Source organism: Glossina fuscipes, unplaced genomic scaffold (genome assembly GCF_014805625.2).
Source record: "Glossina fuscipes isolate IAEA_lab_2018 unplaced genomic scaffold, Yale_Gfus_2 238, whole genome shotgun sequence".
In the NCBI taxonomy this organism is placed as follows: domain Eukaryota; kingdom Metazoa; phylum Arthropoda; class Insecta; order Diptera; family Glossinidae; genus Glossina; species Glossina fuscipes.
In genome coordinates, this window is record NW_023998581.1 from 1,042,053 (window position 1) to 1,114,141 (window position 72,089).

Sequence of the window (72,089 nt, forward strand, 5' to 3'; positions counted from 1 at the left end):
AGAACCAAATTCTGTATGATGGCATGAGCTCGAAACCTGCACAAGACTTGTATCACACGAACATAGAATATGTACAAAACAAGTAGCAAAACCATGTAGAGAAGGGACAAAATGTATGGCACCGTTAGGTCACATTGAAGCGTCAAATAATCTACAAAGCTGATAGCACCATTAGGGCAAATAAAATACACAGAAATGAACTTAGGTAGAAAATAAGGGATAATCATGCAAAATGCATAAACTGCAGCACTACGCAACAGTCTCTATGCTGTAAAGATCACAAACACCTGCAAAGTGTATAAACTACAGTAACATTGCATAGCACCGTTAGGGCAAACAAAATACACAGAACTGACCTTAGGTAGAAAATCTATACATGTAAAACGAACAAACTTCAGCAAAAATCTCTATGTGTGAAATGCGCAGAATGTGTAGCACCGTTAGGAATAAGTACGTAGGTAGAAAAAATAAGAACAATGCAGAAACTGCATACACACATGCCAAGTATGTGTAAACACACAAGAACAGAGGAAAAAGCCACACTTGTTGGCATACAACTACAGAACCGCATGAATAGGCACTTAATCAAACACAGCAGTAAGTTAGCTGTTAAGTAATGAGGTAGTATTAAGTATGTACAGATCGATTATGTAAGTCGTAACGGAGGTTGCGATAGCAGCCGACCTCAGTTAAGCATACATATAAGTAAAACATCACTACAACACACGCAAATGTACACAGCCTAGGACACGTTGGAACGGAACAAGCGAGCCAGACCCCAGCTATAAAAGAGCAGCTTAGCACCCAGACTCTTTCAATTCAGTGTCATAGCAGCCTAAGTAAGTGCGGACGGACAATTTGACAAGTCAACCTTTTTTTGTTTATTATTTTGACTTACGGGTAGGGGATGTGCTGGCTTAGCTGTTAGTCGCCATCCCTGAAGGACTTGCAGGACTACTGACTTACGGATAGGGGATGTGCTGACTTAGCTGTTAGTCGCCATCCCTGAAAGACTGGAGGACACCTTTTTTTTGCACTTATACACGAATGACCAACCTAAGAAAAACCGTCGAGGCAGCTCTGACACTGGGAACGGTTCTGTTTTTCTGCAGCGCTCCGCGGTAATTCTACGAAAGTAATAATAGTAACAATAAATAAATCGAGCACCACATGTAAGCCACAGCAGAAGTCGGGTCATCTCGCTGGTTCCTTTCCTTGCCATAGCCAGCTTCTACACAACGCTACACTCCTGTGAATACAAAATAAAGTACCGAAGGTCCAGTAAATTTCAATTCAAATAAATATTCTTGCAGCGAACCTTGGAGTGGCTGAGTTATACCCTGCCCAAGAAAACTCGTTACAATATATATATATATATATATATATATATATGTATGTGTGCATATGTATGTAAATATATTATGTATGTACATATAAAAAAATATGTTTATATATATATACATAAAACTATAATTTTAATCAATTTTACTTTTTAGTTGATCAATTTCTTAAATTAAATAATTAAATTAATAAATTAATTAAAAGCAAAACCTTAAGAAATGAACGAATGAAGAAAACTTTAGGAATGAAAGCCTTTCAAATTTGAAACCAAAACATTCAATAACTAAAAGCTTTGATATTTGTTGTAACTTAAAATTAAGTAAAGTATACCATACCTCAAAGTTTGGATAAAAAAAGGAAACGTCATTTTGTGGAACACTATATAGATAATAAGTCAAAAGTTTGCGCTAGTGAAGCCCAGATCACTTGTCGGTTTCATTGCTAACTTAGTGCGATCAATCAACATGGATCTTTTACATCAACTAAACGGCGAACTTTCTTGCTCTGTTTTTATATATATACTGTGATGCAAACCGTCCTTTGTGAATTTTATGTTATTTATTCAATTTCCTTTCAGATAAAGTTTTTACCGCTGAATTGTGATTTTAACGATAGTATAAGCTTTATTTACAATTCTTAGGAGAATTATATACAGATTATTTATATGAACTTATTTTTACAACGCTTTAACTCTTTTTTAGTCTTGTCCCTTTGAATACCACTATTTAAGTCTATTTGACTGACTTTGCTTGCCGCAAGTAGTCTGATTATATACCCTTATGCGAGCAAGTTGCCATTATCTAAATTCGTCACAACATTTTTAATCCATTTTCCCACAAACCTTTCTGCCAGTCGTTATTAATCAGTGATTTGACCAGTCGCAAGGTGCATGACACAGCAAACGCGCCGTGAATGTGGTTGTCCATCTCTATTTTTGGGTTTGGAATTTGGTTTCTTAGAAAATCGACTAGTTTTCATGAAAACTCAAATCATCAAATATAGCATTTTCTTAACAATACGTACCTTTTTTTTGCATCACAAAGAGCATGCTTTAAAAATAAGAAAAATGACAATATTTCGTTAAGAGTAAAAATGCAATGGTTTCATTGTGATGCTGGAACGGTCAAACTAGTGTATGTACTGACTAACAGACAGAGGACAAATGAAGGACAGAGTTCAGAGTAGTTTGGCTGTAAGTTTGTGTTGCGCGAATTTCATATGTAATAAATAAATAAATGCGTTTAAAAAAATATATGCACAGAAGTAATTGTCTCTATGAAGTTTTAGTGTAACATATAATTTATCACAAGCAAATAAAGATAAGATAAGTGGAATAGTCGAGATACAGTCTTTAATTTGCCTATTTTTCATAACATTAAACACATAATGTTAGATCCAACTTTCCACTCTTTGAATTGATCAATAATTGAATAAATTTTAATTTTGTCAAATCCTTTTTCAAAATATAAAGAAATAAAAAAGGTATGCTTTCTTCTTGATATAGGGTTGTGAGACAAAAGAATCAATAAAAAAAAAATGTCCTTTTTTTCAAGTGAGATTGATGAATCCTAAGAAAAGCTTTTGCTTTTGAGTTTGACGACTTAACACGGTATTGCTTGCGTTAGGTTTCGTTCCAGTTCGGCTTACGGATTGGTAATCCAAGGCAATTATGAAATATACTTATGAAAAGTATTATTGTAAAGTTGAAGAAGCTTATATTTAAGCGTAAGAACAATGCTTTCTATAATAGGATAAGAGATACGATCTTCCCAAGGGGCTGACTTTAGTTCGAATATAGAGACATTCTTTTCTGTTTCTAGAGCAGCAGGTGACGGAGTATAAGTGATATGAGGTTACAGGATGTTTTATTGGAAATAAAATGGTAATTGAAATGTTGGAACTCGAGCATTGATAAATGGCGTTGGCTACGTCTATTTTATTTGTACTATTTATGTTTTTATTAATATTGATGCAGTGCATATTGTGGTTTTAGTTAAGGCCAGAAAGTTTTCTTGTTACATCACACATTTGAAATAGGTGTTGAGGGGTTGATGCTTGAACCGATTTTTCTTATACTTTAATTTTTCTTCTCAATAATGCTTGAGATTTTTTGTAGGCGGTTAAGATGTTCTTACGAGAGAAATAGACAGGAATCGCTCTATTCGTACTTTGATTGATAATTTTAGTAATATTTGGTGATTCGTTATTGATGGTAGTACTGATGGATGGAGTATGATTGAATTTGACAACTTCGTTAAAAAAAAAAGAGTCCAATAGTGTATTTATATTGTTGTCAATGTCTGTAAAAGTGTTATGAATGCTTAAGTGAGTGGATGAACCATTATTAAGAATGATAAAGTCAGATTGATGTGGAATGGCATATTTCCCCTCGTGTTATTCACTGGACTACGTCATGGTTAATGCCAATTGCTGAAGCATAGTCAAACAAGGAGTAAATACATCGCCAAACACATTATAGAAGCTTTTGAGGATGAATGAGTTACGGAAGTATATGTATCGAAGTGCTTAATTTTCTTTTTCTAAAGTGTTTATTAACATCGCTTAGCTGGTGTTATATAGCATAAGTATAGCAATTCCAAAGAAATTCCAACTTGTGTTAGTGTCGTACAATATTAAATTAACAGGAATGGGAATATTAATGATTGAACGCAAATGAGTTTCCCGAATATAGATTATGTGCGGGGACCTGCTCTTATTTATTAGTAATAATTAATTGTAATTGTTGATATTGTAAAAAACAAATATTCATCGTGGTTTTGCTCTCCGGCGGGCAAGAAAGTTTTTCTCAGAAGAAAATTTGTATCTGCCGGAGCTCGATTGAGATCTGCACATTGTCATCAGTTATTCTTCCGGATAACCTTACAGTTATCATGTTTATTTCCGTTCCTGTTATGTCGGCTTTGTCCCTGCTCTTGACAAACAGGGTAGCGGTAATCGTAATAAGGGAATTTTGTGAATTAAGATCTCTTTTGAAAAGAGAACAAAGTCCGAAGTCCGGCTGTATTGCATAAGGGTAGGGTTTGGAAATAAAATTAGCGAAGAGGGAGAAAGAAAAGGGAGATCAACAAGAGCGATAGCTTTAAGATGTGAAAGAAGACTTTACAGTAATAAAAAAGATAAGAAACAAGGAAATTTAATTATCTAGAACTCCATTAAAATCAAATACAAGTCGGTAGAAATAAAATTAAAGAAATCCTTGCAGTGTATAAATTAAAGACAACCATTAAAAAGAAAAAAAATTAATAAATCGAGAAAAAAACAATCAATCAAGTGTTTGAATGCAGCTCCAAAAATAAGCATGGCTGTAGTGCATTTGCTGTCGATTACACAGGACGTCATCAGATTGAAACCCTTGAAGATTTTACAGAAATGTGTTACATTGATGTTGTGTTTGTACAAGAATGCAAACAAAACATAATGTAAAGAGTAAGGCACATTAGTTTCAAGAAGTAGTAATAGAAAAGAAAAAATGTGACAAACATCATGAATTAAGTATCTAATAGGTTTTGCGACGATGAAGTGTAATTGCGTCTGTGTGTGTGTGCGTAGGAATGTAACCATGGATAATGACGTAACGGACCTAAAGATGCATAGGTGTAGACAAACGGGCAAGAGAACAATACTAATGTAATATGAAACTGCTAGACACGTCGTTAGATATTTATAATTTTTATATGGATATAAATTTTCTGCTATATTTTTTTGTAAGTGTAACAGGTTTAATCAGAGGGTACATATAAAATCCAAGCCCTACATACCATCACATAATTCACACGAAGACTTATACTTAATATGCGACGTATTATGTAATTGCCACGCCAAGGAACGCATTGTAACACCATCACTGATGAAGCAAGAGATAATCCAATTAGCACGTCGAAAAGGTCAGTTTTCATCAAAGAAAACAAAACATTTAATCGAAAAACCATTTTATATTCCAAACATAGCAAAGACAGCGCATATATACAGTCGCGTAATCTGTCTTATAGCTGAAGCTAAAAGTGACAATAAACACGGTTTATTGAAGCCAGTAAATAAGGCAGATTTGTTGACCTGTTGGTCATGTTGGTCATATCGAACCGACGGAACAAACGCGAAAACGTTAGAACGACATGTTTGCAATAGTGGATGCTTTTCCTAAATTTTTTTGGCTATACCCTACTCGCAGTTGTGGTTCTGATGAAGAGGTTAATAAACTGACACAGAATTCATCAAGATTTGAGGAATATTATGAAGGTCAATACATAACACATTTTTTGATCTCCACACGTGTTTCTAGAGGCAATGTATAAATCGAGAGAATTAATAAAATAGTCAAACCTTTGCTCAGTAAATTGTCAATAAATTGTCCATTGATCACCTCGAACAATGGTACAAACACATTCACAAGGTAATGCAGTGTATATATAAAACGCCTCCAAGAAATACAGATATATCACCGTTTAAAGTTTTAACTGGAATCAATATGCGAATTAAAACACAACCTGATCTATGGAAGCTACTTGAAGGATTCATAATAGAAGAAGTAGATATGGAAGGAGAAAATTTTCGCAGTCTTGTCCGGGACAAGTAGCATTCACATACATTTCCAATCGCAAAAGAACTGAAAATACAGCGTAAACGAACTCAATTTCGTCCTGATTAGAAATTAAAACAAAAATTCTTTTAGTAGTTAGACAGCTTAATCAAGACAGACATAATAGCGACGTAGAAAGCCCAAGGAAAACCAATACCGTAGCAGAGTTTATGAAAAAATGGGAGGCATCATTTGAAGCAAATGACAAGTCAGAATGGCTGAATGTAGGAAGTACACGTTAAACCATTTAGATAACACCATTAAGTAAGTCGTTTTTATTAAATTAATCAAATAAGTTAAAACTGCATTTTAAAATAAAATCATTTGCACCACTAAATACGTTGTTGGATGGATGCTGAATGTTGGTTAGATGTTTTTGAATTAGATAGTCATCAGCACTGAGCGCAACAAACAAAATTTCGCAGCATAAGTAGATTAAATTAATGGTAGCAAATTAAATATCAATTTACACCACGAACATAATTGTCTCAATAATTCAAAAATTGTTTCACTTTTTACAATATTTTAAATGACATGTTACACAACAAGACGAAAATTTTCACGGTATTTTAATTAGCCAATGCTAAGCAGAGAAGAAGAAAAAAGCTACAGGCACATACCAGCCTTACCAAAAGTCTTTCTTACTAGAAAAGTGGATATAAGGCACAGTCGTAAAACTACACTATATTGAAATTAGTTAAGCAGCGGATATGGAAATGTCTCGTAAATTAGCTTCCAACTATTGGCAATTGATTTACCGCATTATACAGTTTTTGATTACGGAGCCGCTGACCAGAAGTCATATGCAGCTACCTCAGAGGCGACTGAGGATTGTGACTCTATTACACACGAGTGCGGCCGTTGAACGCGCAATCGTAAACAACTTGAAAGATTGCATTATTCTGCTTTCATACTTATATATATTTATAAATTCCTGCCTCACAAGTTGTAACTTAGGCGTGACGAGCTGTAATATCAGGCAATGCTTCAAAGAATATGAAGTGTTCGTCACACTATATTCGCTGTATCATTGTATTCGCTGAATCATTGACAAAGAAGAAGATGTAGGTCAGTCTTAATAAAGTGTCTAAGCACAACATAGTGTATGAATCAAAAGGTCACTGGTACTAAACTTTGTACAAATCAATGCATTTATTATTAGATGTCTTTATCGAGTGAAAATGGACTAAGCCAAAGAAATATGATATGCATGTCCAGAATAAAGATAAATGATTCGATGGTTATATGAGGCCAAAATAACTAATATTACTACAGATTTAAGTTAAATAATTATAAGGAGTGATGCAGACCTAAGCTGATTAAAAGAAACAAAAATTTCAAAAGGAATAAAAAAAGTAAAAAATAAAAAACAAAGAAACACAGGTTTTCAGAGTAACGAAGTTGTAAAAAAAGTGAAACAATAGTAAATTTTGACGTGCAAGTGAAAAAATTATCAATTGTGAGTTTACTGAATTTATTTATTATTTGTCTGAATTAAACTAGTACGTTCTATTGAGTTGTTAAACTGCTGGCTTGAGTTGTAAAACTAATTGTTGTTCAACACAACAACTATCACCATAGCTTCGATTTGGTTATTCAAATATTGATCTTATATTTTATGCAAGATATCAGTCTACAACAAACGGTGTAAACGTGTGGACGTGACGCGAGCAAAATATTCTGCTTCTGGCACTTCAAGAATATTGGTTACAAGTGATTGTGTTAACTTACACACATAATTTTCAAGAAAAAATATGTCTATACTGTAAAGTCCGGGAGCAAATGTAGGGTAACGGTACTGTCGACCTGCTTTGACTAGAAATGTCGTAATAACAGCAAGCCGTTATTCGATATCGCAGATATCGCGATAACAGAAAAGATTTTGAAGTGGAGTTTTTGGTTTTTTTTGAACGAAAAAGCGGAGAGTCGTTGCAGAGCAGTGGAAGTGTAAAGTTAAAGTTGTTGAGAAGAAGATGAAAACCTTTTGTTATAAGAAATATTTAAGAAAAAATAAGAAAAAAACTTTTTTAGAACAAATAGAATTTACACAAAAATTTATACATAAAATCAAATTTAGAATAATTGACATTACATTAAAGTTGGAGTAGAAAGAAACATTCTAGCAACAGACACTCAACCTCCAGATCTCGGATAGAGTACGTATTTCCTAGTTAAGCAGGGAAGCCGGCTGATAAATTGTTCGTCCCAGAAATTAAAGAAATCAGTTCATGGGGTATTTTGTAATAAAGGCAAAAGAAAATTAAGTGCAGAAAAGAAAAATCAAAAATTCCTCAAATGTTGTAGGACAAAAAAATAATTGCGAACAAGAAAAAAAAAGAAAATAAAAGAATTGATTAAAAAAAAAAAAAAAAATAGAGACGAATGATTTGGTTCTGTTTGGACGGTGTGTTTCTGATCGAGATAATATACAGAAAAGAAATTGTGCAGTGTATTATTAAGTTAAGCGATGTTACCCAGCATATTAGTGCTTTTACTTACTTTATAAAGAAAATCTGGAGTCAACTTTTTGCAACTTAATGACAACCTGTTAAACCTGTTTTTTTAATGCAGCTTTTTTGTTGCTTTTTTCAATTGTTCGCTTTTAAATAGTCGCATGAAAATTTTATTTTGTCTAATGAAAAAATTATGGGTTACTGGCTACTATATGCAATGTATAAAACCAATAACGACACAACACATACGCTCACAGTGAAAAACAGCCGAAAAGAATTGCAAGCGGCAGATTTACGAAAGGACAATTTTTATTAAATTAAATTACAAGTTTAACTACTAAAAAGAAATATAAGTTACTGTAAGGAAAAGTTATTATTTATATACGAATATATCCTGATACGATTCAAAACATATGTCGATGTTGTTAAAAATGCAAAATATATGTGCAGAAATGCTTTGAAATAAAAGAAAAAGCAAGACTTTTTTCTTGGCCAAATATTGAGGTTGCGCTCTAATTATCATGAAAAAGAAAACATTGAAATATAGCCAGCACAAGGGGATTAACATGTAGTGTTTGTTAAGGCGGCTGAGCAAATCGTGTGTCTTTCACGAAGATGAAATGAAAAACATGAAATTTTTGACAAAGAATTGATTACAAAATTCTATAGGTTTGGATCATTGGTTAATCATTGCAAAAATGCCGGCTTAATGCGCTTCAGCAAGTACAATTTTACTTGCAACACGCGCGTTAACATTAACGCAGTGCATATAAATTTCAGTAGGACTAGGTCTTGCCTACTCATTTGTGTTTGGACGGTATTCACTACCCCGGCAAGCAAAACTAACAGCTGGTCATACGGTCTCCGAAGTGTTGGCATTGCGGCCACATCCGTAGGTTTTGCTCTAGATAAAAGTCCCGCTCAATTCTTTGGAGCTGCACATGATTTTTGCCAAAATGAGAAAAGGCGTATCAACTTAATGGGTGATCGTGTATATACTCCCAATTATGTCCGAACTATAAAAATATTTTGAAATCAAGTACAGACTCTTTTGTTCTTCTCAAACTAACACCTCTCGTTGCTTTCCTGGACATTGGGAGAAGTGGAGCTAACATTCTGTAAAATTCAGACCTTAAAAATTCAACTACTGTGAAACCCGCTGTCACCCAGCTTATCAAATTCCTTCAAAGTAATATTCCTAAGCCCCGACTACTTTCTAATAGATCGTTGGACAACCGAAATCCTATAAACAATGTTCATAATTCAGCGAAACTTTCTAAGTGTCTGCAATAAAAATAAAACAAATTGAACAGTATCTTTACAACAATGATAACTCTGTACACATGCCTGTCCTACATATTCCTCAAGCCTCAGCACATCTTTACAATCAAAAATTAGAACGTTTTTACATCGGACACTTCTCGTGGTGACGATATTGCAATTCTCGTCTCCCATAAAGTGACATACACTTATCCTCCTCCAATTATACTTTACGAGCCCATTGAAATTTGCCATAGAGAAATGCTTTATCGTTCTTCTAATCCTGAGATATTATATTTCCTAAGATATTAACGCAAAAAAATTCTTGATGCCACAGAAAATAAATATGTAATTTGGTCCTGTCTCCCCAAATCTTAGTTTTTTAGCAACCAGGCGCGCTCTCAACGAAAAGTTACGTAGCACCCACTTTCTCGTTGAAACTGATTTGTCCTTCCATTCCACATCTCATGACGGTTCTCGATGTTGTGCTCTGAAATATATCAAGTCCTCCATTCTCTCCAATTGTAGCCATAATATATTATTATTATTATTATTTTAATTTTAGACTAATGAATTGAATTCTTAGACTAAAAAAAGAGACATTGAGCACTAGCAACACAGGCTATCGCCATAATATAATTAACTCTGTTTGTTCAAACAACATATCTACTTTTTTTTTACAACTTCTCCGATGTTTTCTCTGCTACCACTTACTCGAAGCATCCAAAGCAGTCGCCTCCCTCGAGTACTAAATGGTACAGCACGTGCAATTTAGCTGAGAGTTACATTTAACAAATTTAAAAGGTCTGTTCAAAGTAAATTTTAAAATCTTAGCTGACACTTGAAAAGGATTACTTAGACGGTAAGATTGAAATAATAAAAGGGATGGAAATTTTTTTATAATATTATCAACAGTCAGCTTCTGACTTATGACGAACAGTTAAGCTGTTCAGAAGATTCAAGCCCACACATGATCCCATGCCCACACTATCGGTTAACGAGTTTTCCGATAATTGGTGACGTTGACTCTTTACGTTATTTATCACTTGATGGGCGCTGTGACAACTTTCATTTTAAGCGAGATTAGCATTGCTAAGCTTGACAGGACATTCAATGTCGCTAAGGACACTTCTCTTGGATTAGAGCGCATTGCAAACAGTCGTCTCAAAAATTTCGTTACGGAAAAAAGCCTTACTCTTCTTAAGGAATATAAAGAGGTCCACAATGCATATCGCATACCATTAAATTAGTTTAATTTTCGAATTATTACATTTTAAAAAAGAAGCTGTTTGCCTATAAACCTTACTTTATATAGAAGCATTGCCTTAGTTTCCACTATGAAGAAACTCTTTGAGAGAATACTATGCTTTCTTTTTTAGATGTTCTAAATCTGCCCACGATGACATCGTCGCTGCTTGGTCTGCTAGTAATCTAGCTTTTGTGAGCAGCCGCACTCTTGTCGTTTGCTTCCTAGACAATCCAGTAGCTTTTGAGTTGATTAACTGCGAACAAGTTTCTGTAACTTGACATTTTCACCGCAAAAACATATTAATTGACATCAATTACACCACTATATTGAGAAGTTCCTGGCACATGTGTCACTCAACGTTCCGAAATGAATTCGATTTAATGATCTTTTGATACGATGAAACGCCAACGATCTTGTTGTCTTCAGTTTACATAAGCCGTACACATTATTTCTAATAACCCAGTTTCTCTTCAACATACTCTGTATATTTGCAAAACAAAACGCTTAGCAAGCGTCCTTCCTTCGATTCTTTTCATTCCCTACATTTTACAGTGCGCATAAAACTGCCTTTTACACCTAATATTATTATGTTCGTTCATCAATATTCTCATTTGCCGAACGTTTTGAACTCCATATCTAATATATCTTGGGTATGCACCGTTCAGTTTTTCTCATTCGTTTTTCCAAACCTTCGTTCAGAAACACATTTTATTCAAAATTCGCACGTTCCTTTACCTGTAATCAAATTTTTGCCGGTACAAAAATTTGCGTGGGTTTTTGACTCTCAGATATTAACATTGGGGGATACTTTTCAAATCACCCTAGCAGCTCCATTTTCACATCCGAATGCCTTACAATCTTCGAAGTGATTCGGTTTGCGGTCATAGAAACGTGAAAAAAGTTCTGATTGTATCAGATAAATCGGCTTTGTTAGCTCTACAATCGCCCCCCAATTCATCCATTTATACTAGAAATTAGATCTTTGTTGTACAATCTGAAATCTAAGACCTTCACTTTTTATTTTCCCAGCGTGCCTAGGCACTTGGCAAAATTTTCTAAAGCAATGAATGCCGTTGATCAACCTATAATTTTCTCTGACATAAAAGCGACGGGACACTTCAACTTTTGTGTGCCATCTATACTCTGGCGCCAAACAATTATAGTAATAATAATATTAACAAATTTATAAAAAATAAAGAAAAATATACTTAATTTAAAAAAAAAAAAATTATAGTAAACAAGACAAATAAACTTACTAAAAAAATAAATAAAAATACATTTATCATTAATTAATAACAACAGTATACCCAAAAAGCAATAATAAATCTCAAAGATACTATCAATAAAAATAAATCTGGGGGACTTAAAACTTGCAAATATTGAAATCATTTACTAGCGTGAACAAATAAACAGAAAAAGCTAATATTAACAAATAGCCTAAATTATTTGTCAACTTACGTTCACACTATTAAGCGGCGTTCTATTATTAAGCGGCGAATCATCTTTTGTTGAACATTCGAGAAGAGGTAGAAAATTAAAGTAATATATCTCAGCTTCTGACCTATGCATTTTTAATGAAACAAATTAATTTCGTGAGCGTCATTGTGAATATTCAAAGGATCATTAAGGTTATTACACATAGTAAAGAAATTAAAAAACCTTCTGAGATTTTCAAATCTAAAGCAGTCAAAAATTAAATGCTCAGCCGATTCTTTCGTGTTTCACATCTTGCATGTATCGTTGGGTGAGCATGTAGAACGTGTCGTAAGAGTCTCCAGAGCATTTTAATCTCGCAGATTTTGAGAAGTGACTCAGATAGCTATCGAAGGGCAAGGAATATTGTAGAAAAGGTAATCTTTTTTGTGAACTGCAGCCATTGAGAAATCTAATATTTGATAAAGCGAGATGCTCTTTTAAGAGCATCTTTGATGAATAGAAAGCTTTCGTGAAGTTGCGCTTTACGTGCAAAGAGGTCGACAGAAGCCGCAGTGAGCAGACACCCAAACCAAACGTTAATTTTCTACAGAAGAGTTAATGGGTTTTAAGACTCTTTTTGCTTGTCAGGTGTAAGACAGTTTATATTGAAGATAGTAAAACTTTCTTAATGCTTTGTACTCCCTGTCTTAACAAAACTTCAAACGATAAGAGGCTTAACAAAGTTTGAAGATAGTACCCCGACATCTTGAATCTGAACAAGCTATTTAACAAATATTCAGCCACAAAAACAGTGGAAACACTATTATCATTCAACCCAACTGTGCCATATATATAAAATTAAATGTTATATTTATTGGACTTACTTTTCACAAATTAGAACTTTTTGTTTTCTTTCTATTAGTATGTGAAACGATTTTTCTTAGATTTTGTTTTCCTTTTACAGCTATATTTTTTGACAAAAGTAACTATGAAGAGAAAGAAAGAACTATGTGTTAGCCATGAAAATCAGTACTGACTCAAAATGATATCTTTTTTAACCCCGCTTCATTTGACGCATATAAGAGAGGATATTTTACAGCTGTTGTACGTTTATAATCGAAAAACGAGAGAATTAATGAAAAATAATTGGCGTAAGCAAAATTGCACTTGTAAAAGAAAAAAGCTATAAATTGAAAATAAAGTAAATTCCGAAGAAAGTTGTTTACTCACAAATAGCTGAACCAAAATAAAAATTTTTTATTTGTGGAAGATAAGTAAATTAACTCATTTGCTTTCATCGAAAATAAAAGGTCTCCAATTTCTCTTTCAAATGGTGTTAACAAATGTGCCAGAACTTGAAAGATGTCTCTCCAAATCGAAGGGAAGCACATCTGGTTTAGACCGCAACTCCTAGCAAATGATCAGTGCTCTGTCTAATTCAAATAAAAAGAAATGGAACTTTATAATACGGTATTTTTGACTGGCCATATATCCTACATATGGAAACTGGCAGCAGTTATTCCAATTCCTAAGTCAAAAAATGTCTCCATTGCATCGGATTATCGCCCAATCTGTCTTTTATCTTGCGTCTCAAAGGTATTGGAAAAGATTATGGCATCTAGATTATCTTGGTTTCTTGAGTCCGAGAACCTGATAACAAAGCAACAAGTTGGTTTCAAGCGGGGTAGAGGGTGCATCGACGCTCTTTTACATATTGATGACTCTTGAAATCATGGAATGTTGGACCCAAATTCTTCAACTACATCATATAATTCATATAGCTTTGGCGGCTTAAAGTTAGAATCAATAATCATCTTTCTGATTCCTTTCCGCTACTGACTGGCATTCCGCAAAGATCTCGTCTTTCTGTCACGCTTTTCCAGATCGTCTACAACGAAATTAGCAAAAGTCTTTGCCGTGAATCGAGAATCCAACATTGTCTTTACACGGACGAAGTATACATTTTTGCAAAAGAAAAAGATAGCAATAAGGTAATTAACATCCTCGAATCCATGTGGAGAAATCTCCACATGGGCAAACTCGTCAGGGCTAAAATTTCCATACAAAAATCCAAAAAAAGCACATTAGGCTTACCAGTACTAAACGTGCAGACACTGCATATTCTCGGGCTGACGTTTTCCAACAAATATCGTTGGAAACCACACTGTCTTCGGTTAAAAACTTCTATTTCACATTAACATTATTGCTTATCTTACGGTTTGATAATTTATGGCAATAGCTGCAAATCTGATATCAACATCCTTAAACCGGTCTATCACCAAGCCCTCAGAGCAAGTTGTTATGCTTTTCGGACGACGCCCATAAATAACATTATAATTGAAACTGGTCTCCCAACTTTAGAAAATAGACTTTATGAGTTAAAAGCTAAAATAGTCCCCAAGCTTCTTAATTCAAACAAATCTATTCTCGGTGATGACGTGAGAAAGATTATTATTGGGCAGAAAATTCAAACGTCACCATCTGCAATTGACTATTGTTTGTACGTCGCAAAGGAATTGAACATTCCCTTAAAAATTTTCCGCCCTTTTAGTGTTACCTCCATGGATTTTGAAAGACTGCTGTTTTGACATCTCGCTGTCTATGCACAAGAAAGAATATACTCCAAATTGCGTCTTCAGGAATCTAATAGCTGAAAAAACCCAAGTACTGGAGAGTACCGGTTGGAATCTTTATATACAGACGGCTCAAAATCTTCTGGTCTGCCTCCTGCTTGTGCCGTGATAGATGCTTCAAAACAGATTCTTCTCAATCACATATTTCACGAAAGTATTTCAGCTTTCCAGAGCTATCCTTCACGCTGCGAACCTTTCCCATAAAAACAAACTGAAAACCGTCATTGTTACTGACAGTTTCTCTGTATTACAAGCTATACGGAATCCTTCGACTTCGAGATAGAGCACCATCGACAAATTAAGGAATATTATTACAACACCCGGCGGAAAAATTAAAATGTTATGGGTACCTAGTCATATTGGTTTATTGGGAAATGAGCGGGTTGATCGAGCGGCGATGTATGCTGCTTCTCTAATTATGGATGATGCCATGGAAAAGTTGGATTTTCAATGATATATTGGAAGAAAAGTTAAAGAGAAAATTACAGAAGGAAATCTACAATACCATCATCAGCACGCTCTTTTATTAACCCTCAATTAACTACACCTCTATATCCAACAAATGTTGAGAAAACCAAGATCCAAACATTTTCGAGAATTCGCCTTGGTCATACAATTTCAACTCACCAATGGATCTTGAAGGAGCCTTCCTCCCCAGTCTCCAATTCTGGACAAATTCTCACTATGAAGCACATTCCCTGTGATCTCTTTAATTTTATCTTGGCTAGAGGTATTGCATTTGGAACGATTAACCCTATGGACATGCTACAATCAGCTACAGAACAGAATATCCATGCAATATATTACTTTATCAAAACTACGAGGCTCAATATCTAATGTACCTTTATTTAAATTAGAGCCGATAGCCTGTGTTGCTAGTGCCCAATGTCTTTTTTTTAGTCTAAGAATTTATTTCATTAGTCGAAAATTATAATAATAATAATAATAATAATGACTCATTTTGGAAAATTAAAAAATTGGCTTTTATTTATATAATAGAAAACTTGAATAGATTTGCAATAAATTTGAAAGTATACATTCTTTAGAGGTAAATTTATATGTTATATAAGATACAAAATTTTCATATTCTATAATATGGAATAAGCGAAGCTGATTCCTTCTATATTCTAGATAAAAGTTTTTTTAGTGCATGGATATACGGTTGTAGGCGTGTCCTTTGAAAACTTTAAGTCCAAAATTCTTTTGGTAATTTGTAGGCGATATCGTCATTTTCGCTAAGGGGAGAAAGTTTACCACAGACAATACACAATTGCGCAAACTGTGAGATGGACAGACGAACAAGAGAACGTGTTAAGGTACATTCCAAGTTTGAAACTAGCCAAGAATTTGTATACTTTATGGGGATTTTGCAGCTTGTTTCCGCGTGTTGTGAAGGTATTGAAAAGACAATTAAATTTTGATACACTGTAATATTGGGTAGGCGTGGCCAATTTCTCCCATTTTTGTACAGATATGCTACAGTATTGCCCACAGAATTTGAATTCACATTTTTGGAAATTGATTTCCTATAGTTCATAAGTAATGAGCAACAAACCCATTTTTCATTCCTTTGGTAAAACAGAGAGTTTCTCAGTTTATGTGATGGTGATGGCACGTCCTTCAACAGATTTGGCCCATTTCCAACACCAACCTGCGTGCAAGAACTTCCAATTTGAAGTCGACAGCTTAAGTTTTGCGGCCAAGAGAATGCTTACAGACGTACGCACAGACGGACATGCTTAAATTGATTTAGAATTTGATGCTGATCTAGAATATATATACTTTGTCAAAATTACACTTTACTTATTTTTGACAAAATAAATATACCTCTCGTCTATTACACCCACCACCGTGATCCTAACAAAGAAAAGGGAAAGAACTAAATCTTCATACTGTATGATGTATAGATAGGTGCAAATTCGTTCTCATTTGTTTTGCATGTATTGTGCCCCTTTAGAGAATAAACGCATATTCGTTCTCATTTGTTTTGCATGTATTGTGCACCTTTAGAGAATAAACGCATATTCGTTTGAAGTTGGTATCTTCATTTTTGCGACGAGGAGAATGCCAACAACAAACACCACACAGACATACCCACAGACACACAGGTAGGTACCTTCGGTGATGGGTAAAAAAATAAAGTGATGTATATTCAAGTTCGCAATTGAAAGTTTTCCTATGAAATTAAGATAAGAAATTATAAAAATTATATGAAATTATTTCACTTCATTTTATTTCATCAACAAGTTTACATAATTTTTTTCTATTTACGTTTATAAGATTTTGTCGTTGGTTATATCATTGTAAACAAATAAACTTCAGATTTGCCTCTTCTTTTCTCATTATTTTGTCGAAGCAAATTTCGAAAGACCAAAGCCATATATAACTCTCACTCAAGATACGTATTTTAACTGAAAACCAGTTAATTAAAAAATACATGCTTAGTACGTGCCAATATTAAATTACTTAAATGAATAAAACAGTATGTTTTGAGATCAGTTTTCAGCAACAAAATAACTCTGTTTTTCTGGTAATAACGGAGATGTAAAAAATATTATAACACCAACCACATATGTTTCTTATGGCAACACCAATTCACAACCCGGCCATATTTTTGCACTCTTTTACTTCAAAAATGACATTTGTTCTCTTCTCTTCGTACATACAATCGCTCTTTGTAGACAGTTCTAAAATAATTTTTCATTTGGTACGTATTGGAAATAAAGCGCATAAAGTAATATGTAGTATTATCAAATGCATAAATATAGAAAGAAGTGGAAAAAGCATTAATAAATTGCAACGAAAAAGTTTGAAATAAAATGGGTAAAAAGTGTGATTTTATCAGAATGTGTTAAATAAAACATAGAGGCAAACTGATTTGTGCAAAACAAAAAGAAAAAAAATTTATTCAACATAATGGAAAAAATCTATAATAGAAAAAAGAAGGAAAAAGAGGTAAAAAGTGCACGGTGAATTGTGTAAAGTAAAGAAAACTAAAAAAAACGAGTAAATGCGAAGCATTTGAAGGACTATTTAAAAAATTCGAATTTTTTTAAACCCCAAAAATAGTTAGCATAAGCGTTAATGAATACGTGCATCTTGAGTTCGGCTTAATGTTTAAATCCATTTGTGTGCGTGTATAGTTCATTCATTTAAGTAAATCTTTGTTATTCTAGAGCATATATTAACTCTTACATGCCGTGTCCAGTCTAGTACTTTTATGTAGTCCTTATAACCACGACCGCGGTTATAAACCTTTAGTAATTTATCATGTTGATACCTGCTTAATAATTTTATTTATATATCTCTTTTTCTATCTAATGAATGGATATTTTTTATGAACGCATACATACAGAAACTCACTAGAGCATTAACTTCGCATATAATGGCCTTCTAGTAAACACTTTTTATTGCCCTCTTTTTTTTTTTTTGTTATTGTCGCTGTTGCTGCCTTTCTTATTCGAATGCTTTGAATTTTCAAACCTCTTATTGTCGTTGCAGTAACATCATCTTTATTATTATAAAAGTTCCTCCGCATTTGTAATAATGTGTCTCTACGTCCCTTTTGCTAGCAGCTACTACAGGCATATAGAGACATGTGAGTTATTTTGTTCTCCTTTTGCATCTTTTCGTTATTGTTTGTGTTATTGTTGTATCTATTTATTATTGCCGTTGTTGTTATTGTTTAGAAATTGCTGCTTTATATGGAGTATTCGTTGTTTTTATTCTAGTAAACGGCTCAAACTCCCTCTCCCTCTGTTATTAGGTTTAATTGTGCGCATAATTTCTACATGACTCTGCTAATTACTTTAGTTTTGATTTCATTTAGAAACTTTTACTTGAAAAAAAGAAAAAGTGTAACCAATTTTAATAAAAAACTTACTTATCTTCCCCTAACTGTATATAAATATACATCTCCTGTTATTCAAAAACGTTTCGAATCCAACGTGAAATTACTTATAATACATAGTTGCTTGAAACTGCCGTTGACGATTGGAAAACTGCAAAAAAAGGAAAGATCGAAATTTCGTTCTTTTCAGCCTAATATGAATCTCTTCAATTTAATTCTTCTGCAAAAATGGGAAAAAAATTTTTCGAAATCTAATTAGATAAATTTTGCAGCGGTAGTCAGATTATTATAATTTATATACAAGGAATATGTGCGGTGATACAGGCTAATTTTTTTTTTACAAAGCTAAGTGAATAAGAATTGGCTTAGGAATTTGGATACCAAAGCATCAGCGTCATTTTTTGTCACAGTTAGCATTGGACAATTGGAGTAACGATTCATTTAAACGTAAAACAAATGTAAAATTTATTAACTTGAAAGGCGATTTTTTATACAACATTCGCCGTACGTTCGCCCTAAAAAAATACGTAGTTGATTCCTCAATTAATTCTTTTTGAGCGATTTTTTTCAAAAGTCACCTTTTATTAATTACGGAAATTCAGACCATACGCCACCAAGTATGTCGAAACAAAAACGATCTGTCGACGCTGTAAGTACCTTAAAAGGTTACAGGGCGCATTAGTAACAAAATATATTTCATATGTTGATTTTTGTCAAAGAATTCACCGCATTGTTAATGTTGTCTGCTTCGAAGTGGTATCTTTAAGTTGTTTCTGACTGAGGTGTGTTATTTACAAGGAGCAAATATAGAGCGGGCTTGGGATTAAGAGAAGTTATCATATTTAATTTTTAAGACCAGCTGTAGTTAAATTCTAAGCATTTTAGAGTAGCTAGTGAAAGCTTTATAAATTCTTGAAAAACTATTAATTCAGAAAAATCATGAATTGTTTCGTCGAAACGAAAGAAATTTTTGTAATAAAATTTTTCTGCTAATCGAATCGTATTCACTAAGTTTAACGTAAATAACAATTACACATGCAGTCTGTTTGCATGATTTGGTTTATTTTACCCGCCATTTAATCGTCTGATAAATTGTTTTAACCATTTTACAAGCATATATAAAAGCGCTTACAATGCTATCTCCGTTCCCTCCTATCTTGCCCCCCTACTCACATTCCACAACATGCGCTGCATTTTATGGATGGGGTCGCACTTTACGTACATGTAGATTTTAGTTTAGAAGATTACCAAAATAAGTATTCAAATATTTTTTGTTTAAAGTTTTGGCTAAGTAGAAAGCAAATTCGGTTACTTTCTATATACATATTAGTGACTTGGGTTTTGGCAAATGTTGTACGGCAATAGTGTGAAAAAACTCTCTTTTGGTCTTCTTCAATAGGTGCAGACTTAGTTAATTTTTGTTCATAATTTTATAACAAATCGTAATTTCAGCCAAAATAATGACAATGGCTTGTTCTCAAGAAAGCTGTGTATATTGGGTAACTCGGGAGTTTCACGTTTAAACTTTGTGTATTTAAGATGAGCGAGGCAGTTTTAAAGGGCAAGTAAAAATACTCTTCTAGTCGCAGAAAAATTTATAAACTCAAAATAATGCGAGTACTTTAGTGGAAAAAGTATAAGTATGCGGCAAAGTATATGCGGAAGAAGTTCGTCAATTTTGTATTATAAAGAGCAAGTAAGAAAACATATCTTTTTCCTAAAAGGAGCTTCTATTTTAAATGCCCATTACATCTTCGATCGGATCTTTAATTACGATATTAAAGCAGAGTGAATTTTAGTATGCAAACCCAAATTTAAGAATTTACGAGAATGTTTTTTGCGCGTTTTTTTTTCTTTTAAGAATATATTCTCCTAGTTTAGTCAATATATTCGTTAAATTGGCATACCAGATCTATACTGTAGTAGAGCAAGTCGCGCATTCAATTGACATATTTGACACAAGATGCTTAATGCGTAAATCAGGATTTAAGCCTATACGATTTCTTATCTATATTCTAAATCAGCGATCGTCAAATTTCGAGGAACACTAACATTAATCAAAAATAAAAATACGAGCCCAAGGTAAGGATAAAAAAGATTTCCTCTGAAAGGAGTACGCTCATAATAATAAATGTAAATAAGTTACTAGTAGTATTTACTTTAATTAAATAAGTATAAAGAGTATTTATTCTCTGAACTAAAGGCATTTTATATTTTAATGTTTACGATTGTGTCTGTTAAGAGCAGCGACATTTGGCTGCAAGAGCACAAGCCGGTGAATCATTTTATACTCAAGCCAAGACCCAGATTAGGACATTGCTTTTATTGTTGTTAAAAGTAGGAATTTCCCTAACATTCAAAGTCAACGAAATTTCTGGACAAATATGAGAGAAATTTGAGTTTGAAGATAAATCACACACGTTGAAAAATAAATCATAAAAATTGCTCTTCCACTCATGACCGAACTTTAAAGATTAAATTTCATTTTGAAGACTTTAATCTGATGCGTATGGCTACGTTCGGGTAAATATTGTAATCCAAAAATTCCAGGAGTGGTTTTAAATTATATTCAACAATAGCTGCTTCGCTTAAGTATCCACTAAACTTTTAGAATATGCAATTGTCAATCAATATCATTTATTATTCCTAGAATTGCCGCCATTATTTCAAAATTTTCGCGCCAATCCTTTTTTGGCCAATGGTGGATGAGTTGGTGATCGTTGTGCGAACCGTTACGCGAACAATAAATACATTCTGGCATAATTGTATTGTGCACACATTGCGATTAACATATGGAGCGAGCACTTTTGATTACATATACATGGGTACACAGATTGGATATTGTTTGAAGATACCTTAGCATACATTTTTGTGCCTTCACCACCATTCAGCAGTAAAGCTAAATATCATCGAAAAGACGTAATGAAAGGGCGGGAGACGACAATGATGCAGAATTATTTTTGCTTTTCTAGAATTGTCTCTTTCTTTTTAAGATGAAGTTCAATACAAGAAAAAGAAAATTATAAGTTTTATACTCTCTGGTAAGAGTTTTTAGTTAATGCTTGTACTGTTGCTCTTATTGCTCTTCGTTTAAATCTTCAGAATAGGGAAATAAAGAAATAGAAAAAAAAGAAAAAATCATGCAAATATAAAATTTTCTACGGCTTCGCTTGCACAGAGTTTCTAGTCATATTTGAATATTTTCACATCTGAATGCCACGAAATACAATAAACCATTATTTTAGTAGCAATTTATTGAGTAGGTAAATAAACATACCATTTAAACAAGTTGAAAAATATTGCATGCAGGTCAATTCTGACTCTTTTCTGAGGCGAGCGTCCGAACGGGGCCGCCCTCGCATGTAATTCTTAATATATCTGTTGCAGTTTTTGTTTTTAAGCTTTTATTGTAGGCCTTCAAAATATCAACGAAATTTCAGTTTCAGAGGTTAATTTTGCAATTTTTGGCTAACAAAAGAGTAGACGACTACAATGCTTCGGAATTACCCGCTTATTAACACGTAAATGTATTTCGTCAAAAAACGACCGGAAATGTTTCAGTATACCACTTCTGTACATACTTTCCCGAATTCTTTCAGCAACAATTAAAAAAGTTGATTGGAAGCCATTTTTACTGTTATCATTGCGTTAGCATAAATAATCATTTATTTAGCGTCTTTACGAAAACTTCGTGTCGATTCGTCAACTTTATTAAATGGGATTATCTTTGATTTCGTTACCTGAGCTTCAAGAAACTTTCTTCTTATTAAGCTTACCTAATGTAAATAAAATTATACGTTACCTGTTTTACAAATGTAAATATCGTATAATTTAATCTCACTTTTTCTACAATTGTTAGGTACATTCGATGGCATTAGTTAATCTTATGACAATATGTCTCTATGACGTAATTAAATTTAATTTCTTTTCTTAATTTTGTTCTTGTATCAATTAGCTGTCAATTATTTGTCGCCCTAAAATGGACTGGATTACAGATACGGCATTTATATCAATGCTTACCGGAATGATTGGAGCAGCTTTTGTTTTACTTCAAAATCTTTTAGTAAATTAAGTGCCTTTGATACAGGTCAATAAATGTACTATACTTTGGTGTATATTCTACCATCTTTACGAGTGCAAGAATATGTTTAGCATTGGCAACCTTTGTCTCATGAAACATATTATTATTTTATTATTATTATTATTATTTTAATTTTAGACTAATGAATTGAATTCTTAGACAAAAAAAAAAAGACATTGAGCACTAGCAACACAGGCTATCGGCTCTAATTTAAATAAATGGATATTAGATAATAAGCTTAGTAGTATTAATAAAGTAAAATATTGAATTGATATTCTGTTCTGAAGCTGATTGTAGAATGTTCAAAGGGTTAATCGTTCCAAATGCAATACTTCTAGCCAAGGAAAAGTTGAGGCAGTCGCAGAGAATGTGCTTTATAGTAAGAGTTTGTCCACAACAGCAGATTGGGGGAGACGACTTCTTCAGGATCCATTGGTGAGTTGCAATTGTATGACCAAGGCGAATTCTCGAAAATGTTTGGATCTTGGTTTTCTCAACATTTGTTGGATATATAGGTGGAGTTAATTGGGGGTTAATGCAAGAGTAGTGTTGATGATGGTATTGTAAATTTCCTTCTGCAATTTTCTCTTTAACTTTTCTTCCAATGTATCTTTGAAGATCCAACTTTTCCATATCATCATCCATAATTAGAGGAGCAGAAGCAGCATATTTGCAGCTCGATCAGCCTGCTCATTGCCCAGTAAACCGATGTGACTTGGTACCCATAACATTTTAATTTTTCCGTCGGGTGTAGTAATTATATTCCTTAATTTGTTGATGGTGCTCCATTTCGAAGTCGAAGGGTTCCGGGTAGCTTGTAATACATACAAACTGTCAGTAACAATGACGGTTTTGAGTTTGTTTTTATGGGAAAGGTTGGCAGCGTGAAGGATAGCTCTGGCTTCGGTTATGAAAGTTGAAGTGCTTTCGTGAAATATGTGGTTGAGAAGAACCCGTCCTGTAGCATCTACCACCGCACAAGCAGGAGACAGACCAGGAGATTTTGAGCCGTCTGTGTACAAAAGATTCCAACCAGTATTGTCCAATACTTGGGTTTTCTCAGCTATTAGATTCCTGAAGACGTAATTTGGAGTATCTTCTTTCTTGTGCATAGACAGGGAGATGTCAAAAGAGCAGTCTTTCAAAATCCAGGGAGGTTTAACACCAAAAGAGCGGGAAATTTGTAAGGGAATGTTCAATTCCTTTGCGATGAAACATAGAAATTGATGGTTACAAGAAAACTTGATATTCTTGCGGAAAAAAAAATTGTAGAATCTAGTCAACAAAAAAATAGTGGGCAATTTATTTAAGCATACATCTGCAAGTGGTTTGGAAAATTTACATAGGTTGGCAGTCCTACTTTGAGTTGCTTATAGAAAATTTAATTTAATACTAATCTTCAAGTAAATAGAGATGATTTAGATTAATTTAATCGTTTTGGCTCAAAACGTATCATTCTTAAGATTGTAATGACTGAGTAAAGCGCGCAAAATGTAGAATTTCGATTCGTGGTGAAAATGGCGTCAGATGCCAATGTATGATAAAATTTACTGTCCTAATCCAAAATGCTCTGGTTTGGATGAATACTCAACTAAAATTTTGATGGTGAATAAATGCTTAAGGGTTTTAAAAGAGAAAGCGAATAATAAGAGAGTCTTGAAAAACAAGTCTCTATTAGCCGAGTACAAGAACGAATGCTAGATTGTGCTTTTTAAGAATGAGGGATATTGGAAATGTGTGGAACGAGGAAATGGGGAAAAATTACAAATATGTGAGTCAGTTCGATGCCATATTGAAACCCATGTTGCGGACTTAAAAGGCAAATGAGTAGAATGCTAAGCGCTTCGAGGAAATTCACGGAACGAGAAATCCTTAGAGCCTATTTAGTCTATGCAACCCTTAAGGATTGATAAGTTATGGGCGTGTCAGAATAAATGCAATGAAAACTCGCATGAATCGGCGGATATTCTGTAAGGTAGCAATGCAAAGAATGGGAAACGTTATTAAAGTTATTAAAGTTCCGGTAACCACTTCTGATGTTCCTACTATGTACTATGGTTAAACCTGGATGTAAACAAGAGAGTAGCGAAGGCATGATTCAAGATATCTTATTAGGTTCGACTATAAGACGCGTGATTTGATTGCGAAACTGTGTTGTTAGAATACAATCTTGAAAGAATGTTCAATCAGCATTGTTAGATCGTATGAGATGACCGGATATGGCAAAACTCATTACAGCGCTGTGGTGGAGGTGGATTGTGGTAGCGTGGGTGGGGAAAAGTGCAGAGTTTATGAAGGAACGCAAACGATAGCGTACTATAAATGCAGAGGCTTCAATCACTATGCTAAGAAGGAGCCTATTCCTAAGTACATAAATTATATTAGGTCTAATAAGAAGTTCAATGTAGTGCTTGATACAAATCTTTTGACGATAAATAAGTGCTGTCCAGTCTATGTCAACAAGTTGAAACTTGTCAAAATTATATGCTTCTGATGTTAACATGGAAATAGTCTTGCGGATTGTCAGTCAGACGCATGAAGGTTTTAGGGGTGCCATTTCAGATGTGATGTCATATCGAATACTAATAACGGAGTCTGCGAAATCGTGAAATATAATGTTATTCACCATGGCATAATCGTGATACATGAAGTGATGGTAAAGCTCATTCATTAACCGAGTCATAAAATAATAATTAACTCTGGCAATGGTAGTAGAAATATTTCGGTATGGAAGTGGGCGGTAGTATTGCTAACTGGCTGAGAATGTGTGAGCCCAAACCAGACAGGAATAATTGTGTAGATGAGTACTCTATCTTGTATGATATAATATATGAGGTGATTTTAGTCTAGATTTGCAGTTGAATGATGTGCGTGGTAATCATTAAAATTTATGAATTCTTGGCTCGCTCATTATGCCACTAGCTGTACGGAAATCTCCTTGATCTTGTTTTGTCTTTCCTACAGCTTTTTTGTTCTGGATTGTGATCAATTTGCTCAAGGGGGAATACTTGATCATGATCTCTTATTTTTAGCTTCAAATATACTGTTTGATATTGGAGACCGGAGTGACTAACTTTTACTGAGATACATGTCGCCTATCAGTATGAGACAGTTACGTAACACCTCCAAAGTTTGGTGGAATATTGCCTGAGATTTTATGAATATTAATGATAAATTTTCGTACGTAAGTTACAATTTGTTTGCTTTATACAGCGAGCACGTACCAATTAAAACTTGTAACGTTTAATCGTCCAAACCGTCTTGGTTAATGAATGATGTTAAAATTCCGATTTGACTCCCTAATGGAGCATATAAAGTCTAAAAACGTTGCTTAGTTGCTATTTGGGAGGTTTTTCACAGGTTCAGAAACGGTGTATAGAAATGCTTGGCAGATTAAGCAACTTTGTCTTAACAGAAAGTTGAATATTCATCTCCCAGCCAAGGGTTCTTTGGGAAAGTCTACATATGGCGATAGGAATCACGAAGTGTCAATCTGCCTGGGACATTAACCTTGATATACTGAACGAACACTTTCTAGACGTTAACTACATGGCTAATACTCATTATTCACTATAAAAGGAGTATGGAAAGCAATGTACATTACCAAATCTAATGCAGTCGGCAGAGACAACATTAGTATTAAATTTTTAAAACTGGTCCTCTCGACCGTGATTTTTTCATCAACTTATGCTTTGAATCATATAAACGCGACCTGTCGGAAAACAGCAATCATAGCGGCTTTTGCAAAACGGCCTATGGTTACCTTACCTTCCCATATAATTATATTTTTGATAGTAAATTCGAAATTTCTAAAACATATCTGAGTTCTACAAACAGAGAGTCAGAATTAGTGTATCGGCTATTTTACGGTCGAGTTTTACCCAATAAATAAAATAAAACTGGAGCCGTTCGTTTTTAACTCTCTACTATCTAATCCCTCAAGCCCTCAGCTGGAAGCACTCATGCAAGTGTATGCAAATCGACTGTGCTAGTGCGTGTTTCTGCCTTTTAAAGGTCACTCTTATAATTCATACGATTTGTGGCACGATTTGGTATTTTTCCTTTTTCTTTTGCAAAAAAAAAAAAACAAATATAAGCTGCATTAGTCCAGAATGTTGAACCTATTATTAAAACTAAAACGTTACACAAATAAACGTACAATTATATGAACAGAGAGTTAGAAGACAAAACACTGAATTGTTGCACTTAATATTACATTTTTTTTTGGTACTTCATACTCAATAAGTCAGCTTTCTGCGCGTACCGTTTACCCTGCGGCGTGTTTCATTTTATCATTAGATCTGCAGTCAAAAATAAAGTTCGATGGAGAATAGACTCAATTCATGCAATATTATTTTGCAAAGAAAATCTTAAGTTTCCTTGATATTGCTAGACGCCGAAGCGTTTGGTGCCATTTCTTATAAGGGACCTTGTGTGCGTTAACATTAAATCTTACATGGAACTAATAGCAAAAATTCTCATTTACAGCAAATAAGACCAATACTTATGTCAAAGATGCTTCTTGTGCTGCTCTGCCCCGTACTAAAAGTGAACTGTATGATTTTTTGTCATTTATTTATTTATCGTGACGCCTATAGATAATAAAATCAATACTTGGGCATTCCTACCACTTTAGTCTCGGCATATAAAATATTTTCAGTAAAATTCAAGTTGTTGCACTTATTACGTATCAAACATTACAACGACAAGGAAAGATCAAAAAAATCAGGAATAGAAAGTTGAATTTTAATTTGGAATCTTCTGTTAACTGATTTATTAGAAACTTCCCTTTTCTACAGCGAAAACTCTCTCCTATTAACCATAGTTTTTGGAAATTGAACTTTTAATCCAACGCACGCTGTAATAATAAACTTCACTGTTTTGAATATGAGGAGTTATGAATTAAAACCTATGTTATACTAAAAGCGCTGTTCCGAAGAGTGCCGCGTTTGCTCACTTTTGAAAACAACTTGTTAATGACTCAGAGAATTGTTTGGCTACAGTACGGCGAAATAAAAACGATTTTTTCATGGTACGGATACGTGACAAACCACAGTCAAATCGGCAGTCGAATGGACAGCAACCGTCGCAGGCTGTCCAAGCCAACAAAGAACTTAGCATCATTAAAACAATTGTAACTTTTAAATTAATCGTCAGAATATCATGCAATTTTCACACAAATCAGTTGGATTACATCATATATAGATCTGTTAACTGCGATGCCATACATGTGCTCGACGGAAGACTTATTGAGTAATGTGTGTTGGATGCTAAGTTTTCGAATTGAAATTTTTAAGTGGAAATTTTTTATGGATATATGAAGAAGATTTTAAACGTCACTGTTCCGTATACACTTGCTTGATAACTTGATCATAAGCTTCTTTAAGATATCACAAAGTCATACACTTTTTCTTCGCTCATTTCAATTAGTACCAACTCTGTGAGAAACTCGTGACTAATATAAAAGTCATAATGGACTTACTCGAGCTCAAACGTAATTGATATGGAACACTGAAGATTAAGTGATTTCGAGTATACCATTAAAAGGCTAAAATATGCCAAAAATGGTATTTATTTATCCTGTACACGTTCACATTTCAGAAGCAAACTTATGTGGCAGAGACGTCAACTCGTAAATCGACCTTTTCGAAATTTTTTGTGCAGAATTTGTTATTTTGCGCGCATAGTCATTGTAAAATGGCTGATTTCTCTAAAATCTCGATCTAGTTGCCATAATGTAGCTTAGTTTTGACTATTCTCTTATGGCCGAAGAGGACTGGTTACCACAAGGTCTTGTTCGATCCAAGCTTTTCACATATGTTTTGTCCATCAAAATATTATTTTTTTACCATTTTTCGTCGAGAAATATTAAAAATGCAATTTTTCTTTGTGTATATAAATATTTTTTAAATGGAGCGTTTTATAGGCACAGAAATACATGGACATACATTACACAGACAGACAGAAAAGATTAAATGCATTAAAAAACTTTAATATATCCTGCACAAAAATAATGTACCATATAAAGAGCAAGATGTCGCTGCATAAAAAAACAAACATAATTCTGTTGCAAAATATTCAAAAACATTAAAGATTTAATAGTATTTGCGCCAGTAGCCTCCAAATGGTATAGTTGTGATTGGTTGTTGGATATCTGTTTTTTCATATATTTGTTTAAGACGACGAAAGAGTATCCAGCATTCGCCTTATGACAATGATTTCTTTCTTAATGTCTCCTCTTTTTTCTTTGTTCATTTTTAAGTAAGCAAAAATGTCGTAATTGGGAAAGCATTAATAAAAATAATTGTCAACAACAACTTTAATATCATCTCCTCATTATCATCAAAGGAAGACATTAATTGAAGCCCGTAAACTCGACTGAATAATTCTTTAGAAGTAATAATTGACCTAATTCGGAATATAAAAAAGAGGACCAGTGCCAGTAGAGACTGGGAAAAAAAAGAGTGAGTGGAGAAAAAAAAATGCCATTAAACACCAGCACATCTGCACAACAATTGCGTCCATTATCTTTGACTGGACCAGAACGTGAACCGGTGCAATTTACAGTCAATTTAGTAGGAGCACCCACAGAAGTTGAGCAATTGGTGCAACAAATTAAAACGGTAGCCGAACAATTTCTTTACCACTGGAAAAGTTTTCCAATAGGTAAGCAGTTCATTATTGACTTTTACACCCACCATCGAAATAATCAATACCCTTATAAAAAGAAGCATTAAGTATTGTAAGTCAGTTTGAATTTTTGAGTAAACAACGCAATTATTGTAAGTAAAGGGCCTTGTAAAACATAACCTGCTCTGTAGCGATTTTCGTAGGTATCCTAAGAAATCGAGAGGCATCGAATCGGTCAGCTATTGTCGTTGTTTTTATGTTCTTTACTGATGAATGAGATAGCTCTTATATAGTACATTTTTTTATGTTCAGGGAGATCTACCCTTCAGTGAATTTTGTGGATGTTAACAAATTCATAAAAATAAAGAAAGCTGATCGATCAGCTCGCCTCCGTTACAAGTTATGCGTTGCCAACCATAAAATTAAAGTTCTCAGACCGAATATCTTCAACTTTAGCTTCTTTTGTTAATTTTCGCATTAGTGAATATTAAGATGGAAAGCTTGAATTGCACACAAAGATCCAAAGTTACGCTGATCGATCCATTGGCACGTTTGAATTAAACAGAGGAACCCAAAATCCGCGCTAATTCAAATATATATATATTTTTTTCTTGTTCTTTTTTTTATTCTGCCTTTTATTTCTTCTGATCAGCTTTGCCGCAACCTTTATCTGCGGCTTCATTGGCTTTAAGCGGTTTTGGCCACAATGGCTCGAGTACGGTGGGTGGTAGCCGTAAAATGCGCCCGATTAATTTGCGTGACTTATTTATAGCGCCACCATTTGATGAATTGGATGCTGTTGCCTCAGATGTTACCGGCGAACCACGTCGTCTAACTAATACTCAGTTGAAAACGCTACGCGAAAACGGGTAAGTATTTATTGCTTTCATTCTTTTCTTCTTTTAATAGTTTTGTAAGTCTGTGCCGAAGCAGCTGTTAAACGAACTAGTGCATATACATAAATACATACATACATACATACATTCACACTTTAACCTATTAAACAGCTTATCGTTGTAAGACTATTTTCTCTGATACTTTTTTTCTGTTTTTGTTTATGAAATTCAATTGTATACCACTTCTTTCGTAACGTTTTTGTTACATATTTACACAATAATATGCTTTCCACGTTCAAGTTAAAGGCATCTCCATTGATTCTGTTATTACTCAGAAATTCATTAACATCTCTTCAACTATTAGAAATTATATTTAGTGTATTATGTTTTGTGTCCGATTATCTCATGAATTTGAAAAGAAGAAATATTTTCTGTTAAGCCTTTCTCCAACACTGTCACCAAAACAAGTTTTATATTCTTTTCCTTCTCATTATCATATCAAATATTTTCATTTTTTTTTATTTAATAAAAAAATTATAAAAACTGAATCATAAAAAAAATAAAATATACTAAACAAAACAAATCACTCGAAAAAGCTTACAAAAGGATAAATATGGAAAACCTAAGAAATTAACTTTGGAACAATTGGAAACCATACGTAAAAATGGGTAAATAAATAATGCTTTATTTGCTTGTAAATGTAGGAAATAAAATTTGAAATATTTTAGCTTTTTATACTGAATGTTAATCATTTTTCCCGCTTAAGAGATTATTTTGTTTAAACGAATAAAGTTTTAATTTCCATCACATTTTGTTTGAACAAAGTGATAAATCCACCCTTTGCGAAAAGGTAAAAAAATTTAATTTTTTTTTTAAGTATCGAAGTACCTTTTCGATGTGGACTTTGTAGTAAAGCATCCCTTAGGCACTATATAAATTGTTGTGCCCCATTGATGGATGGGACTATATTTTGTTTTGGTGAAATCTGTTCATCCGTCCCTTCACTTTCTGGTGCTGGAAGGATTCAATTAGCCAAATGTAGTTACTCATCTTTACCGGGCAAGCAGGTCTATAGTAAAAAAACGAAGAAAACTGATAGTCTGTAGGTTATATTCAATAAGATTTTGGCATTGGGCCATTACGGCAATCTAAAATATGTGGTCAATCTACTCTCAATAAGAAATAAACATAAATTTATATAAATTTTATTGTGCCGCCTTTGAAAGGTTGATGGAAAAATTCTCTGCTGATAAACCTGCCCCTGGCAATAATACGCTGTGGTGACTTCCTAATTAATGTCTACTTAACGAGACTAAAAATTGTGTACGTAAGAATTAAAGTAAAGTATTACAGAATAACAGATGATAAGTAGAGGAAATCATATAGAAGAATAAATATGAACATATATGTTGCAAGTGTATGTTGTCAACGCAGATGCTCTTTACATAAAATTTTAATATTCGTTCATTAACTGAGCAAATTTAGAATGCGTCGATTTGGTTCGTTGTTACTCCAGACAACAGCAATCAATTCGATCTTTGGAGAACACTTCAAAACGGTTTTTTCGTTTCGGCCTATAGCACCAATATGGTGATATCGCATGTCCACATATTGGTACCTACCGCCATAAAGGCCCAACTTGCACAACTTGATTAGCGACATTAATTCATAAGGGATGAGTTTCCCAGTCTTTAAATTCTCGCAAAAGGCTTGGAAGATGTATAGCATTTGATAAGGCCATGTTCTTGGTTCTGCTGACTGTAACTGTGGATTGTTTTTTAGATTCGCCGAAAAATGAAATGTTCACACTTTGTTGTTTTGAGCATTCTTATTGTTATTTACGGAGTTTCCCATAGGATCGAAACATATGTTGATGTCTTTCAGGGGTTGCTTATTGGTAAGTTCGCATTCACTTTTATTTTTGTTGCGCAAATTTTCATTGAATATTACGTCCCGTCGTTCAGTCGTTCTATTTGACCCTTTGTCTTACAGACGATATGCTTTGGACACTGACGAACATTCAATCGTTATATATTGTTGTCCCTTTGGTTTGAATTCCCTTTTAGAATTGTTATCCATTGCTGCGACACATGACCTCATATGAGGTCTTATCATTAAGAACCTTCGTGAAATGTCTATAGCGGAAGATGCAGTACTTGTTGTTCCCGTCCGTAAATTTTGACATGGTTTGGAATAAATCGTCATTCTTGCCATTTCCACCAATGTACTATTTGCACAGTACCGTTTCTTTCCAAATATTCATAAAATTCCTTATTCGTCGCCACTAACACTTCGAACAGGTTTCATACGATGCATTTGCACGAAATGCTTGAATATTTTTAACCTCTCAACGATTTGAGATTTTGATTATAGGAAGTAGACAAATATGCGGAGTGATTTATCATTCGTGAAACTCACAAAATACTTTGACCCACCAACAGAGCTTGCACTAATAAGTTCACAAACATCAAACGACAAGGCTCTTGGGGCCGTAACCTGACATAAAATGTTATGCACACGAATTGAAAGATAATTTAATTTAAGGAAAATATATAAAAGAAAAGTACGATCTTATTTGTTGTGCTAAATTTTAACTAAAAATATTGCTTATTTCCCCACTTTTTGAACATTGTTCTAAAACTGCTCAAAATGAAAAATTTAACACACTATTGCCAAATGAGTTCTTAGTTTGGGAATTCTGAACATTTTTGCAGTAAAAAAGTGCCACTAGAGGTAGTCGTTCCAAATTCGTATAAATTGAACAAAAAGAATGTAATGTCACTCGAAAATGAGGTGTAAACCACTTGCTGAAACGGTTTAAGAGAAAGAAACAAAAAGCTCCTTGTACATGTTACTTTTACGCTGAAACAAGCAACGTTATCTCTGTGAGATAAGCACTCGTATAATGCGTAAGCCGATATGATGATAACAAGTACGTGTTTGTGGTAAAAACCAGGCCAATTTGTTCTAATAAACAAAATGTAATAAAATGCGCTATCTAACTTAAAAAATTGAGCTACGTGTTAAAAGCATTCGAGCATTATTTCACAGTCAATATTTCGAAAGTTTATTGCCTAATTTTAACACAAATGTAAAATATTCTTGTGCATCCATGGTCGAAAAAGTTTGCTGTATTATATTATTTTTTTTAAAATTAACTTTAACCATTTGAAATTTCATTTTTCGTAGCCACCACTGTAAGATGATGGTACATTCATTCTTTTTTTTTTTTTTTATTTTTTTTTTTTTTTTGTAAGTAACACTTAAAAGGAAGCTTTAGAGACCCTACAAAGTATATATATTCTTGATCAGCGTGAAATTGATTAAGCCATGTCCGTCCGTCTGTGCTGTGCTATTGGACTCTCTTGGTCAACTTTGGTAGAAATATTGGCAGTTTTTGCACGCAGGTTGGTAATGAAAATGGGCTAAATGGGTCAGAGCAGGGCTTGTAAATAAAATGAAAGCAACTCCGTTTTTCGTAACAAAAAAAGCAGAATGTTTGAAACTGCTTTGTACGTTCCTCAAATGAATATTTATTATCTGCCAAAAGTGGGTTGATTCTAAAATGAATGTGGTAGACAACGCAATTAATTTTTACATAATAGCACCAGCGATAGGGGTATCAAATTAAAGCATTCAAGAATAGAATGCAAAAACCATAGCGATGGATATGCGAGACTCGGCTCCCGCCGAATGTAACTTTCTTACTTGTTTGATATATATAAAAAATTTTATTGCCATTCTTATAAAGGATTGTATCGTCCAAGTGTTGATAGAATATATTCTAATTTCGTTAAGTAATTTTTCAAAGGTTTCTTAAAAAAGGCATAGTATATTTTCTTGAAAAATCCTTAAACCCTCTCCTTCATTTGTTAGCTCCATAGTTTGCTTCTTTCGCATGTGTTATAAAAAATTTCTAAAAAGGATCATATATGGAATTTTATGAATAAATTTAGAGCTGACAAATTTTTTGAATGTTTACCCGTTTTACGTTATTGTATTGTATTTCCCGAAGAAAAAAAGTCAGCCATAACCATAAAGCCTTTAAATTGTTCATTTATCACCAAACCGTCAATTAATGTCAAACATATTTCTTTTGAAAAGCTAAGATAAACTTATCTTTAAAAGCTTAACAAAATGAATTTATATTTTTAGCTAGCAAATAAATTTTACGCATGTTTTTTATAAAAAATTTTTCGAAACAGTAAAAAATGACGGTTTTTGTTTTTAAACATTTTAAATCACAGGGAATTCGACGTTCCAAGTTTGCATTTTTCTGGACAAGTGCACAAATGGCGCCTGTCGCAGTTGCTTCAAAAGGGCACTTTACGAGCTCATGATTCCTTTTTAAGCGATTTGGCTTTAGCTGCACGCTTTCTGGTCGTAACTGCACGTAGTCGTATATTTTCGCATTTCTTCTCCGTCTTTTATGCTGCTCGTGCTCTATTGATCGGCTTAATTAAATTGCTGGATATGATAGTAGGAGTGCCCGCATTGTTGGCGCATAATCTCGACTATAAAATTAAAGAAGAAAGATGCCGTTTTCTAATAGCAGAATTGGTGTGTAGGGTAAGTGGTTAACACATTTTCTTACATAAAATATGGTTATTGTCTTTTCGACTGTTAAGCCTGAGTTTGAAGACTGTTTGGATGGTTTATGCTCATACGTTCGAAAAATACTACGCCGCGCTACTATGGAGAAGTTCGATTTTAACAGTTGCGATATAACGCAACCAATACCGTATCTGTTCTTAACACCCAAAGGTCAAGAAATAGATTTACGCTTATTTTGTCGTGATATTATGCGCAAAGCATTACCGATTTTGCTATGTATTCTGGAAAGAGAGACACGAGGTTGGTTTTTACACTTTCGTGAACGCTTAATTGCTGAGCTAAGAGCTAAAAAGTTAACGGACAAAGAAATTGAAGAGGTTAGCTACTGAACCCGTACTCTTCGATATTAAAATAAAATATTTTCTCATAGGAAGTCAACGAAGCGGTTATGAAAGAATATTTGCAGCGTGTTTACTCTTCAATCCTATCAAATGCCAAACTCTTGGAATTGGGTGTGGGTATACCCGAACTGCTCGTACAACAAGCTCAATCGGTAGTCATCATGTACAAGGCGGTAGAAAAAGTGCAACGTGATATTAAACGTTCCCGCGAAGACCATCAGAAATGTTTAGCCAATGATCACTCCGTTTTATCAAGAGTTGCTCCTTGGTTGCGTTCCAAACTTCGCCACGCTGAAGAACATAAATTCAAGAAATCCGCTTGGTCAGCTCATGAAGAAGCCTTAAAAATGTGCACAAAACATAATCTGCTACAAACTGCCTATTTTCTAAGCCGTGATTTAGCCTTTATGAAAGAACGTGAGCCGGTTCTTTTAAAGGAGCTGAAAAACGCCAAAGCGCCTACACGTAGTTTTCAATGGGCCTGTCGTATTTGGTCCCCAAAATCTTGGATAATCAGGCGTAATTTTCAGGGTCAATCTGATATAATACCTACAGTTATTAGTCAACAGGCTACTTCCATAGTAACACCACGTTCAGATCCTAGTCAACCGGTGTTTTTAGTTGAAAAGGAAATTATACGCACTACTAGCACACGTTGGCCATTCTGGCGACTATTGAATCTTATGCAACGTACTTGGTGTTGGACTTGGAATATGATGTTTCTTCTGGGCATATTAGTGCCGTGGTGCAGTCCATTAAGTTTAAGAGCTTTATTTTGTGTCAAGCCTTTCATGCCTGATTTAGAATTATCACAGGTTAATGGTACACTCTTTCCGCGCAAAACAAGTATAACGCAGACTATGGGTTCGCGTTTAATTGAACTGTGGCGACACATATCAAAATCGCGTACACGTTTCGAAACTGAGCCAGATACGGGTAAGTTCTCACATAATTCCTTCTAAATATAAAAATATATAAATAAATATATAAATTCCATCTAAATATATGTTTAAATTAATACGTATGTATAAAATCCGTTCTTTAAGGTTATTTTCCTAAAGCACTCAAAGAGTATTTTAAAAAACTTTGCTTTATAGTCGAATAATACCCGAATTTCAAAGTTCGGTACTACTGCAGATAGCATCAAAATGTTTCCGAAATTTTAATCGAAGCTCCTATTTAAATTATATACTAAATATATTCGGTTTTGCTTTCCGATCCAGATTAACAAAGAATTTGTTCTTATGCTATTCGAATGCATTGAAAACATGTTTCAAACTCTCGAATCTAAAATCTCCCTACAATTTCTACAAAAAGTCTTTATAAACTCTTTTTAAAATTCTTCTTAAATTCTCTTCGAATTATTTTTGAATTATAAAACTGTGCCGTTCTGGTCCGATTCAATTGTCGGGCACAATCACATTTATTCGAATTTAAATTCATATTCCATATGAAACACTTTATAAATCTACCCGATCTATTAGGTGGTTTTTATTTAGTTTTAATTCCAATTGAAATCGGATTTTATTTTACTTAAGACTAACCTAAGACACATGCACACAGTGCTATTTTATTCTTTTTTATAACCCAATTTTATTTTATTTTGTTTTAGGTTTCATAGGCAAAGGCTTGACGCGCAATTTAAATCGCATTTGGAATTACTTTATTAAAGGCTTCCTAGGCACTATTGTCATATTATTTGCCTTTCCATTGCTCTGTTTGGCAACAAGTTTTTTAAGCATTTTATTAGCATTGACTGCTCCGCTATGGATACCAGTTTTCACCATATTTTTACATCTGTATATGATATTAATATATGACATTGATTCGCCGAATAACAATAGAAATCGTTATTGCATATTATTAGAGGCTTTAATCTGGAATATACTAAGTCAAGGTTGTTTACAACCGATTGCAGCCGTATTAGTGGCCATCATTGTGTGTCCTTTGGCTTCAGGTGTTATATTAGTCGGTGAGTTTGCCTTTGCCAGTCTTTCTCCATAAAAAACTCAAGTTCCTGTCTTCACATTTCAGTGGGAGTCGCACGATATGCTTTACGTTTGTTATGGGACTCTTTAACTTTCCACTTATTTATCAAAAAGTGTGGTCGTGTTCCTGCTTCCGACAGTATTGCTGTGAGACGTATAGCCGGGCCGGGCTTGGCGTTAGATTATTACTTCATGATACGGCCTGAGCAAGCTTTGGCTGCGTTTGAGGCTAAAATGGAATTAGACGAATTGCAGGCGTATCAACATGCAATGGAGCGTATCATATTACAGCCACAGAAAGACTTTTCGCAATTCGTGGAAGCATGCTTTGGACCCTTTTCAGCACAATTAGCTAAAATGGGACCCTACTTATCATTGGACCGGGAGGCACAAGATTTAATGACCACCCTACATGAGAAACTAGAAAAGCGTAGACGCGAACTACAAACTTCTTTAACAACACAAGTGAAAACTCGCATCAAGTTAAATACAAAAGAATTAAAAGTAAGACTTTGTAGTCACCACTTCTTTTTGCCGACATTATAAACTTTGTCTATCCCTATTTTAGATTGCCATACAACTTGCCGCCCACATTTTGGAAAAATACTATCCGTCTCATATTATAGCACGTTTATCGATCAGTGAAGAAGAATTTTGGGATAACAAGGTATCTTTAGCTTTCCTTTGTTTTTGTTTTTGCCTTTCATTTACGTAAATAACGCGCTTTTTCGATCAATTCCAGGGGTTAGCGGTTAACGATTGGCCAGGTTTAGCTGGTTTAATTTACACTGAAATCTTTAGCTTAGATTTTCTGACTCCTCTAACTGAAAATGATACTCATTTCAAATTGGAACCTCATCCTTCTCTCGATTTGACGCGTTATTCTGAAATGGTACAAAATGCTACGGATGTTATCGGTTCCAAAGGCTTAGACTTACTGGGTAACGTTTATGCGCCGCGCGGCAATGTCCAAGTACATTTGCCCTTTTTAGAAGTCACTGCTTTTAATCCACGCTCACGTATAACATTAACGTTTCGTAAACCAGAAAAAAGGTATTATTCCAAATAATTTAACGTATGAAAAATTTGTACAAAAATTCAGTAAATTTCTGCAGAGATATGTCGGTAGGTTTAACTACACCGCGTGTGCGAGCTCATCGTGCTGCCCAGCAAAGTAAATTACCCGATACACAACATTGGCGTCCTTGGAAAAAAAAAACTGACGAGAAAAGTGCTACTGAGAAGCTTTTAATACCTCTGCCGGTACCACATCCGGTCCATATAGCCATTAACATTTACAATCGTGACGCTGAACATCCTATACCGTTGGATTCTGAACTTGTCTGGGAAATTCTCAAATCTATTGAAGACTGTCAAAATGGTGAGATTATGGTAAGCGGTAACTCTCCAAATTTTGCTACAATTATAAAAGCTTTAGAAATGAAAAAAGCTAATAAAAAATTTGATTTTTTTCAGGCGATGTCATCAGTGACGCGTTATCGAAACGCCGTAATGGAATCGAGCAATGACTCTCTGGCCTCTAGCAGTAGCTTGGGTAGTACACGAGAATCCGGCTCCGCCACAGGTGGCTCAGGCACGGGTGTCGATAATGGCACCGAAACGCTGCCTTGTGTTAATCGCGAGGTAAGTTCTTAAGTAAGAAACATGATCATTGCACCTGTATGTGAATTTCATTGCCATTCGAATAGTGTTTTTTGTTTATTTGCAAATAAAAGATTTGTCAAAGATGAGCTTTATGAGCTGCTCTACCAAGAAGATGTTAAATGCCAGAACTTTTAGTCACGAATATTATTTTTTGGGCTCTTTTCAAATCTATATATCCAACAAATGTTAAATATATTTTTTGTGGTAGAAGAAAGATTTGATTTTACACTTTTTATGAATCAAAGTATTCGCGTATCTCCTATTATCAGGACATAGTTGGTAACGGTATTGCTGTCCAAATGACCTTAATTTTCTTACGAAAGACTTAGTAGATTCTTTCTTATCGATCAAAGTAAATGAAAACATGCACTTATGTATATGAGCAAAACTTTGTTTTGGATGAGCTTAGTTAGACGCTTTCGTATCTAATTTGAAAGATAGCTGGAAGAGTTAAAGATTTTTGTTTCATAAAAATAGTTGTTGAAAGCTACAGCAGGAAGCATCCGCTAAAAATTATGCAACTACGTAAAATTCAACGGAATTAAAGAAAGAGGATTATATTAACACAGGTTTGCACCCAAGTAAAGGTGGCGGAAGAGCATTCACCCAATTCTGGTTTTCATTGGACTTTAAGCAATTGGGGTGCAGCACAAACAACTCGTCGACGTACAAATTCTAATGTACGCGTCGACTTGGCTAGTCCCGAGGATATTTCCCTGGATACAGATAGTTCACGAGCCGTTTTCAATCCCTACGGAACGACTGTGTAAGAGTTAGTGCAACAAACGCCAACGTAACGTAAATATTCCTTTTTCTTAATTGATTTAATTAGTTTAAAAAATATTTTTTTTTAAGCGATGAAAAAAAAAAATTTTTGTATTATTATAATGAAAAATTTTTATAACGCAGAGACGAGAAACAAAAACCATCTAAACTATATATAGCATAAACTAGATATATTAGCAAACACATATATCAAAACAAAAACAATATCCTAAGACCAAACTGATAATTGTAAAAATTTTAAATTATTCTAAATTTCAAATTAAACGTGTTAAAGAATATTTTACAAATATATATTTATTAACTAGGTTATTAATCACGAATCTCCAGTGCATATACAATTACATCTTTTTTTAAATTTATTTATTACCCACCATCTGAAAGATAAAATATGTGATTCTATACGTAATGTAAAGGAATTGGAATCGAAAGCTTTAGATAAAGTCTGGGTTCATGCCTAACGACATGCATTGAAATTCAAATTTACAAAATGCCTTATAATACTTTGATATATTTTAATAAGCGTTAGTTAAAACAGTCTCCAGAAAGCCACTAGGTTCTTACCTTACTGATAAATGCCAATTTCTGTCGTTATATATTTGATATCTTAGCGGCTAACACGGCGAAACCTCCACAAACTTGAAAGGCGGGAAGCAGAGATGATTGTGAAGGACTATTGTCCTTATCGGACTCTTAAATCCATTATTTTATTGACATTGTCATTCGAATTTTCCCTCGTTAACATCGATCATATAAAATGGTTCTATAATTGGACCTCGCGTGACGAACAGACGTTTTGAAGCTTTAAAACGGAATATTTGGCTCATGTCAAACCATATGATGACGTTTTCAAAATGAGAATATTTATATTTTCTATATCTAAATGGAAGGATCACTGTATGTCGACATTTGTTTGTATTTCGATAAACTATTTTCTATGAAAGGTAGTGGGTATCGAACACTTCGGCTTAAACCGAAAATAATCGAAATTTATTTACATCTAGTCGCCATTATTTCATCAAAAATATTTTTTATATAAAGTCAAAACGAATATATATAAATCGTAGTGCATTTGCGCATCCATTTCAATACTTGTAACTCATAAATCATGTTTATTTTCTGCTCATTTATTCCTTACTCATTTGATCACTTACTTATATTCTTGTGCAAGTATGCAACTAAACTTAATTTAGTTATTCTTATATTTAATTAAAATCTTCACATACTCACACTTAAACGCGGACATGATCGTTTCTCATTATTATAAATTATTTTACAATTCATTGTAACTTGCTTCATACTTAACCATGTTACTCACACATAATTTTACTTATTGTTATAACAATTGTATTGGTGAGATTAAAATTTATTTTTGGTCTTTTATGAAAAGTATGAATGACTGTAACTATTAAAAGAAAAAAATATTAGGAAAGTGACTAATGACAATTAGAAATAATAAGAAAAATAACGACAAAATAAAGAATACAACGTGTAATAATTAGCAGTTAAACGTGCAAAAAAACTTTAAGCTTCGAAAGAGTGTATTCGATGAGAGGGAGTTGCCAGCAAGAAATCTAGGTCTTTAAAAAAGGACACCTTCGTTAATGTCAATCGCAGTCGGCACTAAAAAAAAAAAAAAATGGATTGTCCTTATTGATTACCTTGCAAGAGGTAAAACAGTATCTCACAAATATGTTACAGCCCTCTGGACTATTTGATTGAGTAAATACATAAATGGAGACCTGAATTTCAATAAAAACTTTTTCTCCTGGATATTGAGAATTATTCGAATTAGTAATGTCTAACTTGTATCGGCTCCCATATTTGAATAAAGAAATGTCAGGAAAACAGTTCACTTCGAGCACAAAGCATTTCTTGTCTGTAAATTTTGCCGATTTCGTTCATTAAAGTAAAGTAATTATTGTTTGAGACTAAATTGTCTAAAGCCCACAGAAATTAGAAACTTCATTGAAGAATAAGGACAGTTTTTAACTGAAAACAATTTTTCACTGACAGGACAAATACTTTTGATTCTGCTTTCCTATCACAGCAATTCGCCGATGTTTGGAGAAAAGGATAAAAAAAAGTTCAATTGCATTTGTAACGTAAGGTCAATATTTGCCTGAAAAGCAAAATTTTATATAAAAACTGTGTGATCAAATATGAGATTAATTGTAGGCTTTTTAACCTATTCATGTTTCTCCGTCAATCATGTATCTGCAAACTTTAGCAAGGGTAATATTTTAGCACTGATTTAAGTAATGTGTTAGATTAAAAATTTGCTTTTCGTTGCCTATCGATAAATATGGACCAAGTTTTAACCGGTAAATTAATTCAGTAAAATGTAATATATTTATTTAAGGGGTAGGTTTGCATTATAATAATTGTTCCTCGTAGTTAGTACAATTTTCGGTCACTCATTCGCCCTTTCGTTCTCTTTCGCTATCTGACATATGCTTTGATGTTGATTCATTTTAATTTAATTTTACATTATTTTCTCACGAACTAAGACTTGATTACTGCAATATTGTATTTTATTATTTAAGAATTAAACAATTAAGGAAGTTATATTCGGCTGTGGCCGATTCTCGAATGCTCACCACCATCATCATCTTTATCTTCACGCTTTTATTTATGGTCATAATAGGTACTTGCATTAAATTTGATGGTATCACCACTTAAAAAAATTTGTACAATAATAATGTAAATAAAATATTTTGCATCATTTCCTACAACTTCTGGCAACATGGCCATACCGTGTCGAAAGAACTTATATTGCCATCCATGCCATGCTGCGCCGATCTGAGCAAGTGAGTGGTGCGCTGAGCACAACTTCCTATTCGAGCTATAATAGTGAAAATGTAATCTTGGCAACTTTTGCAACAAGTGGCCCAAATAGCATTTTCAGTCAATTCGTATGATAGGCATTTTAGTCACTATTGCTGCTCTTCTTTGCAGCAGTACATCGTTCAAATTGTCCAATTGACATCGCTAGATATCCCCGTTAACAGTTTCCTTCGGTTTTGCAACTCATAGCACGCTACACCTTGCTGGTTACGTACAGTAAAATGTTACGGCTATGAATATTCTGCATCGGTTTCAATGAGGATGGCTCTTCCGGACTTAGCCATGACTTTTTACGCTTGCGATTATCGTAATTCTTCTTTTTTTTGCCTGGAGAGCAATGAAACACAACGATGATACCGTTGCAAATGGCAGCTATTTTTCCTTTTTTCGATCCCATCGCACGTAAAGTGCTACGCTATTCGAAAGTCTTTTGAGACCTTGAGCTGGGAGCAGCATAACCATAACCTTCAACGTGTTACGAGCTTGGTCAGTGAGTTTTTTTAAGTCAAACAACAAAAGTGACGCATGTAGGAAATGCAATTTTGACCTTTCCATGATTAGCGTCTGTATACATTGAATAATTTAATAATACCGAATGGAAAAATGTTATATTGTGCAGAGAAAGGTCAAAATAATCGAATTTAGCCGTTGTGTTTACTTCATCATTTTTATCTGTGGAAGTCGCTGCTCACAATTAATGCAAGCATGTAATAAAAAAGTGAATGGGGTAAAATTTATATTTCATTGTTAAGAATAAATGATCGAACACGATGTGACGGAACCGATAATTAATTTACAATAACTCACTTAGCTTGTCCCATGCTGCTCTCCAAGTCCTTTTATTTGATACCCTCATTGATGGTGTTATTAAGAAAAAATATATTCACCAGGTCGTGGCGTCCACAACATTTATTTTAAAATAAACGCGATTTTAGGCATATCTTCATTTTAAAAATGTACAGTATAACTTTAAACATTCTGTCTTGTTTACTTCATGATTGATGAGCATAAAGTCTCAAAAAGGCGAAAAAAAAAATGTAATCACTTATAACTTTATGTGGGCATGGCCGCTTTTTTCAATTTTTGTATATAAACAGTAAATTTTTTGTTAAAGTAAATGTAGAAAATTTCGCGTTTTTATTTTTCATAATTTGTGAATAGTGAAAAGAAGCTTACAAAGTTTTGCTTAGAAAAATTGACTTGCACTCACTTTACGCTTTGCGGCGGGCGTGTGCCCTGACCAACTTCGCCCATTTTAATAATCAACCCGCCTGTGGAAGCGTGCAATGTTTCTGCTGAAAATGAAGCCGATATCTTCATTTTTGCGACCAGGAGGTTGCCGATAACGCACATCTATACTATGGTTTTGGGTCTTGCAAATATTATGACAAACTGAATATACCTCCATCCTTCGGCGGTGGGTATAAAAATAACGAATAAAAACCAATAATTAACCAAAAATTATTTTTAGAAATTAAATTAAATGTAAGTAGTTAAATAATTACAAAATCAATGATAAATTGAATTATTGTTCGAAATAAAATTTAAAAAATTCAAGAAAATTATATATATTTCACATCGAACCCATTAATCATCTATCACATACATACGTGCGTGTACCGTATGAACTAAAAGCTAATACGTTCGTTTCGATAAGTAATTACATCCATACAAGCATAAATATTCAATTAAGTACATATATTATGAAAATTATTGTCATAAGCATTAAAAACTTCCCCGCCCATATTACCTTAAGATACAAATAAGAATTATTTATAAGTTGTATCATTACATATTAGGAAAGAACCATCATTTTTGTTTAGATTACTGTTATTCTATTTATTTATATATTTATTTTTTTTTATTCAATTGAATGCGAGACAAATAAGGGTTCAAAGAATTATTTCGCCAGTTATTTGCAAGTCTTTTTAATTTTACTTTACTAATCTTCAACAGTTTTTGTTTATATCACGTTTCCTCAAAATGTTCATCCAAAATATCAGTATCGTTTTTGTATTATTTTTTTATTTTGTCTTTGACCATTGAACCATACATAGTTTCTGTCAAACTTCCTTACATTCCTTAAATTATTTGTTGTTTATTTCGGAAATGGAGAAGAGTGGGTCTTCACGTTTACCCTCTGGGATAGATCATATTTGCTGAATAATTGCAATATAGAAATATGCGTCGTAGACGCCATAACTTGCATCAAAACTTTAATTAAAGAAAAGTCGTAAATTATATGTTACGACTTTCTAACTATTTTAGTTTATAAATTGAAAAAATCGTGTTCAAAGTTATCAAAAACCGTATATAAAAAAAAAGCGTTCGAGTACGCAAATACGATCTATGAAATGATGACTCGAACAGAAATATTTCTTATAATATTTACAACATGTTATACATACAGTGTTATGTATAACGTATATCGAGCAGAGATGTCGTCGCTGTATTTCGCAATCAGACGTCGTATACAAACTAGTAGCGCGTATTGCAAAATTCACTCCAAACCTAATTTATTTCTTCTTTTATTTTCAAATAGTTCTAGCTTTGGTCAACAATTGGTCGATGCCTTTTAATCCATCCTGCCCAATCTTGAGTCTACTTAATTCATTGGGAGTGGCGTTTTACGTGGTCAAAAGAAGTATTCATTCAGTATTTAACCATTCAGCGAGCCTTCTTTGAACGGCTAATATTTGTACTAGAAAATTTATGATAACTATTTTTTAGGTCTTCACTTTGGGGTTTGTCTTAATTTAGAATATCATACCGAATAATCGTTATTCCCAACTTATTTTTGTTTGTTTTAATCCACAGTAGCGCGTTGCCGAAATTTTGAATCTCATCCCCAGCCACAATGTTTTTCTAAGTTCACTTCATTATATATTAATTAATATTAGTGGGTATATCTGTTTCATAACAAATCAAGCCCATTTATTTGCAAAGAACAACAACAACAAATACGTTATGAAAATTTATTTTGGTATAAGTAAGACCTTGAAAATAACAAAAAGTGATGTATATTATTAAGTTAAAAAAAAAATTCGTATAAAAAATTTTTGTGTTTAAAATAATATGCAAAACGAATCAAATTAAGAAGGAAATAAATATAAATTATATTAGATAAAAATACATAAAAAACAACTAAGGAACAGTGTGGTTTTTGCTTATTTGATTGAATTTTTCGTTGCGCATTGTATCAGCCGTATAGTAGAGTTTGTGGAAAGCGTATGTCTCTTATGAGTGTTTGCTACAACCAATCGGCCTTTATGCACTTAGCACGAGTCGAAATGTATTATTCGCAATGTATACGGTAATTTGTTTGTGTACTTTGCCAACGTCAAGCAGTAATTTCTAGGAACATAAAACTGTACGTTTGACCTTTGCAATGTTTAACCAATCGCCGTATTTATGGAAAACATGTCACACAAGAATTATTCAGTTATATTAGATAACAGTTTGCAGCAGTGGGTGAGACTATACAAATAGCGTTTGCAAAAACGCATTTTCTAATTCGAATTGAACCCAACGGCCAAGAGCTTAAAGTTAAATTTAAAAAAAAAAACAGACGTACCAACTATCATAGAAATTGGTATTAGACGCACATTTAGAGAATTTAAGACTGTCCTTATTACGTTACGAGTTCTTTGTAATGGGCATGTGCAGATTGATTCATTACCAGTAAATCAGCCCATCAGTGTAATACGACAAATTGACTGCTCGTATCAACAAAAGCGGAGAAAAATAAGTCGAGATTTTACATAAATCTGGTCGCCCATAATGGGTTTGCGTTCTTTTTATTTTGATCGTTCTAATTATGCACTGGAATTTACGAGGATTGGAAAACTTTTAATGAATTATATATTGCAAATTTTATAATAAAGAATCATTGGCAGCTAACAGAAAGCGATAGATAATCGCTCTTTATGTGAATTTGACTTTCTTTAGGCAGTAACAGACAATTGAAAATTTTATTTTTTAAACTATTCTGCAGCGTACGAGAAATATGACGCTTTTCTTTTTTTACGCTTGACCGATCACGTACCGCGTATCACTACATATGTTGTGTGATTGAAAAACTTAATATCAGCGTGTCTTAAGACGTTAATTAGGTGAGATTGATACAACCTTGAAACTTTGAATTTTCATTATTCGAGCATCCATAACTAAGGACGTACTAATATGTGCAATAAGGTGTAAGTAGAAGTTAATTTCTAGCTACTTCATTTCGGTTATTTGAATATAGAATATATAGTACAGTACATAACAATATCTTAAATTTTTTAAATGCAAAGGTCAAACCTCAAACAAACGAACGTTATCAAAAAAGAAATCTACAACCAACCGCTAGAGGCTGGTTTAGCGTTGGCACCACTGGCTGACCCGGGCCAATGAGCTAAAGATTCCAGTGAAACATGATTTGTGCCGGCGTTGATGGAACTTAAAGCTGAGTCCTTAGCCAATGTCAAGTGATGAGCAGCACCGGCATTATGATTGCGGGAAAATTGTCCCAATTTTGAAGCTTCCAATTCGGTTTTCTGTATTTCAGCAGCTGCAGCGTGAGCTGAACGCTGCAAGGCCGAGGCAGCCTCGGCCTCACGAGAAGCAGCTATGCGCTGCTGATGGGATACGGTTGCCTTTGCTGCGGCCAACCGTTGTTGAGCTAAGACTACAGCTTGCGCAGCAGCTGACGCCTCAGAGCGCTGTATAGCGGCAGCTGCTTCTGATTTCTGGGTAAGTATGGCAGCAGCCGCTTCCTTTTCCATTGCTAAGCGTTGCTGCTGCAAAACGTTCTCTTTGGCCGCCTGCATTTGCTGTTGAGCGATAAGGACATTAGCTGAAGCCTGTTTAGCGGCTGCTATTGCATTGGCCACTTCATTCGGTGACGGGCCAGATATAAAGCGATGTGAACTTAAGAGAAAATTTTAAGTAGCGCATACTGTTTTATTTAATGTAATATTTATCGTTACCTCCAAGAATTCCACGGATTAGCAGTGGACGGTAACGCAGCCAGCTTAATACCGGCGACACCGAAATTACCTACCCATGGAGCGGTATCACCTACTAAAGTTTCCAAACTGCGTTTAAGTACAGCTTTATTATTGTCTTCATGGTCTTTAACATTCAAATCCTGAGTCTGAGTTTGCGCATGAGACAAGGCGCCCAAAGTTAGCAAAAGGTAAATACCCTATAAAAAAAAATTTTCAATTAAGGCAAAGAAAATTTTGCGTCCAGTTTTACCATAAATTTAGCCATTTGAACGTTGTTGTGCCTTATAAAGATTTTCGTTTTTAAAGAAAAACTAATGCTTTCCTCTCGAAAGTTGTTTCTCGTCTGTTATCTTTACAATCAAAACATATTATATTTATATTAAAAATTTATTTATTATTGAATTCTATTTAAAAACCTTTTACTTCCATTAAACCTTTTACCAGATGTTCATCATTTAAGTCAAATGAATTGAAAAAATAAAACTTTTACTTACTAGCTTCAGCTTCAGGGTGTTACGCAATAAAATATAAAGCACGAAAACACAAATTATCTTGAGCTTTGGTCGCATTACTTGATACCGAATCACATATTTTCGTTGTTTTCTAAAGAAGATATTTCTCATTTGACCACGACGAACACAAACGTCTCCCTTAACGAAGATCTTCGTAGTAATTGCTTTGAAAGGAATAGCCAAGAATAACCATTCTAGTCAAGTTAATTCCATTAAGACATCTTTCAGCGTCTGCCGCTGAGTTCAGTTAAAACTCGTTTGATGTTAATAGCAATAGTGGAACTGACTAAGCCATCTTATGCCTATGATAGAATTCACGCAGGAAGTTTCTAAAGACTATGTGATAATTATCACTCATTTACAGGAACTTTAGATGTGCTAGTCCTACTTTGTTTGAAATAAATGAAAGCGTTGTGCAAAATTGGAAACTGTGTACAAGTTCTATAATGTTCCTATGCGAATAAGACACACATCTCCAAGGAAAGAATGACCGATTTTTCCGAGTTTTTAATAATAATCCGAGTTTATCGATCGCGTACCATGTTTTGCATTAAACGGTAATTTTTGGAAAAAGTTGGAAAAACTAACAGGATGTAATCTTAAAAAGAGTATGCATCATGCTAAATTTTGTCAAAGGAATCGAACAATTAAAATGTCGACCTTAATTAATATAGCATGTATTTAAATGATTCGTTATTTGCAACAAACTGCGTAGCGGATTTTAGCTGACATGTTTTGCAGTAAGTATTCAAAAGGAAAACCCTTTTAAATTGCTCACGTATTATTAAAAATTGTAGCATTAAAAATTTCACATCAATCTTTCAAATACTGGAGCAGACAAATGTAGAGCCTTCCGCCAACTATTGTTGTATGCTTTGAATTTAACTTTAAACCAATACTTACAAGCTACAATTATCAAAAAACAAGAAAAAATAATTTCCTATTATAATAATCATTGAAGCTGCAATCATTGGCCTCTTTTCTTATTGATAAATGGATGGTTCAGTTGCCAAATCGGTTAACTCCATTTTTGGGATTTTTTTAAATTTTAATATCAAAGCACTCCATTAAGTCCTAACTGTACATATTCAAAACGAATTTCTCTAATAAAAAGTATTAACACCACTAAATGACAAAATCGTTTTGGCCACTGAATAATAAATAATTTTTGTCAGACGCCAATCTGATTAACTCGATACTGGAATGTATTTATATCATAATAAAAATCTATTTTCCCGCTCCTACGAAGACATCTGTAAGTTGTTCGGTTAATTTCATTATTCCCGTTAGACGGGAGCTGTTATCGCTCACACGAACTAAATACGAGAAAGATAAATTAATTGTATTCGAACTGCCACAAGTGAAGATGCTTATAAATTTCAATTTTATTGTGAATTTAAATTAATCTGCCATGTTGATGTCGTCAGAAGTGCAATAAAAAAATCATTTCGGATGAAAGAAACGCTGCCGTGGAGGCATTTTATCAGTTAGAGTCTCAAGTTGAGCAAAATATTTTTTTAAGAGGGTGCATTAAAGCCAAAGAAATAAAAAGCAGGCTTCGGACGCCGGAATAACACTAAAACTCCGAGATCTTGTTCTTTCACGTATTATTTTCGAAGATTCGGAAAAGATATTTCGTTTTGCAAAAAATATTGTAACAATACCTATCAGATAAGCAACGGGCGACTACACGACTGCTGCTGTAAGGAACAAGTTTCATAGTTGATTGACCATCGTGGTCGCCATGTTCCAGGTAACAAAATTGATCACACATATGATATAAAACATATAAACTCATTCTCCGCATAAACAAGCCACTACACAAGAGCTTATAATCCAAGGAGAAAATATTTAAGTCCGGCCTTAAATATTAAGAAAATGTACGATCTCTACATCGCGCAATGTACACAAGAAAATATAGAACCAGTGCTTTCCGTAACGATATGTTTAAATAGCGACATTTTCCGTAATAAAAGAATGAATTATTCTTTGAATTAAATACTGAATTTGAATTAATTATTTTTTTTTTTCAGTTGCCAAATCGATTAACTCCACCAATCACGAAAAAATTGTAGTAATAATAACTATTTACTCCAAGTGCATTCCATCTTATACTTTCTATATGTCGTCAAATCAAATGGGCGTTTGCAATAATACAGTCTACGTCGTATTTTTAAATTTTTAATTTGAAAAGAGTTTTAAAAAACAACCTATAATATTTTATCATTTTTCTCAACTTCTTGTTTTATGGAGTTAATCGTTTTGGCAACTGAAGCATCCAAATAGAACTATGGCTCTAATGCGGTAGATGGAAATGAAAGTCCATGGATTATCGTTTGTTTTGCTTTAGCAATTTTTAGAGTATAATATAAACAATAAGTAATGCATTAATAAGTGTATTACAATATAGTACGGGTTAGTTATTTATTAATAAAGTAATTAAAGTAAAGTAATTAAAAATTAAAAGAAAAAGGTATTTTATTTGAATTCTTAAGAAGAACTCACTATGAAAATCGTTTCCTAGTCGCGCACTTGAATTTAACGTCGACAATAATACGTAAGGGACAGTTTCAACTAATTAATCGCCATTAATTCAGTTTCTGAAATTTATAAAAGTTCTCTAAGCGTTATTTTATATCTGAACAATGTTACTATCAGGGCTTTATTACTCGACTCCTTGTTGTGCTTGTCAATAGTTTTGAAAGCCGGATTTTAAAGAATCCTTCCTTGTTCCTTGTTTGCTGACAACCATTGCAATCGATAGAGTCATTTTTTAGCATGATCTTTAGCATACAGACAGATGCTGCCGTTACTTCCGCCGTAACAATAGCAGTTGATAACTATACCTGTCATGTTTGGAGTAACGCAAAGGTTGAGGTTAAGAAAGCCGAACAGCGCTATTCTGATCTCAAGATTGGTCAATCACGATGACCCCCTCTTGTAGCATTTACCACGTCTGCAGTCAAACAACTAAGAATTTCAAAACAACTTATTGTGTTTTTGAATCCACGAATGAGTAATTTTAGGATTTCATAGTTATTCATTTACATGTGAAAACAGTACACAGTACAAATTTTTCCAGAAAATAACGATTATCGTGCAATCGTACAATATGAGGCATATTAAGGCCACATAGGCAGTGTTGTAAATATACTGAATACTGAATGTATCCGGATGATTAAGCGGATGATTATCCATAAAGAGATTGTCCTTAGTCCAAGCTACTGGATGTTTTTTTATAGTTTGCGGCGGGCTGTAAATAGCGTTTTCTTACTTTTTGCATATCCATTATTTAAGTAAACAGCTACATGGACACGTCCGGTCTAAAAGTGGAAACATACGGATAAGTACAAAAGCGAGCATTGCGGTTAAAGAACAGCGAGGCGCAGCAGTATGTTAAGCGATTATGGAAAGCTCAGGACGACTAAATGGGAACGTTGAGAAAGCTGAATAGTCCTTTCAATGGACTTAACTGGTAGATAAATCTATTTTATCTGGGCGGAAATATTGCGCGGGATATACTACTTACAAACACATCACAGCTCACATTACGTCGAAGGTCTTCTTCGTATACCATCGACGGTTTCCAGGCAACACCTGCAAGCCCTGGTTCTTACCTGCAGATTATGCTCTAATTTTGGCACGGATATCGCTTTATAGTCATCATCGCTTCAAAAGACTCTAGATACTTGACTGGACTTTTTGAAATTTTAAACGCATGCTTCGTCAAACGAATGTGCTTTTATATTCTCATGCCCAGAACATTGCGGGTTCTTCTTCAGCGTAGGGGAAGAGATACTCATCACTTCTTCTGTTTCATAGGAGGCAACACCGCGATTCATTGTAGTTTAGCTTATTTGCCTAATATCGTCTAGACATTTTCTAAATGTGTCATTTATGATGCAACATTTATTTTGCATCTCGGTTGAAGGAGAACGAGTGGCACAAGATGCTATCGTTTACAAATACATAAATCGAATTTTCTGTTGTGCACGCACATATTTCAAAGCAGCGGTACCGTATAATTTTATTAGCGATTTGCTTTTTGTGATATAGCGATTTTTTTTTGTTTTTAACGACCCCGCCCTCCTCCTCTCTAGGGAGTGGACCATTTCTGCTTAACTTATGGACCGAATGGGTTCTCAAGTGTCAGTTGCAACGTCGTTCAGCAAATCGCCAACATGGATTGATAGAGCATTTCGTTACAGAGCGTTCAAATATTTAACAATGTCCAAGTTAGTGATAAGAGCACTCACCCTAAAGCCAATTAATTTATAATTCTCATTATATTGCCGCCACAATCTCCGAATGCTGTTGCTACTATAGTTTATTGTGTAGCGATTTGTATTAAGTATTCGAAAATGCCTTGGCAATCGGTGCGATATGCCATTCAGAGAGCTATGAATAAAAGATGCATTTAGCATTATTCCTCTGTTTTCTAGAGTGGTTAACTTAATTAGCACTGAATGATTTCTAAATGGCGGAAGACGGATATTAAGATTTCAGAGCAGACTGTACAAGCAGAGCAATAGAAACCGTTTTCCACTCAAGTTGTTTACAGCGAAAATTATATTCTCGCTCCCAGATAATTGGGCCATACAGCAAACGGCTGTATAATGTGTGTAAGGCTCATAAATTCTTTTGTCCAATATGCCTGTGTCTTATTCGTAATAACGTTTATATGTCGATTGCAGCATGGCTTTCGACAGAATAAAACTTCGAAACAGTAATTTGCGCATTAATGATTTTATAAGATGTCTTGAACATCTCGCGTAAAAAATTACGTCTTAGATTTGTTAATATCTGCGTCCACTACATTAGCATAGCAGAATTTGTAAAAAGTGTTGCGCTCCTCCTGAAGATAAATGTGAGTTTAACTGAGCGTACAATAAAACCTGAAAATGTTTTATGTCATTTGCAAAGTCAATTGTAAACATGACAAAGAAAATAAGACCGTCATAACTAGCTTCAGCAGCTGTAGAATATACTATGATTTCTCTGGAGAATTCATTATTAAAGAGTACTCGTTGAGTATGCTGGGCTAGGTAAGGACGCAACCGTTTTACGAAATGTTTGTGAAAACCTACGACTTCTCTTTTCTTTAGAAGCATATAGTTATCGAAAGCCTTGCCGAAGTCAGTATATATTATATCTTTTTGTTTCCGATCATTAAAAACGTCGTTAGTTACCGTAACGAGTTCAGTTCTGGATTTAGGGCTCAATACAATCAATATCTTCACCCCGGTATTTCAGAGAATTAATACTAGTTTGCAACGACATCGCTCCAGCGGCTCTCCAAGCGGCTATCCAAGCGGCTATCAAATCTAGCATCTACATCAATAATGCCGACGATGCCAAGCGCGTCTTCAAATTTTATGCAATGCTCGGGCAATTCACAAACGTGTTTCATCGGAGCTTCATATCAGAGACCAATTGGGAGAAGCTCCAAGATAATCGCAAGCTGTCACGGATTATTTGGACGAAACTTTTGCAGCGGACCTCCTAGCAGCTGACATGCGGATAACCATCCGAAACTTCGTCCGTATAATGAACGAGCTGATGATAATTCCAGGGTAACCCAGAACCTTCTCGAATTCTTCTTTACAAAGATAGCGACCAACAAACGGAAAAGAAACAGGTCAGCGCAGAAGATTTTAAAACTGACCAACGGACTAACAAGCATACAGATTTCAAAATATGCAAACGGATTCGCAATGAACGACGACTACCTGCTAATGAGAAAAATGAGTTATAAAATTGAATCCGAGCCCGAAAAAGAGCTCACACCATTCGTCCTCGATGGGCAAGTATTCGAGGATCTAGTCACAGGTCAGCCCAGCAACAAAGAAGAGAGCTGCCTGCGGCTGCTCACAGGATGCGGGATCGCGCGCTACATCCGTGAGCAGCTGAATTGCCACCATTGCTTAAGGGGCCTGACTGAAGAGGAAGACGATGTTTGCGAGGAAGTGGACGGCGAACGACAAAGTAGGGAAGGACGCAAGACACTTTCTCCCCAGCTCAACATACTTAGAGACAGGGTTGCTAACACCAGAGGTGAACGAGGCGTTCGATACAGCCCACGATATATTTCAGGCAGCAATGGACAAGCACATGTTGGACATAGGCAAGCGCGTGCAGGCAACTGCGGTGGCGCGGCTTGCCTTCTTCAGAGATAACGGATTCTGCACCAGCGAAAGTAGCCACCCCTTGTGTATATACTGTAAATGCTCTTATCGGGTAACATTTGGAGAGAGCCCATAGACATTAACGTTTCGTCATTCTAAGATAAATATATTATTCTATATTTCAATATCTAACCTTTACTAATTAACTTTCTTCTTCTATCGTGTAGGAAACAGTGTTATTACTATAGATGCTGTTATTGTTGATGTAATGATTATCGTTATTTTTTTACTTAATGTTGCTATTCCTGTTTTGGATGTTGTTGACGCTATAATTTTCTTGTTGTTAATACTAATGATGTTATTATTCTCGTGGTTTTACGTAAAAGAAAACTAGGCAAGCTTTTTTTAGGTATGTAGCAATTTAGCTGTTAATGGTACCGGTTTCACATTCTATTCCACTTCATTGCTGCCAACGTCTCTGATGTTTCTCAGTTCGATTCTCTATTTCGTGGCCAACATCGGATTTTATTTGAAAAAACACTTTATCATGTTGTTCTGCCTTCCAGTTTCAACCCAGTATAGCCTGGTTGCTAGCATAATATTTTGGATTGGGCTTTGAATTATTATAGACTGCCTTTTTTTATCAACCTAACGTTACAGCACGGTCTTCCCTTGATAAGCGTAAAGCTTCTCTCCAAATTCGTTAGTTACAACAAATGCCAGGGATTCATCTTCAGATCAAACATACCAAGTTTATGTCTCAATATTCTCGTATCCTGGAGTATTACAGACAGGATATTGTTTAGATAGTGTAGGTTATAATCCAACATTATGTGACAATATCTAATTACATGTTAGACACGATATCTCTGCTCTACTGTCTGTTCCTCTGCATTTGTATCTCTTATATTTATTAATCATAACAAGTAAGAGAAATCTTGCATAGCTGTTTGTCACTGAATCGAAACACGCTATTTTTACTCTAAATTCTTTTATTTTTCATTTTTTACCTTCTCTCATAGGTAATAGTGAATATAAGTAATACCTTAAAAATTATACATTCTTAAGCATTGTTAAGCATAAATAAAAAGTATTTTTGATAACTTGTTACTAGAGAATCTTTGTTTTATTTAGTATTATAAGTGAAAAGTTCTACATGTTGTACATATCTATAAATCAATTTTTGCACTATCCCTTTCATAATATGCTATTATTACATTACTCAAATGTTCTCATATGTCGTTCTTTTACAAATTCTGTAATCCTGTTATTCTTTTATCCCTTTATTTTATTGTTTAATCAAGCATTTTGCAGTTAACCAATCTTAACTAATTTCAAAATTTAGCAAAATAATCGAAAAGAAATAAGCTGGTAGTTGACGATCAATTAGATTCGCAATTCCCCTTTTATCAACAGTATCAAGATTACTTAAGTTCATGGATGGAGGAGAAATACAAGCTTTCTGTTCTGCATTAAAAAAATCATGGAAAGGCTTAGGATCGTTTTTGAAATGGTTTTTCACCGATTGCAGGTAATTAAAAGACCATCACCTATTCTATACGCTTTGCGGGTTTCAAAGTCTTGTTTTTTTACATTTAACTTTTTATTAGACTAAGGAGCACTATTTGTGTTATTATTGCATTTTGTAGCCAGCTAACTGTCGAGTATTTAATCAATAATAAATCAACCATTTCATCGAAATCAAGCAGAAATTTGGCGAACCCAAATTGGAATATTAAACCAGTTTTCCATGGATAATAGACACTTTAATTTCCCGAAATTGGCTTGTCTTCTGGCAGGACGACAATGTAACAACGTTGTAGTACACAGTTATAAGTATCATTAATAAATACTAAATCCGTCATCGTATTGAAATTGGTAAAAGTTTGTTATCAGTTTGAATAGGCTTAGTAGTAGTGCGCTTTCGTGAGTATCCATGAAACTATTGGTAAACCGAAATATCCAAAGACAAGAACAGAGTCTTCTGACGTGATACGCGCTACCAGGTTGTTGGCGGTATTTACGTTATGTAAATGTGTGTCAATTTTGCAAAAATAATAATAGAGATCACAATAAAAGAGCTAAAGGCAAAAGAATTAATCAGCATCACATTTCTAGAATACTTGTTAAGTAGCTTATGATCTTCCCATATTTTTTCTTTTTGTCGTTCGCAGAAATTTTTTCATTAATTCCATATTCATTTATTCCTTCTTGAGTATTATTTTTGCAAACGATTTTGAATTTTTTAAAATTAGGTAGCTCCCATGTCCATTAATTTGATCAAATATGTTCAGTTATAACAGTATTTTACTACGTTTGCCCTTTGAACATGGAGTTCGGTATCTATTGTGCATTTAAGCTGAAATAAGGTATTGCACATTCGAGTGCTCGTTAACTCGACAAAGAGAACAAGCAAACCACAATCGAAAATCACGTGAGAACCGCACACTGGCCTCTGATTACGATTGCGTAAACGGAATGATTTAATAATCCTTTCTATCTTAGGTTTTCAGATTCTTAGCATTGATTTTTAAGAATATGTTAAGACTAAATCACTTTCCAAATCAATGGAAATGCATGGCGGTTTAGCCCAATAACCCAGAAAAAAGCTCGTATAGACCAATTTTCTCAAATACAAATGCTGAGCACTTGCTCTCAAATACTTCTGAAACTATATCTACTAGACTAGACTAAAAACATGTTACTCCTGACCACCAGTTCGGTCTAAGGAGAGAACATGGTATCATTGAGTAACGTCGTCGGGTTCTTTCGCATATCGGAGAAGCCATTGAGGGTCTTTTTCTCTCTTTTCAACACATGGTATTTTTTTTACAAACCATTTAAGGGAAAAAACCAGCTAACGGCTTTCTGTAAAACAAAATAAATTTGGCAAGCGCAAAAAGAAGTGATTTGAATTGAACAATTGAGAAATTAAACAAAATCTACCACAAAAAATTAGATAAAAAATTGCGAAATAAAAATATAAAGACGCACCTATATTTTTTTTATATATTTATCTCGAATTAAGTGTGTTAAAATTGTTAAGTAGATATCAAATTTTGTGTTTTAAAATTTTGTAAATATATCTCGAAATTTGTGTGTTAAAATTTTTAAATATACCTAGCAAAGAAAGTAAATACATTGCTAAGTGCTTTTTTTATTATTTCAAATTTCACTTTTTAGCAGCGAGACCCATTTGAGATTGGTATAGTTTCTCTGGAAACCTCTAGTTGCTAGCAATTATTACCATTAAGATACAACCATTTCTCAACTGTTTCACAGAAATATGAAATATTTTTTATACACAGTCTTTTGACTGGAAGTAGTTTTCTTTTTTAAATGAACATAATGAAAGGGCAAATGAATCAATGGATAAACAAACGAATGAATGAGTGATGGAGTTAATATTTAGTTGTCAAATAAATGTGTGTGGTGTACACCTGCATTCATATTCGCAGCATTACAGCTACAAATATATGTTCCGCCATATTTGTATTATATTAGCCATTGCTTTTTTAGAATCTGCGTTAAGAACAGAGAACATATCAATTATTGTTATTGCATGCAGATTGTGCGCATAAAAATGGAAAGTAACGGTTAAATGCAGAAATAAATTACGGCGTAACAAAACGTTTAGTTGTTATAAGACAACATAAGATATTATAAAAGTTTAGAATCCATCTTTTTCTTTTTGATTGGACTTCTTCGGTTTTCCTGGTCTCTCTCATTATCCGGACAACATCACCCCTTTCTCTCATAACAATATCTCAAGCCCTGCATGAGGCTATTAACTTATCGTAGACAATCAACACCTTCCCTGGAGAGTGGAGGCGCATTATTCCGATGCTGAAGCCTGGAAAAATCACGATGCGAAAGAATCTTTGCCCTCCTTCTTTAGCTTATCAAAAACAAACATCGACCAACATATTAATGAACGTTCGTGCTAATCTATTGTGAAAGAAAAGCGTACAGGAAGATTGTGTTCTAGTCTTGACGTTAGCAAAGCTTATGACTGTGTCAACCTCAAGACACTAGCAGAGAGCTAGTTTTATCATAGCAACTGTTTTGAAATATATGCCACAGAAATATCTAGTTTTGCTATTGTGAAATACCGCCTCTGCCGCAATGTGCAAAGCCAAAATCCTTGATAATTTATCCTCATTGGATTATTGGACATTAAACAGGCAGCCGACCTCACTGTATCGAATGTTTGCCATTTTCTCTGGCAGTAGATCTGCTCTGCTCCTCATTAAAATGAAAGACCCTACAAATCAACACGTCCGACATACATCATATGCTGAACAAGCTTCTCATTGAACAATGCCATCCTTTCTAAATTCCTGGTCATTGTAGACTTTATCACAACGGAAAAGCTGATTTCTATGCACGCCAAGCTCAATTTGAAGTTGAAATCATATTTATGAAGTACTCGCCGACGGGAGCTTTCTGTTCAATCTGAAATACCGGCGAACTGAGGAAAGCATAAATATCATAAGACAAAAAGCCGATCGTTTTTTTTACATTCTTACAACACATCGACCATCTAAAGGTGAAATAACACTTTTTTTGGTTCATCTCCATATTTTATGCAATTCTGCGCTGCTAATTTACTGACTGGAATAAAAAGAAATAAAACAGATCAAAATTTCCGGTTCTAGCAAACATCAAAACTTTATATGACGCCGACAATATTACCAACGTTGCTATTAATGAAATTGACTTGAAAATCAACAAATATACCAAGGTTTATGCCGCAATTTAATAGATAAGCAAATGACATTTTCTTAAATACATTATATTTAATTTCAATTTCATTTCGATAGCAAATCTGCTTTCGTAGATTTATACAACAAACGAACATGATTGCATGCATTTATTTACTGAGTTTCTTCTTCTTCCCTCACTCTGCGAAATGCCGTGGCAGCAGTCGCCTGAAAAGTGTAGAGGATGAAAAACAAAACAAGTGGGCTTTACGAAATTGGGACAGCGTAAAATTATTGGATATTTTAAGGTATCATTTTTAATTTTTACCAAATATTAGATTACAGAAAAGCAATAAATTTCCATATTGACATTATTGCTAATTGTAGGGAATTCACTCCTTTTTAATCTACTTAAATGTTGAAATGGTTTTATTCGCCAACAAAGATATGTTAGATTTTCCGATCGCTTGGTCGTTAAGGAAATAAAGGTAACTAACTGCAATTATTGCTCATTTATGAAATAAAAAACCGCAACTTTGAAGTTATGATAAGACCTAAAATAAAAACAGTTAACTTAATTCAAAGCTTCTTTTTGTTTGATGTTAATTTTGAGTGGACTAAGGTTTTGCTTGTATAGAAAAACGCTTATCTGGAAAGAACATTTTTGCAATTACTAAGTGCAACCATCTCGAATTCTAATCCTTCCACCATTTTAGTTTCTTAAAAAACTATTTCACGAGACAAAATCGGCTTTTCTGATGTTGGATGTATTTTTTTATAAATAGAAAATAATTGTATCGGAAAATATATTCTAGCACTTATATAACATATTGTACGTCTGTGCAAGGTAAGTATTCGATTGGAATTAACTATACGTAATTATACAATATCCCGAAAGAATGGAAAAAAAACAGTCAGAAAAGCCAAGAGAAGTCACCGTGCTCAAGTAGTCGAAGAGCTTTGCACAAATAGCAACACAAAACCTTTCTGAATGGACATCGCACTACCAAAAGGAAATACAAACATCCCATATAAAAACAAACCATACCTAGAATTATTGAATGCCCAGATTCCCACAACAAATGCTCTCCTAGTTCCTTCATTTAACTCTCACGTAGATAATATCTCTTCATTTTCACTGGATGAATTTTGCATGCCCTTAAATTGAAAAAGAAATCTTCAGCAGCGGGTCATGACGGCATTAAATACGAAATGGTAAAGGTCCTTCCTGTTCCAAGCCTTCTAGTTCTGCTATCTGCAATAAATGATCGTTGAATGACCAACTTTTTTCCTTCAGTTTGGCGTACAATTAAAATTGTACCCATTCCAAAAGCTGAAAAAGATCTTGAAAGTTTCAAAAATTTCAGGCCTACATCCCTCCTGCCCGTTATCTTAAAAATTATAAACCAACTGATCAAAGAAAGACTCACCAATTTTCTGCACAATTCACACCTGCTCCCCTCTAGGTCCTTTGCCTATCAGAAACACATTTCCACCGGTATTTGTTGTTGAAGTTCATTCACCATTGCAAGTGAGAAAGCAAATGGAAACCAGGTAGTCATGCTTTGTTTAGACATCAATGAAGCTTATGACTCCGTCGATCTAGGGAAACTAGATCAATTTCTAACTGGTTTTAAAATCCCGTCACAATGTAGACAGTGGATTCTTAACTTCCTTTCCTGGCGAACTCTCGTGTTGAGATCAAATTCAGTTGAAGTCGGTGGAGGCCTACCTTAAAGCAGCTGTCTCAGTCCATTACTTTTCAACTTGTATGCAGCCGGTTTACATCGATTACAGGACAACATAACCCATTTATTTCAATATGCTGACGATTTCCTATGTATTTTTGCGGAAAAATCACTAGTAGAACCTATAACCTTAACATTAAATCCAATCCTTTTCACCGATATTGTGCGGATTTAAATTTACTTATCAACCCGGAAAAATTAAAAGTAATGCGCTTTGCTAAGGGTCCAAAAAAAATATTCCGCATCACAGCAGAAAAATCAAACAATTCTCCTCTATCAAATTTTTAGGCAGAATAATCAGCACAAGTTTGACCATTCATGATCACTACCGAGACAGCCTCGAAAATTGCTACACAGGCTCAAATGTCATTAAACTTTTAACCAATATTCACAATGGACTACCACCTAAGAAAGCTTTAAATGTTGATAAATCTATTGTTCGATCCAAATTCGAATATTCATACTCCACATCGTGGAACGCTACAATTAAAAAAATACAAACCTTTCAACAGTCAATTCTAAGACGCTGTACTGGTTTGTCTGTTTCAACCATGAGTTGCTGAGGATTTACTGCTCCGTTAATTGGCAAATAATTACTTGTGGGGCGATTGATTAGGTGATTACATAAACAACTGCCTCGGTTTACACATAAAAGTAAATGCTATAACCAAAGTAAGATCATGCATTAAGCTGCTCAAAAAACATTTCTTCCATCATACGCACAAATGCATTCTGAAATATTTGATTTTACGACAGTTTAAAATCTTAGCGAGACACTTAGAGGGTCATAAAAATCTTGTTGTTAATGCTGAAAGGATCTAAAATGCAGACAAATAGAGGTGGGTTTATTGCAATGTTGCATACATCTATGTATATATTGTATACAATCTGCCATTGTAAGCACGTTTAATTTTTCTTAACACTTATATAGACCGCTTCGCCTAATACACTCATTCACTCATTTTTCTAATAATATAATTGTACATTTTTTTTAGGTAAGTGCATAACTCTCATGATAGTGTTCGTATTGGAGAGTACGCAAATTGTCAAATAACGTGGCCAGAATGAAGCAAGCTTAATTTACCTATCAAAGATTTTTTTATTTTTCAGTTGGTTTCGTCATAGCTATGTAACTATAATTTAAACTATAACTTAGCTATAAATTAAACTTTGTCGCCATGGAAGGGCTTGCTTTTATAAGACCTCTATATACGGCGTAGTGTATAACATATACCTATTCGATCCAAATTTCCTGTGGTTGGTCTACAGAGTACCAAAGTAGGAACGGTTGTTTAGCAAAGTGTTCAGAAAATTGCCGTCCGATCCAAAGTTTTCAATCAATTTAGAATTCCGAAATACTATAACTAAACCATTTTTCATATAACGACATATCGAAACAGAGGGTTATAAGAGCAATAATCCTTGAACCAAAGCACGTCAGTGCATCAAATTTCATCAAAATTTTTTAAAAAAATTACTACCCGTATGTTGAACATAAGTGTACACGGACAGGCATTAGACAGACAAGTTTATATAAAAAGTAAGCCAGTCTTCGTCTTTTTCTAAGAATACAGCGAATTAACAACTGTGATACTAGAAAAAATGAACTCTTTGAAACTTAATTAGGTTACTCACTAGTTTTAGTTGTAGATTTAATTTTTCTAATTTTTGCGTGTTCGCACGCACGTCCGCCACATAAATATTGTTACGAAATTCTTTTCTGGATACGAATCGTATCGCTAGATCGCGAACTTTCTTTTTAAGAGAAATACATTTGCACGTTTTCACTTGAAGATTCTTTATTTACAATCAATTTCAATTTACTTTGGCAATACTCTCGACTTCTTCTCTCTAATATTCTTCTTTGACTGACCTGCCTTCCTCAAATATTCTATTTATATATATTTTTACAAACATATTACTATTACTTAAGTTCATGGCTTCATTTTTAATCCGTTAACTTGCTTTTCCGCTAATGTTTTTGCTCGGCCGGCAGCTATACGACGCGCTTTGTACTTGGTTTTTCCCTCTCTCGGAAATTTGTTTTCTGGGAAAATCAATTAGTTGGAATAAACTGGATTTGGGATTTCCGTAACAATATGTTCGTTTATGAAACGTATGGCTGTTTAGTGTATGTACGGACGTATGTAACACCCAGAAGGGCTTAGGAAAGGCCCATCTTTTACTGATCGTTTCAGAATCATATTCTCGATCATTTTCTATACCTGTCGGCCCATCCGTTTCTCTGATGCCTGTCTGTAAATTTATGTTTAACTTGCAGGTTGCAATTTTTAAGATATTTTGGTCAAATTTGGTATACTGACGTGCTTTGACTCACGCTATTGAAAGTATTTCGGATCGATGTACGTTTCCCACTACTCCCCATGTAACGCCCTATTTCGCGATGTTGTCATATGAAAAAAACCCTATTTTTAAAATTTCTCGACAAAAGTCGCCGAGTAATAGCACTTCGACATTGTAAGTTAGTATGAAAAGTTTGTTTCGACAGGAGAAATTTTTTCAACTTCCTCTCATATACGTGTTTCGACGAAAACTGATCTTTTATATGTCAAAAGCAAGTAATTCTCAATATTTCATGATGGAAGTTGTTTCATAATGGTAAATTGAAAGGGAAATCAATTTTACCGAATTTGGATCAGATGGGTCTATTTCTTGAACCACACTACATATAAGATTTCTTTCAGAAAAAGATTTATTTTTTAATATTTTATTAGAAAAATTGTTCCATGCTAGCAATTCGGCATAAATGTTAACAGAAGCGAATCACATTTTTTAGATCCTAACATATATAGGGATTATCATGGAAAGCGAGCTCTTATATGGAGAGAAAGTCAAACTTCTAGTCTTCTATCTGGGACGTTTCCCAATTTGCCGACTTTCATGGAAAGTACACCTTTGCCCAATTTTTGATGTATTTTTACCGAAACGAATGAATAACTGATGTAGGTTTTCTAATGGTCGGCCTTGCCCGTCTATAATATTCTTAATTGTTTTTTTTATAAAAATTATCTTTTTTCTAAAAACCCCGTCTTGATTTTTGCGAGCGCTTCATTGCAACAAAGCTCACTCCCATTATATTCTCTTTCTTCAACTTATGAGCATTATAATCGTCTTATTCACTTGCCCGGCTGTAAATAATTTAGATTATAATATATCAGTCATTTCAATTTCAATTTACAACATAGTACTTTGGAGTGTTTTCGCCTGCACTTGAATCTTCATTTTTCATCACATTTGGCGTGTTCGTACAACCATCATTGACGAATTATGAAAAATGCGAAGATGCGTGTCGACAGGAAGCCTACACCGAGGATCCGCTTAAAGACGAATGGGGTTTCTAGACTGCTTAATTAAACTAAAACAGTTCCAAAAGTTAGACTGATAAGTGTTAATTATAATAAAATTCAAAAACTCATATGAAATATTGGCATGGAGCGGATGGTACGGGTATTCATTCACCAAAGAGTTCGTAATCAATTATTTGAAAACGCAACAAAAGGTAATAGGAAAATATTTCATAGAAACTCATATTCGGATAGTTGCGAATTACTTCACACGGTAATAGCAGCGAAATTATATTTAGTTATCTTTTTCAAAGAAAAGTTCAAATGGAAGTACTGTTTGTCGAAAGACTTGCGTTAGAGTGGTTAAATAAAGAAAACCGACCTTTTTCCATTCATCGCCCAGCATCCTTTAAAATGAAAGTAGTATAGTAGTTAGCAGCGTATATAACAAATTAAGACATGAATAACATCTGCTGGCACGGCGAGTTAGACTAACCAAATTTTTCACGGGCGGAAAGCCCGCTGTTGACCCCTGTCGAGACTGCCGACATGAAGGTCCTAATCGAATAAGAGTGATTTCGCAATCGACCACAAATAATGACAATTCGATGTCTACTTTATTTTTATTTATTTCTTCGATGCCTACTATATTGTTATTTATTTACTTTCAGCAGCTTAAGACACGTGTAATATATGTTATTAAACACATTTATTAACAAAAATTCATTAAAATTATTAGAAATGCATTAGGGGTTTTAATAAAATTAATCGTCTCTAATGGTAACAACTATTTGCAGCAGTAGCACCAACAATAGTCAGTAATTAACAAAGCATATAAGGAAAATTATTGTGTTGTTATTAAGGACCTTAATAATAACAGCAGGATATCAATCACATAGAGTAGGTGATGGTTGAAGGGCGTTGTAACGTTTTTTTTGTTCTGATATTTATATATATAGACATATAAATGTATACATATCAATATGTCTGTTGATAACATGAAGAGAAGTACTGTTTTCCCTCCTCATTCGTAGAAGAAGACGCCACCGCATTGAAAAAGGCTCAAAAATTATTAACTTTGACAGCATTTTTGTCGATTTTCAGATCTTTTAATTTACTGCCTTCTCCCCCTTGCTAACGTTTTTATTTCTATATTACAGGTGATTTGGGTATCAACGAATTAAACACCAACGATATGTTAATAACCAAACAAGTAAAGAAACCAACGTTTTTAACCGATACTGGACGTATGGAACAATTTCATGGTGTAGGAAATCTTAGCTCGATGGGACAAGTGATTTTGGAAAACAAAGAAAATTTAGATCCTCAAGCTATAAAATCAAATACGGCCGATGGCTGCATGAAAAACCAGAAGCACAATAATAGCATTGAAGTACGTCTGCCAGTCAGTCCAATTGAAGTGGACGCAGCAAGTAAACACAGTATTCATAACGGGAATAGAAAACCAACTTTAATTAATTATGAGAACAAAGATCATACTAAATTATCAGCTAATTTGCATCGTCCATTGCTCTTCTATCATTAACATTTTTTTAAACAAAATAATTATTTTATAATATTATTGTTTTATGTTTTAAAAAAATATGTTAACTTTTATAAAAAAATAAAATAAATAGCCCTATCTTTATTTATTAATGTTAAAAGCATACGTAAAAGACTGTCTGCATGTGTCGTAAACAATATTTTCACGGAGAAGGAAACACATTTTAATATTATATTGAATATTTAAAGAAACTACAACGCGAATATACATACGAAATTGGCTATGAAATTTCTCTTCGCGTTCTTTTAAGCAGCATCGAAAAATCAACACTTGTCTTATAGACTATGAAAGAGAGAAACAAAGTGTCCCGAGTGTCGAGTCCTCCCAATTAACCACGAGGGGTTCTTGCTACAATCTTTGTATAATTTGCGGCAAACATCCAATATTTACAATTTGCCACTTTTATATTAATTCCAAAAAACTTTTTTATTATTAAATACTGAACTTCCAATTAGCAAAAATTTATGTGAAATTTTACAACTATTTTATTGGAGAAGCCACACATAGCTTTAATAAAATATCAATTCACTGTTTCAAACCTCGTAAAACTTCTAAAAGATGTTAAATTTCTTCTCACAATTCGCATAACGATTTGTAAATGTTAATTATATATCGAATGAAGTCTTAAAATTGATAAGAAATTCAACGAACAGGATAACGGTGATGAATAAAAAAATTGAAAAGGTATTTTTTGCAATTTGTTTTTTTAAATGAGGTATTGTAGAGGCTGCGTCGTTATGGTGCGTGGTGAAATATCAAGAATGCTGCTGTTATGAAGACTATAAATGAACAATAGCAAAGTGTCGAGTGATGAATAGAAGTGGCAACATTCGTACAGCAGATTGTAAGATCCTACATGTACATAAAGGACTATTCGCTACGTTCATTCTCAATAGATGATCATTAGATCTCCTGTGATTAAACATCAGCTTGTTAATAAGGGAAATAATCACGTCCGAACCCGCAATTGATAAACCAAGGAGCTCTATTTATTTGTGGAAATAAGGAGTATAAGTGATCGCTGTTGCCAAGAAACTGAGTGTTTCAACTCAACAAACCAATGAACAGAAATCTGAACTCGATCATTAAAATGTGATAGTCTATAAGATACAATTTTACCTGCAGTGGAATGAGAACAAAATGAATCCGATTTGACGCTTTACATAGTAAAGATCTGATTTCTAATACGTAAGTGTGGGCTTTACCTGAGGGAAACGATTGCAAAGCGAATGAAGGTGAGTACTCGCTAAGCGGATGGCTTCCAGGATCGGTAGACATTCGGCCGATAATATAGTGTTACATAGACGACTTGAGAAATAAGCTTCTATATTGATATCTGGAAACCAAGAGTCGCTGCCTACGACATCGGTCTTGGATCCATCAATGTTTCCATTTAAACAGATCTAAACAAGTCTAGTGGCAGAGCATGTAGATGATGCAAGTTGCTTGCTTATGGGAAAGCGAGGATAGTATTTTAAATTATGAAAACCTTTTCCCTTTAAGATGATAAAGCAGGAGCACAAGAAAAGACTTCTTTACATGACAAAGCAAAAGACAATAATAAAAAATATATTTTATTGAAAAGGCGTATGTGTAATAAAGCAAGAAAGTAAAAAAAAGGAAAAACAAAAAAACTAAAATGGAATTGCTATTCACGATTTCGTCTGAACAAAGCGCTCATCAGCTTCAGTCAGAGTAACTGCGAATTATTGAAAAATTTAATTACTGGCCGAAAATATTGACAACCAAAAGGACTTTTGAATCAATTCTTAAAATGGTGAAATTATTAATTTAGTCGCCAAAACTTTTAAGAAGGGAAGTGATAGGTCCTATGATTCTCATTAGGTAGAATTTCATTAGAGGCGTAACATTTCCTTCTGTTCCAACGTTAGTGTGTAGGTATATTTCATGCCACGAAGAGCCAAACAAAAGCATATCCATTAAATTCTGCATAAATTCAGAAGATCTTTATTTGCAACGTCTAATAGGAGCAAACGGGCATACTCTAATCTAATACATACCATGAAATATCACAAATGAATTTCAGTACGTTGCTGAGATGACAACAGTGTTTGGCAATTTTGTGAATGTGAGCAAATGTGGGGAAAGTCTCGAGTGTATAATAAAGCATAAAAAGTCGAACGTTTCAATAAATGGAATAGCAGAACCATATATGAGAAGAGGAGTAACTGCAGCATCTCTCTTTTTTTTGAAAAGATCACGCATTTGATCTTATCAATTTAAAGTGTAAGTTGGGGCGACTCAAGACTGGAAGAAATATTTTCGAGGGCAGATTGCAAATTCTACCTACACAAAGTTGGCCAGCTTAAGTAATTTTACAAAAAAAATGGCAGTACTGGCCATCTAAAGGACTGCTTAAACATACCTCGAAGAAAGCGTATCAATGAGAAACCAACAACTATTTTTAATATTACATATAAAAGTCGGTTTTCAAACATTAGATTCGATTTCTTAATCACAACTTTGTTATCCTTTTTTCTACTTCCTATGAAATGCTTATCTTGACCGCAACTACTTTTCATATCTTTAACAGCTCTTAAGCAATATAATCTAATAAAAAAAGGATGCTGTTCAGCTTAGTTGTTTAGAATGTTTGATTGTGGGCGTGCAAATGTATTAGTGAATAAAATCCCTTATATATTATGTTCGTATCCGTTGATAAGGGATGCTTGAAAATTCTTACTAGGATTTTCAATCCAATAAAAATTGCATTTAAGTAGAATTAGCGATTATTACTGAAACCTCAATTTGGCAATTTTATTAATGTATTTGGGTTGTTTTGAAGAAGATAGGCGAAGACTGTTATTCCAAGCTATAACAATCTTTTTGAAATACTATATTAGTAAATATTTAGGTTAGGAAACAAAAAAAAAAATGAGATCCAATTACTTTTCGAAAAAAGTTTTCAAATATCTAGTAAGGCTTTCAGTAAACGCAGAACTAATAGGCACTAGGAAATAAGTAAACGAGTGACGATATTAATATATATCAAAATTTCACCAACGCTATAGATTTTTCTTTACTTGTTATACATTAGCTATATTTGCAAATGCTCCATCTTGGCATTATGCGAAAATATACAAAACATTAAATCTTTAATCTCGGAATGGATTGAACGTAGATTGAACTTGCATTGTTCGCACAAACGTAAATAAAAGAAGAAAAAAAATGTTCTATAAAATTATAAGCAGTAATGAAATAATTAAAAAGGAGTGGCAATTCATTTTCAAAAGTATTTTTTTGTGTTCAACTCTATGCTGGTTTAATGTTCTTTTTCTCGTCTTGTAAGTTTTTGTGATTCATTTTCTATCAAAGGGTTTCTTACTTAAAATTTGACAAGAGCTAAAAGGATACATTTAGCAGAATATTAATTAGTGTTGTCCTTAAACAGTCGATAAGTGCAGAGGTGAAAAAGACTGAAGTAAAAAGGAGAAAAAGAAGAGTGCGTTGAAAATGTCATCGTTATCAGGCTCCGCAGAGAATCTGTCAAGCACGGTAGTGGCGCAGGTGGTGGTGATTCCAATTCGCAGGATGGTAGCAGGCGATTGTCGGGCGGGAGTCGCTGAGGATTTGCGCACCTTAAGCGCCATTTATTCACAATTAGGCAATGCTTACTTCTATCTGGCTGATTATCCGAAGGCTATGCATTATCATAAATTGGATTTGACTTTCGCACATTCTATGAACGATAAGTTAGGCGAGGCTAAATCTTCAGGTAATTTAGGCAACATGTTAAAAGTAATGGAACGTTTTGGTGAAGCTGTTATTTGTTGTGATCGCCACTTGACTTTGGCTCGTCAGCTGGGTGATAAATTAAGTGAGGGACGGGCCTTGTACAATCTAGGCAATGTTTATCATGCCAAAGGGAAGCATATGGTCAAAGAAATCCCAGCGATTTTGGAGATGATGTTAAAGAAGCTTTAAGCAAAGGTGTCGAATATTATAAACAAAACTTGAAGCTGATACGCGAATTAGGTGATCGCAGTGCTCAGGGCAGGGCAGGACTTGCGGTAATCTTGGCAATACCTATTATTTATTAGGTGATTTTCAAGCAGCTATTGAGCACCATCAAAATCGTTTGCGCATTGCCCGTGAATATGGCGACAAGGCAGCCGAAAGACGCGCCAATAGTAATTTGGACAACTCCCACATATTCCTCGGTCAGTTTGAAGACGCGTCGGAACACTATAAACGCACGCTGGCCTTGGCTGTCGAACTTGGCGAAAGAGAAGTGGACGCACAAGCATGCTACAGTTTAGGGAACATTTACACATTGTTAAGGGAATTCGGTATTGCTATTGAATATCATCGACGCCATTTGGCAATAGCAAGAGAATTGTGTGATCGCGTGAAGCAAGGGCTTGTTGGTCCCTCTGCAATGCCTAGTCCGCCATAGGAAAACATTACGAAGCTCTGCACTATGCGGAATCCCATTTAAGATTGGCGAGAGAACTGCAGGATAAGGTAGGAGAAAGTACGGCTACAGTCAATATCTGCGATTTGCGCAAGATACTTGGATTTCCAGAATTGAAACTTCCCATTGAATTAGAAAAACGTTACGAAGGCACAGAATTTCTCGCAGAACTCGATTCGAATATCTCACAAGGACGTATGGTAGGATTTTTTAAAAGTTTGGATGAAAATGATGAGATTTCACATTTTTTAAACGTTTTCATAGGTACGCGTGCGCCGTCGATCAACGGAGCAATTAGACTTAATTAAGATTACACCCGACGGTAAACAACAACAAAAGCAACAGAATTCGAAAACCGAACCGAAAAATAATTCAAAAGCTCAAGATGATGATTTCTTCGAATTACTTTCGCGTTCGCAGTCGAAGCGAATGGATGATCAACGTGGCTCCATTAAAATCGGCAATGGGCAAATACCAATCTTATCTCCGACATATGCAACTGGAGAACTCGTGCTCCCGGAGAGCTGCAAAAGGTGATGGAAATGGACAAAGAGAGAGTTGTTGCAGCCGAAACAGCTTCAGGTAATCCCCCAGATATCAAAATTATTGACATAAACGCTAATAATAGCAATTCACAAGCCAATGCTGGTGCTGGTGCCACTCATGCTGTATTGACTAGAAGTCATACGACAACAGAACAACCAGACGATGCCTTTCTCGACATGCTGATGCGTTGCCAAAATTCACGTTTGGAGGAACAGCGGTCCGAATTACCGAAGCCTAATCTCGTGTTTGATGCGGAAACGCTTCGCCAGAGCAACTTTGGCCGCGCAGCCAATATTGTGCCAGATGACGACTTTTTCTCGCTCATTATGAAAGTACAAAGTGGCCGCATGGAAGATCAACGAGCAGCTATACCCATACCACATCGAGATGGTACTAACGCTAATAACAATAATAATGTTAAGTAATTTAAGTGTTGGTTCATCTCTCCAAACCAAAAACAGAATTAAGAAACAAAGTCCGTTTTCTTCAATGCATTTACCATTTTTAATAATATTATACTAATATTCAAATTAAGCACAAACACACAACTATATATATAACCACAAAAAGATTGCACTAACACATTTCAATTGTTAAACCTGACCTTTCATAAATTTCATAAATAAGTTGAATAATTTAACAAAAAAAGAGCATTTATCTCCCCTTGAATGTCTCCTGACTAGTTTTATTCAATATTTATAGATCCGCCGTTCGATTTTCGCATATTTTTCAATATTTTCTGTTAATTCTTACCATATATTCATACAAGTGCTTTTATATAATATTAGGTTGGGGAAAAAGAAATCCATTATTTTTATATGAACTTCAGGACTTTATTTAACATGCTTCGGATTGTCCGATTGTTGTACGATTTGTTGCCATTTTAAAGGTAACTTCAAAATGCCTCTCTCATATAAGTCCTGGTCTCTATTTGCAAAAAACTCTAGTAGTCGATTTTTACAATCCTCCCTAGATTCTAATTTTTTATCAATGCAATTAAAGAAATTTTGCAATGCAAGAAAAAGATGATAATCGCTTGGTACCAAGTCCGGACTGTACGGCGGATGCATTAAAACTTCCCAACCAAGCTCTCGAAGTTTCTGGCGAGTCACTGTAGATGTGTGTGGCCTAGCGTTGCCCTAGTGGAACACGACACCTCTCCTGTTGGCCAATTCTGGCCGTTTCTGGTCAATCGCTATCTTCAAACGGTCCAGTTGTTGACAGTAGAGATCAGAATTTAGCGTTTGGCCATATGGAAGCAACTCATAATAAATAATCCCCTTCCAGTCCCACCAAATGCATAGCAAAACCTTCCTGGCCGTTTGAGGTGCTTCACCGATCTTTGACCACGATCGTTTTCGCACAGGGTTATCGTATGTGATCCATTTCTCATCTCCAGTCACCATCCGTTTAAGAAATTTCATTCCGTTTGGCCAAGGCTTCGCAGATGGAAATTCGATCCATCATGTTTTTTTCTGTTAATTGGCGTGGCAACCAAACAGCGAGCTTCTTTTTGAATTCAGTTTGTGCAAATGGTTTAAAACTGTTTTATGGTCGATTTTTAGCTCCTGGGCGA

The 72,089-nt window shown here is 34.3% G+C and overlaps 2 protein-coding genes, 1 long non-coding RNA gene and 1 pseudogene across 5 annotated transcripts; 2 read left to right on the forward strand and 2 right to left on the reverse strand.

Moving 5' to 3' along the window:
• Positions 1 to 16,963: 16,963 nt before the first annotated feature.
• Positions 16,964 to 17,449, reverse strand: LOC119642663. The gene is made up of 3 exons (XR_005248104.1): positions 17,416 to 17,449; positions 17,221 to 17,360; positions 16,964 to 17,125 (listed from the first exon to the last, which is right to left on the reverse strand). It is a non-coding gene; the product is annotated as an uncharacterized LOC119642663 (long non-coding RNA).
• A 419-nt stretch (positions 17,450 to 17,868) lies between these two features.
• Positions 17,869 to 45,562, forward strand: LOC119642634. Of its 3 annotated transcripts, XM_038041828.1 has the most exons (15): positions 17,869 to 17,904; positions 29,143 to 29,546; positions 30,163 to 30,379; positions 30,943 to 31,014; positions 34,594 to 34,915; positions 34,975 to 35,277; positions 35,331 to 36,237; positions 36,914 to 37,273; positions 37,336 to 37,793; positions 37,858 to 37,956; positions 38,032 to 38,342; positions 38,405 to 38,681; positions 38,766 to 38,933; positions 39,524 to 39,752; positions 45,127 to 45,562. In XM_038041828.1, the coding sequence occupies exons 2-14, from the start codon at positions 29,363 to 29,365 to the stop codon at positions 39,722 to 39,724; spliced, it is 3,879 nt and encodes a 1,292-aa protein (XP_037897756.1). In that variant the 5' UTR covers positions 17,869 to 17,904; positions 29,143 to 29,362; the 3' UTR covers positions 39,725 to 39,752; positions 45,127 to 45,562. The 3 variants fall into 3 exon arrangements, with proteins under 3 accessions (XP_037897756.1, XP_037897755.1, XP_037897757.1); XM_038041827.1 differs by lacking the exon at positions 45,127 to 45,562 and having other exon boundaries at positions 39,524 to 41,135; XM_038041829.1 differs by lacking the exons at positions 30,943 to 31,014; positions 45,127 to 45,562 and having other exon boundaries at positions 39,524 to 41,135.
• Positions 45,563 to 46,918: 1,356 nt separating this feature from the next.
• LOC119642631 lies at positions 46,919 to 47,840 on the reverse strand. The gene is made up of 3 exons (XM_038041824.1): positions 47,826 to 47,840; positions 47,555 to 47,772; positions 46,919 to 47,495 (listed from the first exon to the last, which is right to left on the reverse strand). Exons 1-3 carry the CDS (start codon positions 47,838 to 47,840, stop codon positions 46,919 to 46,921), a joined length of 810 nt encoding a protein of 269 aa, XP_037897752.1.
• Positions 47,841 to 69,006: 21,166 nt separating this feature from the next.
• LOC119642632 lies at positions 69,007 to 70,938 on the forward strand (annotated as a pseudogene).
• Positions 70,939 to 72,089: the final 1,151 nt, after the last annotated feature.

Coding starts and splice junctions, on each gene's coding strand:
- LOC119642634 (XM_038041828.1), top strand. CDS start 29,363: ATGCCATTAAACACCAGCACATCTGCACAACAATTGCGTCCATTATCT. Junction 34,916..34,974: donor TAGCAGAATTGGTGTGTAGG/GTAAGTGGTTAA, acceptor TCGACTGTTAAG/CCTGAGTTTGAAGACTGTTT. Junction 37,274..37,335: donor TTCAGGTGTTATATTAGTCG/GTGAGTTTGCCT, acceptor TTCACATTTCAG/TGGGAGTCGCACGATATGCT.
- LOC119642631 (XM_038041824.1), bottom strand. Junction 47,496..47,554: donor AATCCGTGGAATTCTTGGAG/GTAACGATAAAT, acceptor TTTTCTCTTAAG/TTCACATCGCTTTATATCTG.